Source organism: Sapajus apella, unplaced genomic scaffold, assembly GCF_009761245.1.
Source record: "Sapajus apella isolate SASKATOON/1434 unplaced genomic scaffold, GSC_monkey_1.0 scaffold2, whole genome shotgun sequence".
Lineage (NCBI taxonomy): Eukaryota > Metazoa > Chordata > Mammalia > Primates > Cebidae > Sapajus > Sapajus apella.
The window spans coordinates 46,368,687-46,440,775 of record NW_022436942.1 but is presented as its reverse complement, the minus strand read 5'-3'; the positions used below and the strand labels follow the sequence as shown (position 1 = coordinate 46,440,775).

Genomic DNA, 72,089 nt, shown 5'->3' with positions numbered 1-72,089 from the left:
TTAGGCCTTTGGACTGGGACTGGACCTTATATGATTGTTTTTCTGCTTCTCAGGTCTTCAGACTCATACTTGAACTACACAGACAGCCACTCTGGATCTCCAGGTTGCTGACTACAGAACTTAGGACTTTCAGGCTCTGTAACCATGTGAGTCAGTTTCCTGTAATAATTTTTTTCTGTCTCTCTACATACACACACACACACACACACACACACACACACACACACACTAACACCTATACATATAAAATATGTAAACACATATACATGCATGTGCACACATCTTATTGGTTGTGATTCTCTGGAGAACCCTAATACAATGCATATATTTATAAATATTTCTGTATGTAACCATCTATATGTAAATTAAACTAGACATGAATCCATACAGATATCTTAACTATAACTTTTATAACATGGATAATTATAACTTCCTCATTTTGCTTATCTATATATTTCTGCTCCAACATTGAAAAACCTGACTCCATCCTTCTGCCATCTATTTACATAATTGTTCTATTCTAGTGTACATGGATAGCAGTATCAGACTTGTTAACCTGTATACCTTTGGAAAACAACTTTATCAAGAACAAAATGCAGATGTGCAGATCCTTTTGTCTTTTGTTTTACTGAATTTGTCATTTCCAAAGTTGCTTACATAAGTAGCTTTCTCTCCCATCTCTCTCATTGAATTTGTTCCATACATTTGTAGTACAGTTAGATTCTATCGTCACGTTCTGCATTTCTTCAGATTCTCCCAAATTCTGATCTTTTTCAATTTGCATAGAGTATGATTAGTTATTTGTGCTATATAAAGATCTATGGGTTTTGAAACATGAATAATGTCTTGTATCCAGCATCATTGTATCATACAGAATAACTTTTCTGTTATAAAAATCACTTGTGTTCCACTTATTTCTTCTTCCTGCCTCCCCTTTGTCTCTGGCAAGTACTGGACATTTTTCTAACCTATATAATTTTACTTTTTCTAGAATCTCATATAATTGGAATTGTACAATATGTAATTTTTCTCTCTTGACTTCTTTCACTCCACAAAATGCATCTAAGTTTACTCAGTTATTTTAAAAGACTGGGTAGCTTATTTATTTTCATTGCTGAATAATTTCCATTCTATGAATATACCCTAGTTTGTTTATTCATTCACCTATTGAAGGACATTTTGGTTGCTTCCAGTTTTGATTTATTATTAGTAAACCTTCTATAAACATTGGGATGTAAACATAGGTTTTCAAACCAATTGGATAAATAGGTAGAACAATTGCCGGATCTGAATTTTATAAGATACATGTTTAGACCAGCGATTGTCTTCCAAAGTGGCTGTAACATTTTTTATTCCCACCAGCAATGAATTCACATTCCTGTAACTCTATATCTTCTCTAATATTTGGTACTAATGTTAATTTCACCACTCTAGTAGGTGTGTAGTGGTATCTCATTGCTGTTTTTATTTTCAATTTCTTAATTAGAAAAGATGATGAACATGCCTTCACATGTTTATATGCCATTTGTATATTTATTTGCTGAGGTGTCTGTTTAGATAGTTGCTCATTTTTAATTGGATGTTTGCTTTTTTATTGTTGAGTTTTAAACAGTTTTGCATATTATGGACACAGGTCCTTAATAAGTTTTGTGTTCAAAATTTATGTGCTGAAATCCTAACCCTTAAGGTGTTAGTATTACGAAGTGGGGGTTTTGGGAAGTCATTAGGTCATAAAAGTGGAACTTTCATAAATAGGATTAGTGCTTTTACTAAAAGAGAGGCCCTAAAAAGCTCCAGTGCTCCTCTCACTATGTGAGGCTACACCTAGAATGTACCTTCTACAAAAATGAGGTCTTTCATCAGACATTGAATCTGCCAGTGCCTTGATCTTGGGTTTCTCGGTCTCTGCAAATGTGGGCAATTGAATCCTGTTATTTCTAAACTACCTAGCTTATAGTATTTTGCAATAGTAGCCAAAAAAAAAAAAAAAAAGACTAAGACACCATCTTTTCTCCACTGAATGACATTTTCTTCTTGTTCAAGTTTGAATGTATTTGTGTGTGTCTATTTATATGCTTTTTATTCTGTTTCATTGCTGTGTTTGTCTGCTCTTTCATCAATACCATGATGTCTTTATTGATTACACCGGTTTTACATTGTCTTAAAATTGGATAGTATCAGTCATCCAACTTGTTTTTCTTCAGGGTTGTGTTGGCTATTACAAGTCTTTTGCCTTTTCATGTAAACTTTAGAGTCATTTTCTTGATATCCACAAAATGGTTTTCTGGGATTTTGATTGGAATTACATTGAATCCATAGATTGAGCTGGGAAGAACTGATATCTTAAGAATATTGAGTCTTATAATCCATGAATGTGGACTATTTATCCTCTTATTTGAAAATTCTTTAATTTCTTTCATCAGAGTTTCATTGCTTACCACATAGAGATCTTGTATATATATTGTTATATTGATGTATACATATTTAAATTGCATCCTATTGTAAATTATATTGTGTTTTTAATTTTAAATTCCAATTGTTTATTGTTGCTATATAGAAAAGAAATTAACTTTTGCATATTAACATTGTATCTTGTGACCTTGCTATATTACTTATTAGTTTAGTAAGTATATGATTGATTATTTAGATTTTTCATGCAGATAATCATGTATTTGTCTGCAAAGACAGTTTTATATTTTCCTTCTCAATCTACACACAAACACACACACACACACACACACACACACACACACACACACACACGCACTTTGTTGATTTGATGCAAATCTATAAAATAAAGTTTTTCTGGTACAATGTTAAATAGGGGTGCTGAGATATGACATTTTTGTTTTGTTTCTGATACTACAGGGTCTATATCCGCTTTTTCATCAGTAAGTATGATATTAGCTGTAGGTTATTTTTATATGTTCTTTTTTAAGTTGAGGGAGGTCTCCTGTATTTATGTTTTACTCAGAGCTTTTTAAAAAATATATAAATGAATGCTGGATTTTCTGAAGTGCTTTTTCTATATGAATTGATGTAATCATATGATTAAAAAAATTCTGTTGTCATGATGGATTGCATTAACTAATTTCTTAATGTTGAATCAGCCTTGCATACTTGGGATAAAGTTATAGTGTATGATTCTTTTAGATATTGTTGAATCTTATATATTTTTTTGGTTTGATTTGCTAATATTTTATTGAGTTTTTGGCATCAGTATTCATCACAGATATTGATCAATAATTTTCCTTTCTTGAAATATGTATAGCTTATTTTGGGATCAGGGTAATATTGGCTTCATAGAATGAGTTAAGAAGTGTTTACTTCAGTTTCCATGAAGAGATTGTAGAGAACCGATATCACTTTTTTCTTCGATGTTTGGTAGAATTTAGTAATAAAATCTCCTGGGCTTGGTGCTTTCTTATTTGAAGGATTACTAATTATTGATTCAATTATTTTAATTAATTTATGCTTATTCAGATTGCATATTTTTCCTTGGTTAATGATATGGTGTGTCTGTGTCCGCAGTCAAATCTCATTTTGAATTGTAATCTCCGTAATCCCCATGTATCTAGGGAGAGAACTGGTATGAGGTGATTGGATCATGGGGGCAGTTTCCTGGATGCTGTTCTCATGTTAGTGAGTGAATTCTCTAGAGATCTGATGGTTTTATAAGCGGCTCTTTCCCATTTGCTCTTCACACTTACCTCTCTTGCCTGCTGCCATGTAAAATGTTCCTCTTCCCCTTCCACCAGGATTGTAAATTTCTTGAGGTTTCCCCAGCCATGTGGAACTGTTAGTCAATTAAACATACTTTCTTTATATATTACCCATTCTTGGGTAGTATCTTTATAGCAGTGTGAGAACAAACTAATACAGATAAATTTTGGTAGCTCATGTCTTTCAAAAAATTAATTCATTCCTTCTAAGCTATACAATTTAACTGCTTAGAGCTGTTTATAGTATTTCAGGATTAGCCTTTATATGTTCATGGGATGGAATCAGTAGTGATGAACCTTCTTTTATTTATGATACTAGTAATTTTTATCAGTTTTTAATTTTTAATTTTCATGAGAGGATTACCAACTCAATATTTTAAAGAATTAGTGTTTTATTTTGTTAATTTTCTCTATTATTTTTCTGTTTTAAATATAGGAATTTCCTTTAATTTTCATTTCTTTTTTAAAAATATGCTTATCTTCAGCTTAAACTTCTTCTCTACATAGTTTTTGAACTAGAAGTTTAGGTTATTGATTTTAGGTTTTTCTTTCTTTATAATATATACATTTAATGTTATAAACTGTCTAACAATTGCTTTTCCTGCATCTCACAAATTTAATGTTATATTTCTTTTTTATTTTATAAATTTAAAAGAATTATCTTTTGACTTTTGTTGCTCCATGTGTTATTTTGTACTGTGATGTCTAATCATAAAGTATTTTAGAATTTTTACGGCAATCTTTCTGTTATTGATTTCTAGTTTAATTTCATTGTAGAGTCTGAAAACATATTTTGCATAATTTCTATTTAAAAAAAACTTTTTAGGTCTTTCTTCTGACCAAGAATGTGCTCTTCCTTGGTGAATATACCATGAAATGTTGAGAGAAATGTTTGTTTTGCTGTAGTTGGATGAAATATTCTACAAAAGCCAGTACATCAATTTAATAGATAATTTTGTTTAGGTCAACTATATTCTTACCAATTTTCTGCCTGCTTGAGCTATTAATTACTGAAAGAGGCATGCTGAGGTTTCCAAATATAACAGTAGATTTGCCTGTTTTCCACTGAAGTTCTCTCAGATTTTGCCTTATATATTTTGATATTCTCATTTTTAAGTGCATACATAATTGTATGGTTTGAATGTTTGTCTTCTCCAAATATGTTGAAATGTAATTGTCATTTTGTAACAGCATTAAGAGGTAGAATCTTTAAGAGGTGATTAGATTATGAGAACTCTGCTCATGGGTGGGATAAATGCCATAATAAAATAACATACTTGGCCCACTTTTGTCTCTTTGTCCTTCCTACCTACCTTTTGTCTCTTTGTTCTTCCTACCATGTGATGATGTAGCAAGAAGGCCCTTACCAGATGCCAGCACCTTGACGTTGGTCTTTCTAGCCTCCAGAAATGTGAGTTAATACATTTTTGTTCATTATAAATTACTCAGTCTGTGTTATTTTATTATACCAGTGCAAAGAGAGCAAAGACACATGTTAAAAATAATTATATCTTTTTGGAAAATTGAACCTATCGTCATTATGTAATGATGCTTTCTCAGTGATAACTTTTACTCTTCTTAAGAATGTTCTGTCTGAAATAAATACAACCATACTTGGTTTTATTGCACTTCACTTTATATCACTTTGCAGATATTGTAGTTTTTACAAATTGAAGGTCTGTGGCAACCCTACAGCTAGCAAGTCTGTTGATGCTACTCTTCAATAGCATGTGCTCACTTTGTTTCTTTGTGTCACATTTTGGTAATTTGTTCCATATTTCAAGCTCTTTTATCATTATTGTATTTGTAATGGTGAAGTAGGACAGGTGATCTTTGATATTACCATTGTAATTGTTTTGGGGCACCTTGAATTTATAAGATGCTCATATAAGATGGTGAACATAATCAACAAACATGTGTTCTGACTGCACCACTGATTGGCTTTTCCCCAATCTTCTTTCATGTCCTGGAGGCTCCCTATTTCCTAAAACAAAACAATGTTAAAGTTAAGCTATTAACAACCCTCAATGGTCTTTAATTGTGCAAGCAAAAGGAAGGTTGGTAAGTCTCTAACTTTAAACCAAAATCTAGAAATTATTAAACTTTGTGAAGAAGACATGTTGAAAGCCAATACTAGCAAAAGCTAGGCTTCTTCAATGAAAATTAGCCAAATTGTGAATGCAAAGGAAAATGTCTTAAAGGAAATGTAAAATGCTACTTTATTTTATTATTATTATACTTTTAGATCTGGGTTACATGTGCAGAATGTACAGGTTTGTTACATAGGTATACATGTGCCATGGTGGTTTTCTTGCGCCCATCAACCTGTACTCTACATTAGATATTTCTTCTAATGCTATCCTTCCCCTTGCCCCCGCTTCCCAACAGGCCCCAGTGTGCGATGTTCCCCTCCCTATGCCCATATGTTTTCATTGTTCAACTCCCACTATGAGTGAGAGCAAGCAGTGTTTGGTTTTCTGTTCCAGTGTTAGTTTGCTGAGAATGATGGTTTTAAGCTTCATCCGTGTCCCTGCAAAGACATAAACTCATTCCTTTCTATGGATGAATAGTATTCCATGATGTATATGTGCCACATTTTCTTTACCCAGTCTATTATTGATGGGCATTTGGGTTGGTTTCAAGTCTTTACTATTGTGAACAGTGCTACAATAAACATAGGTATGCATGTATCTTTATAGCAAAATGATTTATAATCTTTTGGGTATATACCCAGTAATGGGATTGCTGGGTCAAATGATATTTCTGTTTCTAGATCCTTGAGAAATCACCACACTGTCTTCCACAGTGGTTGAACTAATTTGCACTCCGACCAACAGTGAAAAAGAATTCTTATTTCTCCACATCCTCTCCAGCATCTGTTGTTTTCTGACTTTTTAATGAATGCCATTCTAACCTGCATGAGATGGTATCTTGTTCTGGTTTTGATTTGTATTTTTCTAATGACCAGTGATAAGCGTTTTCTCATATGTTTGTTGGCTGCATAAATGTCTTCTTTTGAGAAGTGTCTGTTCATACCCTTTACCCATTTTTTGATGATGTTGTTTGTTTTTTTCTTGTAAATTTATTTAAGTTCTTTGTAGAGCTTGGATATTAGCCCTTTGGCAGATGGGTAGATTGCACAAATTTTCTCTCATTCTGTAGGCTGCCTGTTAACTCTGATGATAGTTCCTGTTGCTGTGCAGAAGCTCTTTAGTTTAATTAGATCCCATTTGTCAATTTTGGCTTTTGTTGCCATTGCTTTTGGTGTTTTAGTCATGAAGTCTTTGCCCATGTTTATGTCCTGAATGGTATTGCCTAGGTTTTCCTCTATGGTTTTTATGGTTTTAGGTCTTATGTTTAAGTCTTTAATCCATCTTGAGTTACTTTTTGTAGAAGGTGTAAGGAAATGATCCAGTTTCAGCTTTCTGTGTATGGCTAGCTCATTTTCCCAACACCATTTATTAAATAGGGAATCATTTCCCCATTGCTTATTTTTGTCAGGTTTGTCAAAGATCAGATGGTTGTAGATGTGTGGTGTTATTTCTGAGGCCTCTGTTCTGTTCCACTGGTCAACGTATCTGTTTTGGTACCAGTACCATGCTGTTTTTGGACACTGTAGCCTTGTAGTAGTTTGAAGTCAGGTAGCATTGTTTGTTTTGCTTAGGATTGTCTTGGCTATACAGGCTTTTTTTTGGTTTCATATGAAATTTAAAATAGTTTTTTTCTAATTCTGCAAAGAAAGTCAATGACAGCTTGATGGAAATAGTACTGAATTTGTAAATTACTTTGGGCAGCATGACCATTTTAATGATGTTGATTCTTCCTATCCATGGGCATGGAATGTTTTTCCATTTGTTTGTGTCCTCTCTTAATTCCTTGAGCAGTGGTTTGTAGTTCTCCTTGAAAAGGTCCTTCACATCCCGTGTAAGTTGTATCACTAGGTATTTTATTCTCTTTGTAGCAATTGTGAATGGGAGTTCACTCATGTTTTGGCTCTCTGTTTGTCTATTATTGTTGTATAGAAATGCTTGTGATTTTTGCACATTGATTTTGTATCCAGAGACTTTGCTAAAGTTACTTATTAGCTTAAGGAGATTTTGAGAGGGGATGATGTGGTTTTCTAAATATACAATCATGTCATCTGCAAACAGAGACAATTTGAGTTCCTCTTTTCCTATTTGAATGCCCTTTATGTCTTTCTCTTGCCTGATTGCCCTGGCCAGAACTTCCAATACTATGTTGAACAGGAGTGGTGAGAGAGGACATCCCTGTCTTGTCATGGTTTTCAAAGAGAATGCTTCCAGTTTTTGCCCGTTCAGCATGATAATGGCTGTGTGTTTGTCATAAGTAGCTCTTATTATTTTGAGATGCATTTCATCAATACCTAGTTTATTGAGTGTTTTTGGCATGAAGGGGTGTTGAATTTTATCGAAGGCCTTTTCTGCATCTATTGAGATAATCACATTGTCATTGGTTCTTTTATGTGATGGATTATATTTATTGAGTTACATATGCTTAACAAGCCTTAAAAGTGCTACTTTTTGTTTATTTACTTTTTATTATTTATGAACACACACATAATAAGAAAACAAAATAGACTTATCATTGTTATGGAGAAAGTTTCAGTGGTCTGGCTAGAAGATCAAACTAGCCACAAGATTCATTCAAGCGAAATCCTGAGATAGAATAATATTCTAACTCCTTTAATTCTCTGAAGGCTAAGAGAAGTGAGGAAGATATCACAGAAAAGCTTAAGGCTACCAAAAGTTGCTTCATGAGGTTTAGGGAAAGCAGCAAGTATCCATAACATGAAAGTGCAAGATGAAGCAGCAAGTTATCCAGAAGACTTAGCTGAGATCATTGATGAAGGGAGCTATACTTAACAATACATTTTCATTGTAGACAAAAAAGTTTCATATTGGAAGAAATTGTCATCTAGGATTGTTATAGCTAAAGAGGAGATTTTAATGCCTGCCTTCAAATCTTCAGAGGACAGGATGACTTCCTTGTTAGGTGCTAATGTAACAGGAGACTTTAAGGTGAAGCCAGTAGTTGTTTACCATTTAGAAATTCCATTATAGTTACCATTTAGAAATTCCTAGGGCCCTTAAGAATTGTGCTAAATCCACCTTGCTTGTGCTCTGTAAATGGAACAACAAAGCCTGAATGACTGCACACCTGTTTACAGCATGGTTTATTGAATTTTTTAAGCCCACTGTTAGGGCTTACTGCTCAGGAACGAATACTCTTTTCTGAATATTACTGCTCATTGACTGTATACCTAGTTACTCAAGAGCCCTGATGAGATATACAAGGAGATTAATGTTGTTTTCATGTCTTCTAAAAGCAACTCCATTCTGCAGTCCATTGATCAAGGATTAATTTTGACTTTCAAGTTTTATTATTTAAGAAATATATTTTATAAGGCTATAGCTGCTATATAGAGTGATTCCTCTGGTAAATCAGGACAAAGTAAATTGAAAATCTTCTGGAAAGGATTCACCATTCAAGAATATTTTTGATTCATGGGAAAAGGCCAAAATATTAACATTGACAGGATTTTAAAGTTGATTCCAGCTTTCATGGATAACTTTTAGGGTTTCATGACTTTATGGAGAAAGTAAGTGCTGATGTGGAGGAAATAGAGAAATAGAATTAAAAGTGGAGCCTGAAGATATGACTAAATTATTGCAATAGCATGATAAAACTTAAACATATAAGGAGTAGCTTCTTATGGATGAGGAAAGAAAATGGTGTCTTGAAATGGAATCTACTCCTGGAAAAGATGCTATGAACATTTCTAAAAAGACAACAAAGGATTTAGAATATTGATACATAAACTTAGTTGATAAAGGAGGGCAGGGTTTGAGAGGATTAACTCGAAATTTGAAAGAAGTTGTAATGTGGGTAAAATGCTATCAAATAGCATCACACTCTACAGAGAAATCTTTTGTGAAAGGAAGAGTGAATCAATGCAGCAAACTTCATTGTTGTCTTATTTGAAGAAATTGCTATGGCCACCCCAAACTTCAGCAATCACCACCCTGATCAATCAGCAACCATTAACACTGAGGTGAGACTCTTCACCTGCAAAAAGACTGTGACTCACTGAAGAGTCAGGTGATTGTTAGCACTTCTTAGCACTGAAATATTTTTAAATTTAGGTAAGTGTATGGTTTTTTAGATATAATGCTATTGCACACGTAATAGACTACAGTATATTTTAAATGTCATTTTTATGTACACTGGGAAATCAAAAAATATGTGTGGGCCACTTTATTTTGATGGTCTGGAACTGAATCCATAATATCTCTGTGGCATGCCGACGTAGCTACTCCAACTTTCTGTTGAATAATGTTAGCATGATATATAGTTCTCTTTTGCTTTATTTTTAACCTATCTATGTTTTTATATTTAAAGTGTGTTTCTTGTAGACAACATATAGATGAGTCTTGTTTTTTTTACACTTTTAAAATGTCTGTTTATTTATTTATTTATTTTTTGAGACGAAATCTCATTTTGTTGCCAGGCTGGAGTGCAGTGGCACAATCTCAGCTCACTGCAACCTCTACCTCCTAAGTTCCAGTGATTCTCCTGCCTTAGCCTCCCTGGAAGCTGGGAATATAGGCGCCCACCACCACGCCTGGCTAATTTTTGTATTTTTAGTAGAGATGGTGTTTCACCATGTTGGCAAAGATGGTCTTGACCTCCTGACCTTGTGATCCAACTGCCTTGGCTTCACAAAGCACTGGGATTACAGGTGTGAGCTACTGCACGTGACCACTCTATGTCTTTTAATTGGTGCATTTATACCACCTACATTTAAGATAATTGTTTATATATTTATATTAATATTAATATCTATTATGTTTGTAACTGTTTTCTGTTCATTGCAATTGTTCTCTGTTTCTCTTTTTTTTTTTTTGCTTCTTTTTCTGACTTCCATGGCTTTAATTAAATATATTATTCTATTTTCTATCCTCCTACCATATAAACTATACATTTTTTAAAATAATGTTCAGCAGTTTCCCTAAAGTTTGCAGTATCCATTTATAATGAATCTAATTCCATCCTCATAACACTAGACCACTTCATAGGAATCACATGTACCTTACATATATATATATATATTCATTTTTACTTATCCATAAGCTATAATCACCTAGTATGTTGCTACTATTATTACTTTGAGTAATACTGCTTGAGTTAGCCAATTAACTTTTTTGCTACTGCGTATGTCGTTGCTGTCCCTAGCAATCTTCATGCTCCCCAAACAGTCAAGGATTAGTGAGTATCAACTTCAGAGGCCAGGAGTCAATGTTTATCCAAAAGAACAACAGAATTAATTTTTCATCCCTGCATTTCCCACCACTTTGGAATACTTGTCAAAGTTACCCACTTGTATAACAATGCAACACCCATAGCCAGGATGTTTGTGCTTTATTAAATGTCCTTCCATATCAATATTCAAAGGCACTGATACTTTTGACAAGGGGGCTGACTGTTTTCTTAAGGAGCAGCTGTAACCTACTCTTAGTGCAAACCATCATCTATTGAGGGTGGACTGGAGAGCCTTGAAATGAGAGATGGATAGCCTTCTATGGGACAGGCCACTGGATTTCCCTGCTGCTTTTCCCAGTACTGCTTAAGTTTCTACTGTGAGTTATTGGGTAAAGATAAGGTGACAATCACTGGACAAACACAAAAGCTGAAAACCACTACTTAAGAAAGCAAAGCCGTAGAAGAAGGTGGTTTTGTTCTGATAACCATTAGTTGGAGTGCCTCATACTCTCGCTGTGCCACTGTACTACAATGGCTCTGTTATAACAACAACGACAAAACCTAACTGTCAAGGTTATAGTAGAAAACACCTTTAGTACTCCTGTGTCACAATGAAGGAGTTAATTCAAATCTAACTTACATCTGGGATCTTTAAACCTTACACTCATTGCCATGAGGGAGGTTTCTAGCCCAGATGATACTGACTTGATGTTCTCTGGAGGAAGACATTTATAAATACAGATGAAGAGACACAGGACAAAGAGAACACCTGTGAAGTATGTTAAATGGCTTAATTTGAAAAAGGATAAAACATATCTTGGATAGAGGGAGAGGGAATTAAAAGCACATACACACACACAGGTATATGTCATGAACCTGTTTCATTTTAATTATATATTTAACTATATAACATTAACAAACATTTAAATAATTATATGTGTTTAATTATTATGCAGTTAAATTGAAACAAAGTTCTATAATATGACCCAAATGGGAATCCAAAATGTATTAAAATAATTTATATATTAATAACAAAAAGGGTGCTGATTGTTTTCTTTGCCTCTACAGCATAGATTCTGGATTAACTTGAACATTTGCTAAAATGTTCCAATTGGCAAAGCTTCATGGATTTAATCAATACTAAGGATCAAATTACAGTTACATGTTGGATCCTGCTAAGTGTAAGCATGGTACCCCTGTAATCATGGGAAAGTAACTAAATATAAAATAGAGGAAAACAGGTATGCTTTATTTTAACTATATAGCTTTTCCTAAGTTTATCATAGCCATAGTACTTACGGCTCTAATATATCCCATAGGAGGCACAGACACTGTGAAACAGTGTGTAATAAATTAAAATTAAATCTTTCACACAAACAAACTGGTTTGACAAAGTGGGACCTCATAGATCCTCAGTTAAAATAGTTAACATGGCCCCAAATAAGTTGAATCTTGACCTTTGAAGATGATAACTTCATCAATATAAGAACTAATTTATGAATGCATTTCCCACTGCTTTTTTATTTGACAGTCCAATTAGGCCTCTTCTTAAACCTGGAAGGAATGAATGGCACCTCACAGTGATTACTGTAACCTAAATGCTGTGGTTCTATCCATTAAGGCCTCCAGACCCAATAACCAATTGCTAACTTCATCCATTCAATAAAATTTCTAACTTCATCCAATCAGCAATTGGTACATTTCTTGTCATTATAGGTTTGGCTAATATGTTTTATACAGTGCCTATTTCATCAGCCTCTCAGCAGCAGTTTGCCTTCACCTTAGAAGGAACATAACATATTTTCACAGGGCTACCCAGGGGGTGTCTCAACAGCTTTTCATCACACACAGTCTTTGCAGACAAGAACTTTCATGCATCATCTTTTCCAGAAGCATAGGTAGGGTGCTGCATTGATGGCATCCTCCTCTGAAGAGATTCATTTGACACACTTATTAAGGACATTAAGGACGTGCGAGTCCAATATCTTAGTCCTTTTTGGATTTGGGAGGCAACAGTTTCCTCATTCACAAATTTTATTTAATCTCACTAGTGCTGCTACTAACAAATCAGTTTACCTTAAATGGATTGCTGTTTCTGGCTCAACAAAATGTTCTAGAATCTGTCCAAATTAAAACCAGGAGGTGCTCTGTTAGTGTTCTCTGAAACTCCTTCAATTTAGAAGCTTTAGGAATCTCCCGGAGTCTCTGGACAACCTATGATAGCCTTCCATTGCCTGCAGGCTTCTGGCACAAGAAACTGTTTTTGGTTCTGTGCTATACACCATTAGAGCAGCAACTGCTGACCATATGCTGTTCCTTTTTTGAAAATAAAGCCTGTCGCAGAACCCAAGTCTGTGACCCTCTGTACCCACCTACCGATTATGTCTTGAATTATGGAAGCAACACACTGTAAGTTCACCCTTACATTTTCAATCCTAAAGGAAAATCTTGTAGAAGGCATTATTCATGCTATCTGTGCCATCCTAAAAGTAATACGGACTATTGCTTTCCTCAGGAGGCAACTGCTTCATATTAACTCATTTCTCGATTCCCTTGGGAGTATCTCTCACTCTCCCATGCATTCTTTTATTTCACCCCTCCAGCCTTCCACCATGACCTCTCACCCCAGATTTTTTACCATGACCACCACAATTATTTGGCTGCAATCACATACCACTAACCTTTACATATACCTTACTGAACCATCATTTCCTACTCCCTATCTTCACCTAGTTTTGAGGTTCTGGCTAGAGGTTGATAGGTTCTACTTCTTAAGCAACTGATTAAGTTCACACCCTAATCCCTTCTCTTACCAGACTCTTACACTCTAGGTCCACTAAGTACCTGACTTAATTGTTCCTGGGGTCATAACTAAGGAAAGCCTTTAACCCTGGAAGTATTCAGATTATTCAAAATTATCAAAATTCAAATTCTGAATAATTCAAAATTATTCAAACTAGCCAGTTGATATGGTTTGGCTGTCTCCCCACCCAAATCTCAACATGAATTGTAGTCCCCATAATCCCCACATGGCATGTCATGGGAGGGGACCCAGTGGGTGGTAATTGAATCGTGGGGCGGTTGCTCCATTGTTGTTCTTCTGATAGTGAATGAATTTTCATGAGCTCTAATGTTTTATAAGGAGCTTTCCCCGCTTTGCTCAACACTTCACCTTCCTTCCACCTTGTAAAGAATGTGTTTGCCTCCCTTTTGCCATGATTGTGTTTCCTGTGGCCTCCCAGCCTTGTGGAACTATGACTCAATTAAACCTTTTTCCTTTATAAACTACCCAATCTCAGGCAGTTCTTTATAGCAGCATGAGAATGGATTAATACACCAACCAATAGGGAGCTTGAGAAACCTAGCTTGCCCTATTCCAACTCCCATGCATGAACTACTCTCCATGCAACTACTGCTTGCTGTTTCCTTTCCCTGGAAGCAACATCCTGTTTGTTCTTGCCTGTCAACCTTCTCCTATTTGGATCATAACTAACAAAGAGTTCTGCCTTTTATCTCTCTGTCATTGAGTTGTATCTTGTCAAAAGAACCTTTAAATATTAGAAAACAACTTGCAGGCTTTCAAGCCAACTCCAAGATGTGTCACATTATATCTGCACACCCATACCCAACACCAGATTGTAATTCTGTTTATTGGACTCCACATTCACTTTTTTTTGCTGGTGCCAACAGAGACGCAAAAGGGCTTTCAGAAAATTTAGCAGCAAAGTGGACTGTAGTCCACTCAGGAGGTATATGATTACAAAAGTTCTGACTTTCCACACATGGTAAGCAGAGGCCCTCAGCTCTGGCAGTCAATGTTAACCACCAGGAAAAATTTTACTAAGTGTTATACTTAGGTCTTTAACCTGGAGATTCTGATTAGATCCAGGTGCCAGTGTTCGTTAAGGCTCCTAAGTGTTTCAAATATGATGACAAATAAATAAATCATTATTGAGTTAGAAGCTAACCCTAGAAGCAGGGATGCAAGTATAGGTGTATGCTAGACTAAATTAAAGCAACATAACAACCAGTAAAAAAAAAAATAGCTAATAAACTTTGAACAATAATTGATGGCCTCTGTGTGGCAGAAATGGTTGGCTGTCAAATGACAATTTCATTATCTGTCTGTCATGTAGTGTTATTGCTTCATGTTGTCTACCTGTGCAGAGATTACGTTTCTCAATAATCTTTGCATCTGTGCAGGACCTGTGTCTTGTTTTTGCAGAGGAAAGCTAAGAAAAATGATGAGTGACACTTTTAGGCCAATGTAGTTATGAAGAAAGATGTATCTCCTTCAAACATTCTTTTCGTGTTTTGCCCAGATGTCAATGTGCAGGATAACCCTGGCTCATGTATTAAATATGACATTATCTGTTATCCTGAGTATATATCAAAAGTCCTTCCTTCTAACTTATAATGCCTACAAATTGCATTGTTACACACACAAGAAATATAGTTACATTAAATCAAGCCACTGATATTTCAGATGTGTTTATTAACATTATTCCAATTAACAAAAAAATTAATACGGTTCTGCCATAACATATCTAAATTCTGTGGTTATGACTTAGCAGTTGAACGATAGTCAACAAAGAAGACATAAAACAAGGTAGAAGGCACAAAAACTCTGTGCTGCTGTAAGGCAACTGTTGCCTCTGTGGCAACTTTGGTGGCAATCATGTGCTCAATGAACTTAAAGATGGAGGAAATTCGTGAAGAACCAGAATATGAGAGCCTTTGTTGGTTAATATTGGCTGCCTTTAGCAAGATATTATAAGAATGTATGAGTTCTGGTATGAATTGTTTGGTTTCCAAACAAAGATTGTAAGGAGTGGATAAAGTTCAGAGATCAAGAAGGTTTACAGGATTAGAGTTGATTCCTGCTTCTGGACTTTAAGGACTATGAGTAGCAGAGGCCCAGTAAAACTTCTCAGTTAACAGGTTAGATACAAACCAGTTGTAATGGTCAAATTACTAGCAATATCTTCCCATCTAAGGAGGTGGCTTTCACTAGGTTGACATAGAAAGAGATAAGAAGAGGAAACAAAACATTTGCTTGAAAGTGAAAATATTTAATCAAATCAATCATTTGGCATAAATAAATCAAATTATGAAACTAAATATACTGGTTTGACACAATGAAAACAGTAAAATTATAGGTAAAATGGTCTGATTTTCATAGAATTAATTTGCAAGCTTAATATGGTAGATTTTAATAAAACAAGTATTTCTATATATAGTTGAACAGATTAAGTGATGTTTGAAAGAGCTTATCTTTTTCTGGATAACCTTGTTTATGTATCAATGTACATAGAGCTCAAATAATGAGTATACTTTTATTGTTCTCTATTTCTTTAAAAGATAATGGCAAGTGTAATCTATACCTATGATGGAAAAAATCCTAAGATGTAAAGGTTGTGGCAAGAAATAACATACATTACTGTTTTTTTTTTTAACTGAGTATTTTATATCTGAAAGGTATGGTAGCCAAAGAATATAAAAAAAGGTATCTGTAGATTTTTGTGAACCATCTATTTTTGTATAGAGTTTTGTACCTTGTAAAGTAGTTTTATAATCTTATTTGCTATTCCAATTGATCATATGATATTGAGTGGATAGGAATGATATAAGATGACTCAAAGGCACGGTAGCCAAAGAATGTGAGTAAAGTATCTGCAGATTTTTGTGAATCATCTATTTTTGTGCAGAGCATTATAATTTGTAAAGTACTTTATAATCTTATTTGCTATTCAAATTGATCACTGATATAGTTTGGCTGCATCCCCATTAAAATCTCAAATTGAATTGCATTTCCCAGAATTCCCATGTGTTGTGGGAGGGACCTAGAGGGAGGTAATTGAATCATGGAGGCCCATCTTTCCCATGCTATTCTCCCAGTGTGAATAAGTCTCACAAGAACGGATGGGTTTATCAGGGGTTTTCTCTTTCTTCCTCTCATTTTCTCTTGCTGCTGCCACGTAAGAAGTGCCTTTTGCCTCTGACCATGATTCGAGGCATCCCCAGCCATGTTGAACTGTAAATCCAATTAAATCTCTTTTTCTTCCCAGCTTGGGTATATCTTTATCAGCAGCATGAAAATGGACTAATACAATCATGTGACATAAGATACGAATGACATAAGATGACAATAACTTCAGGCTAGGATTTTGTCAACCTGCCTAGGTTCTAATTTCTGCTACTCTATTCTTGTATCTCTGTGAATTCAAAAAATCTCTGTGAATTCAAAAAATTATTTAACCTGTCTGAATATGCCCAATTATAAAATGAGGATACTTAATCCAACCTCAGAGGTGTTTGTGAAGATTACATGAGCTACACATGCAAAACATCTAAAGGAATGACTAACACAGAGTAAGCACTGAGAACATTTATTCTATTATCAACTACCATATTGAGGATAATTAGATTATTACTCAAATAAATTTCTTAATTTATTAATGATTACATCGTTAATAAATGCATGCACTTGGAGTATATTCAGAAGAGTCAAACCTCTAGTTGAAGGATTCCCTTTCTTACACACAGTAAACTGCATTTTGGATGAATTAGTCTAAATATTTATTTACTGATTTTTAAAATTATTAATCTGCCTAAATTATACTACTGAAAGTAGATATAAAAGAGATTTACATACTGTATGAAGAAATATTACTGTTCTCCCCCATATGAAGAAGGAAATTAAATAATAACAATGGTAGTCTGTAATTGCTGCATAGTAAAATAAAGTTTACTGTTTTGTGTTCAGTATGAAAGCTAGCCCCAGCTCTGCTTAAAATTAACCAACTCCCTGTAAAACCTACCTTATCTATTCTCCCCACATTCTCAGCAAAGTTCCCAGGCATCTCAAGACTCCTATTTTTCTTGCTGACAAGCTACAAGGTCACAGGGCAAAATAACACCCCAAAAATGTACAATGTGTTTCTCAAAATGCTATATTTCAAGTGTAATGTGCATCACAAGATGTTACAGATTAATTAACTGTTTTTTGTTCTGGCTTCTGTAAACCTGTTAGCTGCTAAGTCATCCTGATTGTATAAAAAGTACCCCATTTTCTTTGTCCTTTGATCAGTCTTAGAATGATAATCCACTGAGCCATTGGCCACCTTAATAAAATCCTCCTGTTTCACCATTGGCCTCTCACAATATATCTGTTTCTTCTCTATTCCTGGGCATATGCAACCTTTTATATTTTAGCATTTTTGATAACTGGCCATGTCATGAGTTCTACTTAATGGGCTGAGAGCAGAAGAGATGTGTGCCTTTTTGAGGTGGTATTTGATTATCTGAGTTTTATTTCCCCACCACATAAATTGTGGATGCTCTTGTTGAAATTGAGTGCCACAATACAGAAACAGCCTGGAATACTCAGCCGCTGTGTGGAGAACAGCTGCCCGCAAGTGTTACTAAACCCTTAGCAGACTTTTTACCAGCAAGAAAAAACCTTCAGTTGAGTTAACATAGTGAATGTGGAGGTTGTTTGCAATGTAACTCAATCAATCTGATCCAATAAACTGTATTTTCATATAGCTCTTTTGACTGGCAGATTTCAGTGTTTTTGCAGCTCAGAAAAAATTTTGCTTCATTTGCTTTCATGGAGAAAGAATGAAATATATGTTTTGATTTACATTGCCTCCTTTGGATAGGCGTTTCTTACCTTTCATAATTTATTTTATATTTTCTCATGCTTTTTCTTTTGGAACTGAGTACGAGACACCCGAGTAAGTCATATTCTTTATGGTGAACTGTCATTATAGATGTACACAAGATTACTCTCTTTTAGTAAGCTATTTCCCTTCTTCAACACTGATATTCACTCTAAAGTTTTTGATCTCTTTTATTGGATATGTATCTATACATATCCTCATAAAATATTTAATATTTTTGTTCATATGTGTTTTTTGTTTACATAAATGTATTGTGTCCTATTTACTATTTGTTAATTTTTCTCTCAACATGCTCTAAGAGTTTTCTGTTTCTAAAGTTTATACTATTAATTTATTTCTTCTGGGACATAGTAATACATGGTGTACATCTATCGTATATATATTCCTCTAATGATAAACACAAATTACCCATTATCATAAATACTTCACTAAGACATATTCCTATGTGTTTCCTATGGACTACTGGAAGAAATGCCCTACTGTGTATACTTAGGAGTGGGATAGCTGGTTTATATGGGATACTTAATTAATATTTCACAAATTGTTGCCAGAATTCACTGGGTTTGTATGGAATACTTGGTTAATATGTCACTAAATTATAGGCAAAATTCTTGTCAACATGGTCATACTAGTTGATAATTCTGCCAGTAAGTCTTGAAGGTTCCAGTCCCCAAGCATCCTTACTAACTCTTGACATTACCTACTTTCCATTCACCCCTCTGATGAATGTAAACAGCATATAATTTATGTTTCATTTTGCATTTCTGTACGGAAGTTGATTATCTGTACATATACTTGTTAGCTTTTTGTTAACCATCTGTAAATTGCCATTTCATACCTTTTGTTCTCTTTTTACTTATCATTTGAAGAAGGCGTATGCTGTATAGTGATTATTTCCTACATTGTAACTATCTTCTCCCGTTTAACTTTAATATGGAGGTACTCAAGTTTTTTTTTTAATTCACTCTGAATTCTAAGAGTACTTTATTTATTTATTTAAGACAGGGTTTTGCTCTATCACCCAGGCTGTAGTGCAGTGTACAATCATGGCTCACCACAGCCTCCCAAGTAGCTGGGACTAAAACTGTACATCACTATGCCTGGCTGATTTTTAAATGTTTTATATGTTTCCCAGGCTAATCTCAAACTCCTGGGCTCAGGCAATCTTCCCGCCTCAGCCTTGCAAGTGCTGAAATTACAGAAAGGAGCCTGGCTTCCGGTATAAAAGTACTTTTGATTTTTCTCTTTTAACATTCCTTGTATGATTTTTACAATATTTACTCTGCTATTTTCATTGTGGCTTATAATTTGTCAGTTAAGTTTTTAAATTCTTTCAGGTGGTTTTCCCTTGATGATAATCTTCTCTATACTTTTAGATACAACAATTGAAAACACTAACTGGAAGTCTTCTAGCATGTTCCTAAAATGTTTTTTGTAAATGAGGCATTTTCTTCAGTTTTTAAAATATAACTCACTGTCTTTTTTCAAAGTTCTGATTACTTTTCTTTTAAAATGGTCTTACATAAAAAAAAAAAGTTTTTCTTTCTACTCTAACTCTGAAACTGTATTTAAAATTTAACTTAAAATGTCCCACTTTTTAAACTCAATTTTCTTCTATCTTCTGCTCTGCCCCCTTACAAGGTTAATTTCTTTGATTTCTTACCTTTTTCTCTATCACTTCCACTTAGTACTAATTTCCATCACCAGCTACTCTTAACAAGACTCTCAAACTCCTTCTCCTTTTTATTTTAAACCATGTAGTAACTACCTGTGACCAAAAATCTTTCCAGTGCTTTTATACAAAACCTGTGACTTTCTAAATAATGTCGTACTTAGCCTCCACATTTGTACAACTGTTGGTGCTTTCTCTCGTGCATGCTTAAATCCTACGTACTCCAGAGTCATTTTCCTTATTTATAACCTTCTTTAGTTCCTTTAATTTGGTTTCTATACCCTCCTTATTTGGTTATACAGCTTTCTGAATCTACTCTTGTTATAATGTCTTTCTCATTATAACTGTAAACTTACTTGTCTGTATTTCCTGTTAACTTGTCAGTTCTGAAAAAAAAAAAAAACTGACTTTCTTTTTTCATTGATGTACCCTCAAGGCCTATTTTATTGCCTGACACATAATTGGTTTCCAATAAATATATGTTAAATAAATAAATAATGATTGGATGAGTATAAACATATAGGAAGCTTAAAAAATGTATTTTCATTTGAATTGTTACAAGTCTCAGTTTTTCTCCTTCATTTAGTAAAGTAGGATACTATCGATTTATACATTGTGAATTTCTTTCCAGACATGTGGAAATCATATTTGGAAAGAAAATATTCTCAATAGAGTAAAATAGTGCCCAGTAATGTCTCTTCAAACACCACCCATAGACACACCATGCAGCATCACTTTGTAACTAACTTCCTGCATAAATGTTAAGGAATTATTGACTTATTGTTACAATTCTTCTGGTGTGATCAGTTTTTTTTTTTTAGAGGCAGGAATAAAATCTATGTATCTATACAATGGTGTGTGGAATAGGTTTTCCTCTAAAAGCATTGCTTCTTAGTTTTTAAGTACAAGTACATCTCGTTAAAGTATTTTAAGAAATCAAGAAATGTCAGTAAAGGTATAAAGCAAAATGGGACTTAAAGATTAAGTGGTAGAGGTTTACATCTCTTTAAAAGCTATATCCTTTTAAAGCTAAATCTAAAAATGGTGTATTTCCTGTATCCTTTCAGATAAAAAGAATGACTTGACAATTTTGGAAAGAGTGCTTTTACAGGCAAAGTAATGTGATATTTAATTTAATAATATGCAGAATGTAAAGCTCGTAGGCATATTTGCCTCTCAAGAATGCTTGCAGCTCAAAGGGGTCTCTTAGGGTATGGGTGTAGTAATTGGTAAAGAGAATTGGTAGAGATACAGCTCCTATATCAAAGAATATTTTCCTAGCATGAAAAAGAAGCTAATTGAAAAAAATGTTCTGGATTAAAGCACAGTTTACCCTAAGGTCCCTAGATTTAGAGTGGTAGACAAATTGGAAAGTGATTTTCAACTTGCTATATACTGCAATTTAGCATATAAAATGCATTTAATCATTGAGCTGAGTTTGATCATCTCTCACAAAGAGATACATACTTTAAGTAATATATGTATACTATAAGTACTAAAATGCCCACATTTTTTCTGACATTCAGTTGATCTAGTTTTATTGTATAATCATACATGTCTGTGAGTGTTCCTTGCCTAATCTAATATGATTTTGGGCCAAAGAAATATGCCATCAGAACCTCTTCACACGAGGCAGCTGGAAGCAGTAGGAACAACACTAGGATCAAAGTTAAGATAGTTATGTCTATATGCCAATTTTGATAATTATTTTATACCCTTATTAAATCATTAGATCTACATTGTATCCTCTAAGACTATATCCTTTCTCGTTAAATCACTTAAACTTTATTAATCCCATTTTCTTCACATGTTAAATAAGACTAGAAATACTGCCTGGTTTTATGTAGGAGGTAACATTTATTAGAACTTTTAAGAAGTCATGAAATATTTTAGAAATATTATTATTAGTTAATAGTGTCAATAATTGATTTGACTAAGGGTTTTTTTTTTTTTTTTAATTTAGCCTTTATTTGAATTGACTAAATCAGACATCCTCTAGTGTTATATATGCAGCTTAAGTAATTGGTGGGACTAAAATCAGCAAATGATAAAGTATGCTAATTGTGATGACAATTTGTAAATATATCTGCATTACAAACCTGGAACCTTTGACAATCTGAAGCCCTACAGTCTGAGTCCTAGACTTGTGACTTTCCTGAATCAATGAGACAAATAATTTAAGGGCGTGTACCCTTAGTCTTACAAACTTTTATTTTTTCCCCCAAATAGAAACATTAAAAAGCAACCACTATCTTTATGTCACCATTGTTTTGCAAAATCAAGACAATTTGACAATCTTTCCCCACTCCTTTTCCCAAATAGGAATATAATCTCAGAATAAAGAAGCAACTGAACAAAATGGAATAGATGACTTGAGAAGGAGAAGAGAAGAAAGGAGACCATTATAGCTCAGAGAAAATAGTTAATTCTAAGTGACATTGTGGCACAGCAAGATTGAGAGTTTCATAGTACAAAGAAAGAGGTATCAGAAAAAAAGTTTCCTACTATTACGGTGATTAAGGGATCCTTTGTAAAATAGGAAACAAAGTGGGTGAGGCATGAATTGATTTCAGCAGCTTATAACCCAGGTTGGAACTGTGATTGGCAGGATAATTTAGATTCTAAGTAGATAGGATCCCAGAAATCCAAAGAAGACGTAGGACGTTGATTATACTGGTCCTTTCATTGAAGTAGAGAGTGTTCTTCACCTCATTTCCTCTAAAATACCTTTTCAAAATAAAATTATATTAAAGAGCTTGTTCTCTGACAGTATACCAAATTTTATTTTTATTTTATTGTATTTAATGTATAATTAATAAATAATCTGTCAGAGATAGTCAGATATTTTGTCAATATTTAGAATAGTTTACTGGTGAAGTAGAAAGCACTGAAATGGAAATAAGGAAATGTTTTCTATTCTCAACTATTAACTGGTTGACTTTATGTAAGTTATTTGATCTTTCTACAATAGAATTTTCATAATATATGCATATTGTGTTTCAGAATGGAGATTTTCACTAATTTCTTGTTGAATTGATTCAAATCAATAAACTCTGAATGTTGGACTTGGAGATTTTTAAAGTTCTTGCCATCTCTAAAGTTCTATGATAATTAATTTAACCAATACTTGTGGCTTGCTTTCCCTGTACCATATACAACAGTTCTGCTTACATCTTTCACTGTGTAGCCATTGACTGTCCAGTTGGCTTTCATTATCACTCACAGAGATAATTTTTATCAAACATTTGCTATACATTTCTACTGTCTTTAAAAAAATCTTTATCTTGCTACTTACAGACTAATATATGTTTAGGGTTTACCAAGGTGATTCAAATATGAACCACTTATTTTATGTATTTCAGGACTACTAATACTACTTTTGATTCAGCTTCATTTAGAGTTTGTTCTTTTAAGGCCTTTAAAATCTATCTATCTATCTATCTAAAATAATATATACACGCACATAAATATGTACGTGTGTATAATATTGATATATACATCATGTATGCATATAATGTACAAACACACATTTATTTTCCCCTAAAGTGTGACTCATCCAAGTATCCTCATTTTACAAATGAAGATTTTGGGGGTAAACAAAAGTTAAATAATTTTTCTGAAGTCACATAGCTTTGGCTCTGGTAGTACTAAGACTATAAATTATTTACAGAAATCAATCTGCATGCTTTTATGAAGTATCATTTTATTTTTAAAGCAAACCCTTTTATGTTGCAAATTTGAATGGTTATAGAAAATAAGAGCCAGTAAAAATACATTAATTTTACTTAATCGTAGAAGCATATATTTTATTTTGGGTTATATAAATTAGATTCGAGATAAAACAGCATATCAATTAGCTATTACTGCATAATAAGCCATCTCACAACTTAGTGGCTTAAAATCGCAACCACTTATTTAATTAGGATTCTATGGTTTAGCATTATTGTCTGGGTTGAACTAAGTAGGTCTTTTGTTTTTGACTTAGCTCATTCATGCATCTGTGGTCAGCTGCCAGATGGGCTGGAGGCTGGCTCATCTAAAATGACCTCAGCTAGGATGACCTCTGCTTTTTATATTTAAGTAGCTTCTGATGTTTATTCACATGATAGTCACAGGGATTCAAAATTAAAAGGGGAAATATGCAAAATCTCAAGGGCTAGGCTCAAAATTAGATGTTACTTCTACCACATTTTACTAATCAAGTTATAAGGTCAGACAAGATTTAAGGGGCAAAGAAAGAGTGGCAAAGTTGTTTTACAAAGAAGAGTAGATATAGGAAGAGATAAGGAATTACAGTTATTTTTATAATCTAATACAAATTGCATTTTTGTAATATAGGTTTAGTTTCATGATTTTATTGAAGAAAGCTTAAATCAAAAATTGCAGAATATTTTTTTTTTCTGGCACATTCTAGCATATACTTACAAATACCAATTCTAGTATGGATGCAGATCAGCTGCAGATGAGAATGAAAAATAAGATAGCCACTTTGGAAAACAGTTTGACAATTTCTTACAAAAAGTTAATTATATACTTATCATATAATCCAGTAATACAGCTGCTGGGTTATTTAACCAAATGCAATGAAAACTCAAGTGACATGCCCGCCTTAGCTTCCCAAAATGCTGGAATCACAGGCATGAGCCACGATGCCCATCCCAAGATGAAGTGTATTTTCTTCTATCTCTGGATTAGAATTTTTAGTATTGGGTGACTACATTGTATGCCTTATTTACCTCTGGATTCTTATGACAAATTCTAGACAAATTTATGAAATCCAATGCATATTGAATTGCAAGAGAATGTTAATGAGACACAGTTGTAAGTCATATGTTATGAATTGCTCTTCTAGTAGTAGGTGCAGGGAAATTGCCCAGCTCCAGTGTCTTCTGATCCCTGCTGGGTTCGGTGTGCTTACTGGACCAGCATGAGTCTTGCTGTGATATCTAAACCATATCCATTTACCAGACTGGACACGTTTCCCTCAGTGCATTTCTTCAGATGTTTATCTAATTGCTAGTTAATAATGGCCATTTTCTGAAGCTAGGAAATCATAGATTCTGCCATGGTGCTAAAGGAGTATTAATACGCAGGTTTTGCTTTGTTTTTGTTATGGTTGTCTTCATTAATAGCACCTCTATTGGTTTCAAGATGGGAACACCTGTGCTTGTGCCGCATGCGAGACAAACACATAATGTCCTTCATTTCTTCTCTATATCCCTCACTGGCTTTTAAATTTACGGTGTGTCAGAATAGAAGAAGGAAGCCAAAATAAAACAACAAATTAAGAACATTTGTCTGGAACAGAGATTGAGCAAAATTTGAGCCATGAGCCAAATTTGCCCCAGTGCCTGTCTTTGTAAGGTTTCATTGGAAGACTGCCATGCTCATTCATTTGTGTATTGTCTATGACTCTTATTGTACTAATTATAGTAGCTAGGGTTGTATAGTTGTACTAATTATATAGGTAGTTGTGTAGTTGTAGTAATTATACAGGTAGGGTTGTATAGTTGTGTCACAGACCATATGGCCCACAAAGGTTAAAATAGTTACTGATTCTTTACTGAAAATACTTATTATATCTAGTAAATTAATTTGCTAAATAAATCTCTTGAAAAAATATATTTAGCAATAAAAAACTCTTTAATAATTTAGTATGCATCATAAAGCCAATTTAGAAAGTCTATTAACTAAATTTTCTTTCTAAATAATAAGTCTTAATAAATGGGATATTCAAAATCAAACCCTCTTTAGTCCTACAACATGGTGTCATTAGGCCATTTACCCAGGAAGTGAGTGGTAAGAACATAAAAAAAAAAAAAAAAAAAAAAAGAATTCATTGTAAAACAAAAATGCAGGGCCATTGAATTAAAAAAAAAAGTGAAGAGGATGTTACGCTATGCACATCAAAGAAACAAATATGTGCCAGAGATTTCTGCACTTAAAGGCTGCCTTCTGTATGTTCATGCTAAGTATGAACACAAATTAAAATTAGTTGTAAATATCTTATAATGGAAAAATAGGAGATATATTCTGTTTTATCTCTGCTGCTAAAATTATTAGGCCAGGACCACTGGCCAATATTATCTCATTAAGCAGATTCTTTTGTCTTTTGCTATGGGGCAAAGCTTCATTCATGTGGCATCTTGAAGGTAGAATTAATTAACTCTCATTAGGGTCACTTGGTACAGCAAAGTTTGACCTTTTTATTTTTGAAGACCTGTACCATTTAAAACAAAGAGATTCAATGAAAAAATAACATTTTTAGTCTATAGATATGACTTTATCTGAGGACATTCTTTTGCATGCTTGCTACTTGGAATTATTGCTGTTAGACATTAGAGAAAGCTTGTTGCTATGGTCTGAATGTTTGCATCACCCCAAAATCCATATGTTGAAACCAATTGAGGGCTCCAGTCTCATGAATGAGATTAGTATCTTTATAACGGAGGCCTGAAGGAGCTTGTTCATCCCTTCCACTAGGTGAGAATGTAGAGAGTTTATGGGACTGGATTCTGAGAGGGTACTGGATTAAAAAGGATGTGACATGAAGATGGATAAGGGAACTGTTGATTTCAAAGCACTATCTGAGTACACTGGATTAACACCCTACTAAAGACCATGGTGCAAACACATTATTTGCATGGCTCCTAGAAGTATGGTAAAAGCAGCAGTCCTCATTAAGTGAGGTGTAAATGACAGTATAGCTGTGGCAGAAGGTAGAAGAGATTACAAAGCTCATAGTAGAGAGAAAGCTAAACTGAAACACTTTTTAAGACCCTGGGCCTACTGAGTGTGGTGGCTCACACTTGTAATCCCAGTGCTTTGGGAGGCCTTAAGTGGGAGGATCACTTGAGCCCAGGAGTTTGAGACAAGCTTGAGCAACATAGAGAGATTCTGTCTCTACAAATAATAATAATAATTAGCCTGGTGTGGTGGTGCACACCTGCAGTTCTAGTAACTTGGGAGGCTGAGGTGGGAGGATGACTTGAACCCAGGAGACTGAGGCTGCAGTGATCTGTGATTGTTCCATTGCACTCCAGCCTGGGTGACAGAGTGAGACTCTGTCTCAAAAAAAGAAAGAAAGAAAGAAAAAGAGAGAGAGAGAAAGAAAGAAAGGAAAGAAAGACCAGAGACCTATCAGTTGTTTATATTCCATATGAGAGCTTGTAAAATAAACTACTCACCAAAGCAGTGAGATATGCTAGTGAAAGGGCCTGCTTTACAGCGAAGTTCTATGGTGGCTTTCCTCTGCAGATTAGACGTGTGATAGGAGGTGCCATTACAGACTGCATTCACCCTCAATTACTCAGTGTAATGGGATACTAAAACCCCAAAGTGTAATAGGATACTGAGCACTTAACCTCAAGAAGCCAGGTCCAAGTGACAGCCAGGAGGACTTTGAAGACATAAAAGATGCAGTGGTGGTGGTCCATTAGCATCTGCACTTATTTCACCACTCTGGCCACTAAAAGAGCCAGGAACCAGATAATGGGCTACCTTCCACTACAAAACCAGCTAGGTAATAGCTCCACTGGCCACTGCTGAGCCAGGTATATAGTGTCTTCGCTAGAACAGACTAATGCAAAGTCAGGTTAATGATATGTGGCCATTGATCTGGTGAACGTGTACCTACTTATTGCTGTACTAAAGGAGAATCAGAAACAGTTTGCATTCACTTGAAATAAACCATTTTATATATTAATTGCCCCAGGACAATATTAACTAACTTGCTGTCTGCCACAGCACAATCAGAAAGACTTGGATTCACTAACATCTATCACAAGTATCATGTTCACTGGATCAAGTGAGCTAGTGGCTAGTGTGCCACTGACCTTGAAAAATGTTCTCTAAATGGTGGAAAGTAAACCCTTTAATGAGCCTGCTACATGAGTAAAACTTTTGGATGCCTGGTTGTCAGGGGAATGGTTGTCTAGTCCCATCTCTTACACTTCACCCTGAAAATGAAACACAATGGCTAGTAGAGATAGCCCTGTTCAGATTCTGGGGGCAACATATTCCACATCTGGAAATAATGCTCCAACCTTGGGTGATACGAAATGTTTACAGCTCTGAGGAGAGCCCAGAACAGAAAGTGCTCTGCAGCAGGCCTTATAACATAGTAAACCCCGTGACATTTTGAGATATAAAGGTAGGAAAAGACCCTGTGTGGAATGTCACAAGAGAGAATCACAAAGGACACCTGTAGAGTATAGGATAAAAATCAAATACCTTTATAAATATGAGTCCCTCGTACGTTACCAAGCCTTGGCAGAGGTGGGGGGTCTGAACATGGTGCACAAAGTAACCACAAAACCAGAACTGCTAATTACAATCTGGGTTCTGTTAGATGTCACCAAATCATATGATCAGGCAGGTCCAGGAGAAATCATTGTTAGATGGAAGTGGGACATCCAGGATAAAGCATTAACAGGGCCAGATGGCACAAATAAAATGTATAAACAGGTAACCCAGAAACCCGTATCACCTGTTTCTCAACTTCAGATGGATTCAAACCTTAAAGTGGCAAAAGCGAAATGTTGAAATTTTGGAAGAAGGCATAGATGAGTAGCTTTCTGATCTTGGATCAGAAAGAATTTCTGAGATGCAAATGGAAAAATCACTATAAGATAGACACTTTGACATTTTAAATTAAGAACTTTTGCCATAAGAAGGTACTGTAAAGAAAATGAAAAGTCACACATTGTGAGAACATATTTGCGACATTAGTTGATGGTAAATTATTATGAGGACTGTGGAGGCTGAGGCACAAGAATTTCGTTTGAACCTGGGAGGTGGAGGTTGCAGAGAGCATGCCATTGCACTCCAGCCTGGGAAAAATTGTAAAACAAAACACAACCCTTAAACATAAAAATTCATACCTTTAACAGCCTCAAATATAAGTATCTATACCTTAAAAATATAATTAATCAAACCTGAAATCACAATCAATTCCTGAAATGCTATAATTAATTATTACAAACTTTCAAGTATAAAAAGGTTCATTTGTGTACTATCTCAAGTGTCATGCACGCAGACACTGGCATTTGTGGGTGAGGGCTGGCGCCCAAGCAGGGGACAGAAACTTGGAATCCCAGAGCTACAAACAGGCGACTCTAGGACTTTCCATGGCTGAGCCCAAGACCTGGGTTAAATGCTTGACCCGAGAGCCTTTTGGGTGGGAAGCCCCTGCAGTGGATCAAACAAAAAATCCAGACAAAAGTAGCTTGGACTCTTTCAACAGGATGAAACTAGCAAGGAAGGATGGTGACCCAAGGGTGCGGGCCTGGGAGGAGGCAGAGACAGGAGGGAGACAGGCGAGCAGGGAGGGCCTGAGTCATGGCCCAAGACTGTGCCAGCCCGGACAGTGTAGGGCTGTGCTCCTGGTACCCACAGCACTAAGTGTGCTGGCTGCTCTCGGATTCCCTCTTACTGTGGTCAAGTGACCCACTCCAGGGGCAGAGATACTTCAGGACTGATGGGGGAGGTAAGCCACCAAGACAGCAGGGAGCTTTCTTCTCAGGGACACAGTAGGTGGAAGGAAAACCTCTTCCCACTCCCGGGGTGATGGCAGCAGCCAAAGAAACAGTGCTGGCTGCCTTGGAGGATTTTCTGAGTTGGCAGTCTTCATCCTAGGGCTTAACTCCTCCCTGACTGCTGAGAGGCCTCAATTCTTGAGACAAGTATTGCCAGGGTCAGGGACAGAATTCAGAGTAAGAAAAATCTTATTTTCTGATGATAAAGATAGCACTACCATTGAAAAAAATGTGGAAAATTTTAACACACACACACACACACACACACACACACACACACACACACACAATACAAACCCTACACCACTTCTACAGAAAATTTCCATTAATATTTTGGTGTTTATTACAGCATATATATTATATGTAATATATATAGCCATATAATCTATAATTACATTAAAATGTATAGTTGTACTTATATATAGAATATATAATTATTTTTCAGATAAATGTGGTCACATTGTATGAATGCTTTTAGAACCTGGTTTTTTTTGTTGTTCTACTAAAAAGACGCACCATTGTGTTCATCACAGCTTTATTCAGAGTAGCAAATACACAAAATCAACCTAGATGCCTATCAATGGTGGATTGGATAAAGAAAATGTGGTAAGTATACACCATGGAATACTACATACCCACAAAAAAGAAATAAGTTAATGTCCTCTGCAGCAACATGGATGCAGCTGGAGGCCATTATTCTAAGAAAATTAACACTGGAACAGGAAACCAAATATTGCACGTTCTCACTTATAAGTAGAAGCTAAACACTGGGTACTTATGGACACAAAGAGGGCAACAATAGACACTGGACACTACTAGAGAAGAGAGCAAGTGATGGAGGGGGTAAATGTTGAATAACTATTGGGTACTGTGCTCACTATCTTGCTGCTGAGATCGATATACCCCAAACCTCAGCATCACACAATATACCCATGTAACAAACCTGCACAGGTATCCCCTGGATCTAAAATACAAATTGAAAGTATAAATGTAAATACATAAATGAATTTTAGCAATGCTATTTTCAGTGAAACAGGAAATCTTGGAAAAGTTCAACCATAATGATACCCATTTTATAAAGTTTAAAGTAAGTCAAGACTGAACAATTTAGTCTGAACAAAATTTTATTTAGCCTCTTGGGGGGGTGGGGGTTGGGGAGGGATAGATGGGGGTGGGGGGATTGGGGAGGGATAACAGAAGAGAAATATCTAACATAGATGATGGGGGTGTGGATGCAGCAAACCACCAACACATGTGTATACGTATGTAACAAACCTGCAGGTTCTGCCCATGTACCCCAGGACTTAAAGTATATATAAAAAGAAATATATAGACATATACATAGATGTCTATATATGTCTATAGATGTCTACATATAGATGTATATCTATATATGTCTAAATAAAATTTTGACATATAGAGACTTATATAAAATATATAAACATGTATATAGACATATATATACAATTCATATAATATGAATATTAAAAGTAAGAAATAATAACAGATCTGGGATATGAAGAGGGGGCAGTATAGCAGGAGAATAGGAAATTAGTGTAACGAAGATTCAGCAGGTGCAGACAGTTTGCATAAGCAAAAGAACAGCAGGTACAGCCAGTTTGTATAAGCAGGAGAGCAGCAGGTGAAGCACATAGGCCACATCTTCTCTCCCATGATAAGAAGCCACTTTCGCCTCTGATTGACTGCAGGGCTGGGTCTCCACTTCAGACTCTGTTTGGTCGCAGGCCAATCATTCATAGGGCGAAGCCAATTGGAGACCTTTAAAGGGCACTGAGGGGTGTTGCTGGGTTCCTTTAGCTTAATAAAAACCCTAATTAAAGAAGCTGTTGAACCTCTTGCTTGAGCTCACTCTTGCTCTGTGCATTGTCTTCGATAAATCTGTGTTTGTTACTCCTTTCTTCTGTGGCTTTTTCTTTGCTTTGTTCTTTTGTTACCTTGTTTGTGCATTTTATTCAATTCAACACCTAAGAACCAACACAACTCTGTCTGGTAACATATTTTGGAGAGCCAGCCAGGAGGTAAGCCCAAACTTTGGGATTTATTTTTCCTTCTGTTTGTCAAAGCTGTCATCTGCATGCAGGGGTCAGGCAGTTAAAAGCCACTAGGGCACCTGCTGCTTAAAGTCTCCCATGACAGGATAACTAGTTCATAGAACAGGACACTTGCTGAGGGCAAGACAAATCCATATGACAGGTTTATGCGTGTGTGTGTATGGCAAAATGTTTTTGAGGAGGTTAGACCCCTCATATTCTGATTTCTATGTTTGTTTTTTTGATCTGTGTGAAGGGGTCATGCAGAATTACTTTATATTCCTTTTCTCAGAGTAGGGCAAGAGATTTCAGTTTTATGTATGAATTATTTTAGCATAAGAACCTGGAATCTTTCATTGTTTGTAGGAACAAATCCCCAATTTTATTGTTAATAGTTTTAAGGTACATTGCAAGATCCCTGTTTCATGAGGGTTACAAGCTGAAGTTTATTTCACTTGGTGCATCCCAGGACTAAGGGAATCATAGTAAACCATTCCATAGCCTGTGGAGGGAAAACATCCACAGGGACTCCTGACACCCTGGGGTCAGGAATGGCTGCAACATATAGGCCAGACCACTGTGGTAAACACCTTTCAAAATCCTTTAATCTGTAAAGCTTATAGTAGACCATTCCATTGCATAGGGAGAGAGAACATCCAAAACAGCACTCGTGCCCACCCTGTAGTCGGGGATGCTGCTTGACACCCTAAGGACAAAGATGACTGCAACAAGTGGGCTCTCCTTAGGCCAGATCACTATGGGAATCACCTTTCAGACTCCTTCAATCTGTAAAGCTTCTAAGATTGACCCTTAAGAAGACTGAGCCAGACATTGTGGATGAACCCCTCTTATAAGGACCACTTGTCTCTTAGAGGGATCTACAGCTGTCCCCCATACAACTGCTTGCCAAAGGCCCACGCAATGCCATCCAGAAAAGAGAAGGACTACATTAAGCCTCAACACAGCCGGAGTAGAACATCCTGCTCAGCAGCTCCTCCGGCACTATTACATCTCAGGACAGTAGCAGAAGTGGAAAGGCCAGTTTGAGCACAAGTCGCATTTTCCGTAACTGATATCCAATAATGTAAGGAAAAGTTGGGAAGGTGCTCAGAGGACCCTGGCAGGTTTGCAGATGGGTTCCAAACCTTAGCTTGGGCTTTTGACTTATCATGGAGAGATGTCCAATTCATTTTAGCAACCTGCTTCCCTCCTGTGAAAAAGGAAAGGATTTTTGAGGCCACCTACCATGAGGCAGACGATACGATATGTTTGTCCAAAATCCCCAGGGCAATCACTCAGGCCCAGACACAGTGCCTACCACTGATCCTAATTGGGATTATAATATTCCTGTGCAAATGAATAGGAAAGCAAATTTCTTGAGGCACTCCTTGAGGGAATGAAAAAGGAGATAACCGAGGCTGTAAACAATAAAGTCAGGGAAGACACGTAAGGGAAGAAAGAAAATCCAGCTATGTTTTATGGCAGGTTAGAAGATGCCTTCAGAAAATATGCAAATTTAGACCCTTCCTCTCCTGAGGGTATGATGCTAATGATGTAGCATTTTATTAGACAGTCTGCCCTGGACATCAGGCACAAGCTCCAAAAATTGTAAATGGGACCACAATCTAACCCAAATCAGTTTCTTGATACCACCTTTAGGGTAGATAGCAATCATAACCTGGAGCAGGAAAAAGGGGAACAGTAAAGAAAAACAAAAAGCCAAAATTATGGCAGCCGTCATTGGCGATGCCCCGAATGCTCAAAGAACATCCAAAGGAAACCCAAAGGGCCATTAGAAAAAATGTTAGCAAAGGCTCTTGCTTTAAATGCCAAAAAAAAAAAAAAAAAAGACATTAGGCAAAGGATTGTACTAAGCCCCTGCCAGGTCCCTGTAAGTCCTTTTGCTAGTACCAGTCCTGACCCCTGGCACTGGATGATTGACTGCCCCCACTCCCACCGACCTGCTCAGTCAAGACTTTTACAGTGCAAAAGGAGGAACTAGATGAAGACTGAAGTGGCCCAGGGCTTTCCTCATTACCCCTGCCCAGGAACATCATCATTACTACTGAGGAGTCCTAGGTAACTCTGGACGTGATGGGTACACAAATTCAGTTTCTTTTTAATACAGGGGCAAGTTACTCTGTCCTTACTACATATGCAGGAAAATCCTCCACCAGGAACACAACTGTTTTAGGAATGGGAGAGAAAAATAAAGTCAGGCATTTTACCCATCCTTTAACTTGCCAGTTTGAGAAACAAATTTTACGGCAGTAATTTCTAATAGTACCAACCTGCCCAGTCCCCCTGTTGGGAAGGGATATTATGGTTAAAATAGGGGCACTGCTACAATTTAAACACCACGTGACAAGATTGCTAATTGTCAGTGATGCAGACAGTTTTCCAGGATATGTCAACAAATAGGTCCACCTGCTAGCATGGTATACTGGGAGGCCTGGAAGGGTCTAGAACAGCAGTGCCAGTCAAAATATAAAGACCCCAGTCATCTTCCCCAACTGAAAACAATACCCAATTAAGCTGGAGGCAAGAAAGGGCCTCGAATTGGTAGTTAAGGATTTGCTTGCCCGTGACTTCTAAAATCCTGTGATTCTTCCTGCAATGCTCCCATTCTGCCAGTTTTTGAAACCTTCAGGAGAATACTGTATGGTATAGGATCTCAGGGCAATTAATGAGGCAGTGATCCCTGTCCACCCATTGGTGGCAGATCCATATACTCTTTTGACTCAGGTGCTGGGAACACAGAATGGTTTTCAGTCTTTCAGGATGTCTTTTTCTGCATTTCTCTGGCCCTGAAGTCTCAATATCTTTTTGCTTTTGAATGGGAAGATTCTAATGGCAGAGAAAAACAACAGTACACCTGGACAGTACTCCCTCAAGGCTTTTGGGACAGCTTCCCTTCCTTTTTTTTTTTTTTACCCCCTAGGCCTTCAAAAGGGATCCGAAGGATCTTCAGTTATAAAACAAGAGTATACTCCAGCATGTAGATGATCTTCTTGTGTGTAGCCCAACCCAGGAGATACCTGATCAAAATACTACAAAGACCATGAATTTTCTGGCCAACCAGGGATACAAAGTGCTCAAAAACAAGGCTCAAATTGCCCTCCAGTGGGTCCAATATTTGAGGAATATCTTAACCCCTAAGAGCCTGGCAGACATCCCTAGAATGAGTGCAAGCTATAAGTGGTTTGGGATAGCAAAATCCCTTTATGAAGCAACAAGAGGGCCAAAAAATGAGTCAATGGAGTGAACCTCAGAAATGAGGAAAGGCTTTGCCAAGATAAAACAGACTCTTAGGCTCCCACTGTTAGCATAGTAGACCTCACTAAGCCTTTTCAGTCTTTGACTCTTTTACTTTCTCTTCTGCAGTCAGCTGCAAAAAAGCTCAATTTTTAAAGAGGTCATAAAATTAGTTTAGGCTTACCTGGATAATCTTCCTATCTCAAGGTCATCTGTGCCACATCCACATAACCTAATGACGGTAGTAAAAGCCATCAAATTCACAGATCCAGTAATTATGCAGGGCACTTATACCAGAGGGGCAGGAAATCTTAGGAGACATTTCAGAATTCTGCCTGCCACATCAATCGGGACTAAAAAGAAACACATGATTAGTATTAGCCCAATTATGTGCATCAAAATTCCATTTAAAAAAAAAACTAAAGAAATTTATCTTCTAAGAGATGTCTGGATATTTTAGCTAGTACTTTATTGAGTTTAATTAAGCTCTTTTAAGGATGAGAGAGTCTCCACTAAATTTTGAACAAAACTTTAATAAAAAAATCACCTTTGGCTTAAATCATTACATTCCATGGGCAAGTGTATTAATTAATGTGAAAGTTTTGGTTTATAGCAGATAGTTTCTAAGAATGTGGCTTTCTTTAAAATTCCTACTCTAGAGATTATTTTCCTGACACTTTATTTTTAAAGTTAGTTTTAAGTTATCCAGGCATGGAATATTCATCAGTACATCTTGGTGCTAAAGACCCTGAGCTATGGAGCATTACTTCCTAAGTTTAAATCCTAGTTCTGTCACGTGTTAGTTGAGTGGACTTGGACAGTCACTTAAACTTTTTGTGTAGGGCTCCTTCTGAACACCGTGGAAACAACATTTTAGGCTCTGAGGAATAACCCAGATATTGCATGTAAAAAGTGTAGCATGGATAGATTTTATAAATATTGGCTTTAAGTAGTATGATAGTAACTATTTCCTTATATAAGCTTATTTAAAAGTATTCTAGAACACATGAAAACAATGCTTTAGTTATCTATCATTTTAGCCCTTTTGAAAAATATAATACAAAATATATTAACTCAGTATTTTATAATATTAATTGTATTAGTTGTCTCTTTTATCATCTTAAAATAGTCTGATGCCATTAAATGTCATTTAAAAATTTTATTTTCATGTGTTTGTAAAATATATTAAAAATTATTTTTTTAGTAGCAAATACCTTTATTTTTCCATTTCTTAAAATAACTTAAAAATCCCCAGTTGCCATCTGGTGTTCTTAAAGTAAATCCACTGAGGTTTCACCAAGTTCTTTTTGCTTTCTGTACAAGTGTGGGATATTTTCATTGATGCAATATATTGTGAACTGACAGGGTATTTGTTGCAATCTTGCTCATTTTTCTATCAGTGACTTATTCTTTATTAAAAGGAGCTGGAAAAATTGAACTTGTGAAACCTTTTTATTTGGTTTGCCTTTTATATCTCTTTTTATAAAGGAAAAATTTAGGATATTTCTCAGTTTAGTCTCATAAGATATTTTGATAAAGTGCCGCAGCACTTTATAGTCAAACATGAAAGACATAGAGCTGACTTCTTCACCATTGAAGAAGTCAGTGCTTTCTATAAATCTTTGTGCCTTGCTTTTTAAAGGTTTCATGAACCAAGAGTGGCAGCATCGCCTTTGCTTAGTTAAAACACAGTGATATATTTCTTTTACTGTCAGGAACTGCTGATATGACAACTCAAGGGAAATGGTGAAATGAGAATTTGAAAAGCCAAGCAATTTCCTTTATGAAATTATATGCCATATGCTCAACATTTAGGTCACAAAGCATGCTTAAAAAAAAAGAAAAAAAAAAGATCTCAGATTCATGCAAATGAATTATCATAAAAGTGAGTAAATATAAAACAGAAAACACTCATTTCTGGAGTTTGCTTTTTTGAGATAAACAATGAAGACTTTGGAAATATAATTGGAATTCTAGGACTTTGGAATTAGAAAACACATTACCATTTGTAGACATCTGCTTAGAATCTGGTGCTGAAGGTAGTTTGCTGCTCTAGGGTACCTGACTCTTGTAAGATGAATATACGTGCCTGAAAGGTGCAGAAATGGTGGCAAGCTCTGAGTCATTTGGGTTCAGGAGGGTCCTCAGTGCTGACAAACAGAATTCTAACACTTAATGAGGGCTGGGCATGGAGAAGTGTGCTGCCCAAATGGGTTGTAGCATACATGGCTAATGGGAGACAGGAAGGGGCTGCAGAGGCACTCAGAGGCTTGTATGGGTTGGGAATTGCCTTTATGCATATACTAAGCAGGTATAAATGGGATACACACTGGTGGAGAGATATTACTGGTCAGAAATGGGCATCTTCCACAGATAAACTGGTGGCATAAACAAGTAGTGATCAACCTCTAACCTGCCTGGAAGAGTAAATTAACTGGCTAGCTCACTTCTATTGATGCCATCCCTCTTTTTGATGCCAACTGTCATAGGCTGAAGAAATTAAAGAAACAAATCTAAATAGATTTCCTTTTTTTACATCCTCAAGTTAATCCCAGCTCAGAAAGCCAGAGAGAAAAAGTCATTCTTTAGTAGTTAGATTAAAATCTATTTTTGTCTTTTGAACTTTCAAACTACTGAAAATCTGTCATACTTGCGAAAGTTCTGGGAAAAACCTCTAGGATGATATTATCTGATGCAAGCAGAATAGTAGCAAAAGTGATTCACATACTTAATTTAAAATATTCTGATAGTCATATTAAAAGAATAAAACAAAATGAGTGAAAATTATTCTAATGTTATAGTTTATGCCATGTACAAAATATTTCAAGGCATATAATCAATATAAAATAATTTCTGAGAAATATGACACTTATAATTTATACTAAGTCTTTGAAATCTTGTGTGCATTTTCCCCTTATAACACATCTGAGTTTGGACTAGCACATTTCAAGTGCTTGAGAACCACACGTAACAAGTGGCCACTGTATTGGACAGTTTGTTTATAACAGAATCAACATGATGTTAGGTTCCTCATGACAATCATTTCTTATTTCAGAAGTCTGCAGGTGTTATACTATTCTGGCTGTGAAATGCACCTTTAAACGAACTTATAGTGTGGATATAACACAGTGCTTTTATTACATCTTCTATAGAAGATGAAGATGGGTCCAATATACATATATTAGATAAAAAGTAACACGTGAAACTAAACAGTAATGGCATAAAAGTAAATAACTATCCACATTTGGCCATGCTGATTTCATCTGTAAATCTAGGATTATATTATTTTAATTTCATCATCTTTACCCAGGTTTTGAAAATTACTTTAAAGAGACTTTGCATATTTTTCCATGTGTTGTCCTTGTTTTGTTGAATAAATATTTTAGATGATGTTTTGTGTTATTTGGCATATATTTCTATCTGAATTTCGGTTTTTATATTTGGAGAAGTAGGGAGGGCTACAAATTCCTGAAGGCCAGACAGCAGCATCTTGCTAACCTCGCTCACTACACACCAACTCAGTTAAACCATAGCAGATGGGTCAGGATGTAGTAAGTGGATTAGTTTTCATCAAGAATATTTTGAAAAGTAACCTAATGCTTCTATTTTTTAAACTTTTCTAATTGTGCTAATTTTTCATAACCCAAGACTATTGCCAAATAAATACATCGGAAAACATTGAGAGCTCAGTGCCAGGCTCTAGCTCCATCTTACTTCTATTATCACTTTTTTACCTAAGGCTGGAGGTCTTTGGCATCTACTTAAGACCAAGATTTTGTCCTGTTGAGAGCACCAATACTTGTTTAAACCAGGAGATCCTCATGGCTTTACGTCTGATCCTCTGTTTCAAGAATTTTATTTGATTTCCTAGACCAACACTAACTTTTGCATTTTGTAATATTGTGAATTATACTAGCAAAGACTGGAGACTTCAATTACCAGTGATAGAGCAGCTGTCATGAAAATGTATTGACACAATTTTATTTGTATGGGTCTATAGGTTAAGTAAGCTAATTTTAATTTATGTTATTTTCATGTAAAAGTTCTATAAAATGGAGATATCTCATTTTCTCCTACCCACAATCTTTTATTATTTTTCTAACTTTAATGAAAGTATTCACACATACAAACAAGATTAGCTAAATATTTATCCATTCCTCCTCATCCTGTCATCTACAGTTTTATCGTTCTGTTTCCCTTGTCCTCCGAATGTATTTTTCCACTCATACATTGTATTAGAGACTGATGTGTGAGTAAGAGTAGGGGTGTTTCTATTCTTCTTCTATATAACACTATGTAGTAGATCCTCTTTATTTTCAGTTTCACTTTCTGCAGTTTCAGCTGCCCACGGTCATCCACAGTCCAAAGATATTAAATGAAAAATTATAGAAATAACGTGTTTTAACTTGTGTGCTGTTCTGAGATTAGCATAATGACATCTAGTACTGTCCCACTCCATCCTACCCAGGATGTAAATCATCCCATTGTCCAGTGTATCTATGTTGTCGATGTTACCTGCCTGTGAGTCCCTCAATAGCCATCTCAGTTATCAGATTGACTGTGGCGGGACTTACTATAGAGTTTGTGTTCAAGGAACCCTTATTTAACTTAATGGTCATAAAGCACGAGGAGTGAAGCTGGCAGCATGGATATGCCAAAGAGTAGATATAAAGTGCTTCCTTTAAGTGAAAAGGTGAACATTTTTGATTTAATAAGGAAAAAACATAGTGTAAATAGTGTTAAGTACTATCTGAACTTTCAGGCAGTCACCGGAGATCAAGAAACCTATCCCCCATGGATAAGAGGGGGCTACTATAATACACTGTGAGGAAGATATTACTGTTTCAAGTTTACGCTTAGGAAAACTGTTATTTAGAGAGTTTAGTAACTTTCTAAAGATATCACAAGTAGTATATGTGTGACTTTGACCACTTCTCACCATCTCTATCAGTCTCATCCTTACAATGCTCTTTATGATGTGGCCCCTCACAACCTCTCTAATTTTATGTCCCATTACTCTCAAGTTGCTAGAAGATATCCTGATATTTCTTGTGGCCTTAGATTTCAGCTAACATGAAGACACAGCCTCGAGAAATGTACAAAGGCTTGTACTTGGTAGCAGAGTTTGCTATTTATCTATGGTTACCTATTATCTGAAAACTGAATGACAATGTAATTGATTATTTGTCATGGTTTCTGTGGGTAAGAATTAATGAGAAGCTTGCTGGGATGTTTTGGCTATGGGCCTCATGAGATTCCTGTTGTAGTCATGTCATAAGTTGGCTAAAGTTACGATCATTTGGAAAATTGGCTGAGCCTCCAGGCAGAATCATGAACATGGATGGCAAGTTGAAGCTGGCTATTGTCAAGAGGTATAAGTGTTTCTCTAGATGGTTCTCTCCAGAAAATATACAGAAGACTGCCTTAGTATCCTCACAATATGGTGGCAGGCTTCTCTCAAAGTGTAATCCACAGGCCACTATGGGAGGTATTCTGCCTTTTATGAGCTACCTGGAAACTCCCACATGAGAATTTCTGTAGTATTCTTTTGATTATGCAAATATTCTCTGATTAATTGTGGGTGGGCATAAATAGTGGGAGGCTAGAAGTATTTGGGGCCGTCTTTGTGGTTATGTACCATAGCTAGTTTGAGTCTCAGATAAAACTCTATGAAGCCTTCTCTGAACTGTTTTGTTCATCCACTTTGGGTTGATTCTTATGTCATTTTCAAATGCAAAATCTTAATTGATACATTGGGATCCTAAAAGATTCGTTGACTAGTTTGAGCTTCCAATCACAGCAATAACTTAAAATTCAAATTATTACAAATATTAAGATCCTTAGGGATTCATCTCTTCAACTATAAAATAAGAAATGATTATGAGCCATTGAATGATTTTAAGTGTAGTCAGATTTTGCTAAAATCATAAGAACTAGTATAGGATGACTTAAAATAATTACAGATGTTACTTAGCTTTTACTTTGAGCTCTTGGAAGGTTATCTAGAATTAGATTTTCTTAGCTCACATGATAGAAAAGTTGGAATGCATCTTTATAGCCAAGTTATATTAGCTCTCATTCAAATTTTAAGCTTCAAACCAGGCCTAAATAATGCTTACTCTTATGTAAATATATCTTTTCAGCTTGAAGATTTGATATTTTTAAATTTCTCTGCTGTTTTATATTAGATGTTTTGTTATAAATTATTCTATTATGAATCATGGAGGACCTGTATCTACTCTGAACAACTTTCTGTTGTTTTAAAAAGAGAAAGATGGTTGTTGATGGTTTTTCTAGCATTCATTTTTCCATGTACTTGCATTTATTCCTCAATAAATAGTTTCTGTTCACATCAAAGGGAATATTATAAAATTTATTATGAAGAATATATGAAATACAAAATCCCAGGGAATATTTATATAATAAAATTTTTTAAAATTTAGGAATTAAATAAAATTTTTTAGGAAATTTGATTTTTTAGACTCTCCAAAACTGAGTAACTTATCTTGTTAGTTGTTTTGGTATTAACACAAAATTATCAGGATTTAAACCAACAAGATAGATGATTACTTTAAAAGTGTTAATTTTAAGAATGTGGTATAATTTTTAAAATTCTTCTGCAAATAACTGAAGTTCTTTGCCCATATCATATAATAACTGGATTTTTTTTAAATAAAATGAGACTTACATTCTCCTCTTTTTGTTTCATTTTACTTTTCTGTTTCCTCAAATGTCTATTTTTGTTATACTCCTTTATACATTTTAGTTTGCTTGTCCTTTCAAATGCAATTAACATTTTGGCAAATTTACAAAAGAGATTCAGAAATTGCTGTGAATGCAAAGGCAGACATAAAAATGAAGTAATCATTTTAGTAAATGTGATAGTAAGAGAGCTAAAATCTACCAAGTTTTGATTGGAAGAAAATGGATGGGGGAGTGTAAGAGGTGCTTTCAGCCAGCTGTAATTGATAATTGAAGCTGTACATAAAGCAAAGCTGGAAGCCATCATTATGATTTTTTCTACTTAGCAGCTAACAAATACATTAGCAGTAAATAAACAGAAGCATATGTCTGTGGAAAACAGGATATAGATGAGCACTTTCTAGAATTTCATGTAAAAAGAAATACTAGGACACAGAAAGGGCAATTCAGCATAATTTAGAGATATCCAATGAAAAAATTTGTTGGTAATTATATGTACAGGAATAGCACTTTACCAGATTAGAAATTGGTGAATTTTCGACATATATTTATCTTCCTTTCTTGTGAGACAAGCCTTGCTTTCTCCTCCTTCTACTCCCAGATCGAAGATTCTCCTTGTACCTGCTCATTTGAAGTAGAAACTAGACATGACTCACTACTTCTACCCAGAGCCAGGTAAATAAGTCAGCCAGCCAGTCAGGCATTGTATTAGTCCATTCTTGCATTGCTATAAAGAAATACCCAAGACCGTGTAATTTATAAAGAAAACTGGCTGGGCACAGTGGCTCATGCCTGTAATCCTAGCGCTTTGGGAGGCCGAGGTGGGTGGATCACCTGAGGTCAAGAGTTCAAGAAAAGAGGTTTAATTGGCTCACAGTTCTGCAGGCTGTTCTGGAAGCATAGTGACTTCTGGGGAGGCCTTGTGGCAGAAGATGAAGGGGAAGCAGGCACGTCTTACATGGCTGAAGCTGGAAGAAGAGATGGGGAAGGTACCACATTCTTTTAAACAATCAGATTTCATGAGAACTCTGGCTTAGCACCAACGGGATGCTGCTAAACTATTCATGAAGGATCCCTGCCCCTAACCCCCACCCTGCCATCATTCTATTACCTCCCACCAGGCCTTAATCCCCAACATTGGCAATTACAACTGAACATGAGATTTGGGCAGGGACACTGATCCAAACTATGTCATTCTGCTACTGGCCTCTCCTAAATCTCATGTCCTTCTCATATTGTAAAACTCAATCGTATCTTCCCAACAGTTCCCCTGTTTTAATGAATTTCATAATTAACTCAAAAGTCAAAGTCTCATCTGAGGCAAGGCAGGTATCTTCCGCCTATGAGGTCGTAAAGTAAAAAAAAAAAAAAAAAAAAAAAATGTTGGGAGTACAAGCAATGGATAAATACTCCCATTCTGAAAGGGAGAAATTGGCCAAAGGAAAGAGGCTATAGCTTCCACACAAGTCTAAAACCCAGCAGGGCAGTCATTGAAACTTAAAGCTCCAAAATAATCTTATTTGACTTCATGTCCCACATCAAGGGATGCTGGAACAAGAGGTGGGCTTCCAAAGCCTTGGGAAGCTGAGGTGCATGGTGTAAGCTGTCAGTAGACCTACCATTCTGTGGTTTAAAGGATAGTGGCCCTCATCTCATAGCTCCACTAGGAAATGCTCCAGTAGGGACGCTACGGGAGTGTTACATTTCCCTTGTGCACTGTCCTAGTGGAGGTTCTCCATGAGGGCTCTGCTCCTGCAGCAGGCTTCTGCCTGGACATCTAGGCATTTCCTTGCATCCTCTGAAATGTAAGTGGAGACTCCCAGACCTCAACTCTTGCTTTCTGTGCACCTACAGGCTTAACAGCACATGGAAGCCACCAAAGCTTATGACTTGCCCCCTCTAAAGGAGTGGTCTATACTATACATAGACCTCTTTGAAACACAGATGGAGCTGGAGTGGTTAGGATGCAGGGTGCAGTGTCTTGATGCTGTGCAGGGTTGTCGGGCCCTGGGCCTGGTTCACAGAATCATTCTTCCCTCCTAGCCCTCTGGACCTGTGATGGGAGAGGCTGCTGCAAACATTTCAGAAATGCCTTGGTGGCCTTCTCCCATTGTCTTAGCTGTCAGCACCTGCCTTCCTTTTAGTTATGCAGATTTCTGCAGCCTACTTGCATCTCCCCCCCACCACCTTGAAAATGGGCTTTTCTTTTCTACCACCATTCTTTTCTACCAATGGGCTGGGCTGCAAATTTTCCAAATATTTTTGCCCTCCTTCCCTTTTAAATATAAATTTAAGTTTTAGGTCATTTCTTTTTTCACACAGATGAACATAGGTGATTAGAAGTAGCCTTGTCATATCTTGAACATTTTGCTGCTTAGAAAAATTTTCCACCAGATACCCTAAGTCATCATTCTCAAGTTGAAAGTTTCACAGATCCCTAGGACAGAGGCACAATGCAGCCAACCTCTTTGCTAATGCATAACGAAAGTGAACTTTGTTCCAGGTCCCAATAAGTTCCTCATTTCCATCTGATACCGCCTCAGCCTGGCCTTCATTGTCCATATTACTAAGAGCATTTTGGTCACAACAATTCAAGTCTCTAGGAAGTTCCAAACTTTTCCTCATCTTCCTGTTTTCTTTTTAGCCCTCCATACTCTGCCAACATCTGTCATTACTCAGTTCCAAAGCTGCTTTCACATTTTCAAGTATGGCACCTCACTCCTGATACCAATTTTTTTTGTATTTATCTGTTCTTGCATTGCTATGAAGAAATACCTGAACTTTTGCTTGTTCTAAGAGTGACCTTTTGCTCATGGTAATAGTAAAAAACATACCCCTGGCTGGAGATTTAAGATAATGGGACATACAATGTATGTACTGGCATGTACAGCTACAGCACATGTGTACCCAGATGACCACCCAGAACATGCTTATTAGTAACACCTCTTCTTCCCCTTTGTGAATAATCATGTAAAACCCCCATAAAGGGAATTTCCCCAGTGTCAGTCACTATTGTCTTATCTTCAAATGGCCTATTCTGACTTGGCTTTCAGAGTGTACTTTTGCTTTTGCAACGAACTGCCTTACACTGATATTTTTATTGCTCTGTGTCTCTTGCTTAAATTATTTTCACCAAGAAGACAAAAACTGTAGATCTACATTCCCGGTAACATATCCTGCCTCCAGCACTTTATATCCCCCTTCTGTATATTATTTTTGTCTCCTTAGCACTCATCAGTAACACTGTGTACACACTTACCTATACCTACACAAACATGTATGAAGATTTTTATGTTTATTGCTTTATCTTCAATACCTAAGACACTCTCTGGCTGATGATAGTAGGAACCCAAAAGGAAAAATAATAAATATTTATAATAGATATTTGTTGTATAAATGCATGGAAATTTATTCTGCTAAGGATGACTAGAAACCAGATATAAATATAGAAAGCACCTGATGCTCCAGAAAATTTTTCAAGGTTTTCCTGTTTAAATTTTCAAAATTTAAGCTATTCAGAAATTTCCTTCTGTAACTCATCTTTTGCTGGCATTTGTAAGGTTTACAAGACTTCCACAGAATAAATGTGGAGTGGTTTCCAGGTCAGTGGTTCATAACTTCTCTGAGCTCCCAAGAAAAGCACATATCCCTTTTCTTTTCCCCCTACCTCCTGGGCTGCATCATGGAGACAGCTAGGCTACCTCAGTCATGGTTCATAGGGGCAGGGAAATTGCCACATGTTTGCAAGAAGACTATAATACACTCTCCTTGAGGAGTGAAAAATTGACTGGGCTGAACATAGTCAGCTATTTTTCTCAACTCACCATGACACAAGTGATTTGTCATTTCTTCTATGAGAAGTGTGTGTATGCATGTGTGTTTTGGCAGGGGGCGGGTTATATGTTAAAAACAAGCTGAGAAGCTTACTTTAGTGGACGTATCAGGTCAGAAAAATGAAGGTCATCACTATCCCTGACTGTCTAATATTTCTCAGCCTTTCTGACTCATTGGGCTGAACAAGTTAATATATAGTAGAGCCACGGCTCTCATCAAGTGAGAGAATACCAATAGCTTCTTAAAATAGTCCTGTTCAAACACATATGAATCCATTACCCTATGGGTAAACATTTGTTCTTCATTTATTTTTTATTGAAATGGTGGTGAGTGGGTTTAGTCTTTGGCCTAAAAAACTATATGACTTGTAAAATTTATCAGCTAATTTAACGCCAAAGTTCTATTATACTTCAGATAAAAGTGTCAATCCCTATTCTATTTCTCATTATAAATGCTTCAGAGATTACTAAAACTATGAAATGTGGGGACAATCTAAAGGGCCATTTTGTGACAAGTAGAATGTTTAGTGATATGAGCATCTTTGATCATATTGTCCCTGTTCTATGTTATAATTTACTCTTCCTTCAAGGCTAACTGGGTTAATTTTTATGTACTATATAGATTTCAACTTAGATGGCATTTCCTCCAGAATGCTTTTCTTAAAACTTCTTGGGGTGGTTGGTTGCCTCTGCTATTTGACCCCCTTCTCCTCTCCTCAATTTGTACCACATTGTATGTACCTTTGTCAAAGCCCTATTCACGCTTCTGAAAGTAAATTCTAGTTTCCTTGTCTAACTCCTCCCTGAAAATACATGCCCTGTGAGGACATTTATCATCATGTCTATTTTGTTCACTATTTTATCTCCTATTAGTATGGTAACTCTGATTTTAATAAATTTTTATCTAGTGAAAGGGTGATTCATTTTAAGAGAATAGGAGTCATGAAGTCTTCGCAGCATGAACCTTTAGATGTAGTGTTTTGGGAATTCACAGGTTTCAGATTGCTCTTGCTGCTCGCAGGTGGTTGCTATGGAAACAACTACCCAGGTTCTGCTTGGGATGGTTAACCCCACCTGGAAATGCCTAGCTGTGACTCCCTTAAGCTTGGCTAGTCCTCGTTCTCGGGACTCATCTTCTCTTTTTCTTTGTCATTTAAAGTATGGTATGTAGAGGACCATGATCAGCTAAGGGCCCAGGATGGGGTTTTTAAATGAGGAGTTTATATAAAAATAAAAAAATAAAAAAACCTCTTAACTTGTATACAAGAGATACAAAAGACTGGTATTTCCTGGCAATAGAAAATTTCTGTCACTATCTCAACCAAAGCTTTCTGTGATTCACTCTGGTTCACCTGATGTTTGGAGTACTTTTACAGAATAACTCCTTTGCATGTCTCCCTCAACAACTTGTAGCAATGGTAGGCATCTGGTTGAGAACTAAATATACTGGATTGTAGTCATCTCTTTTAATTTTCTTTGTGCCATAAAGATGAAATTAATAATCATCAGACCACAAAAGCGATACATGAAAACAAAAAATAAGACATTTGGGGCTGACGAACTTGAGCAGCAGAAATGTGAGCCCAAAGGGCAGCCGAGATTATGGTCACCATGGTTTCAACTAGTAGAAAGGCAAGGGAAAGACAAATATATTTATTGTAGTTGTATACAGAATATACAGTTGTATATTCTACTTTAGAAAGGGGTGACAGGAGTGGAGAGCTAATTTGTCAAAAGATCTTGGAATTTATACCTCTTACCCATCTTTTCAAATGAGACGTTCTTAAGAGCTATGAGGATTCTTAGACAAAAGTTTTTATTCTTCCTGTTAAAAAAGGAAAATTTTTTGTTAAGTGGGACATTGTACTAGGCCTTGGAGAATAATAACAGCAATGATGATGGCTAATAATTAACAAGTGTTAATTAAGTGCTAGGAATTTAATTATTATTTATCTCATTTCTAAGCACCCTATGAAGAAGGATTATTATTGTTCTCAGATACAAATGAGTAAACTGAGATACAGAGAGTTTAAATTACTAAAAATGAATAATAGATTCAGGATTTTAAACTAGGGACTCAAATTTCAGTGACCAATCTCTTATGTGTACAGATGTGAATAAATGGATATTCTGAAGGAATGTCGTGAAAACTGACAATTGGGACGGTCCAGGATTTGTGCTGTGAACAGAGATCACACAAGTTTATGTAAGGTAGGGAGAGCAGTGATAACATAAGATTGGAAAGGTAGGTCAGGATCAGTCACAGAAGATTGTTACACTGAACAACGAGTACTTTTTGGTTATGGTTGTAGAAATGGTAAAGTGAAAATTTCCAGGAATAAAGAATTATCAGTGCTACACGTATCAACCAAACTAGAGATCTCAGAAAAGCAAATACGGACATGGGGAAACTGAATTTTCAGAGGCCACTGTGGGGAACAGAACCAACATTGCTTTTCTTAGTTTCAGAAGTAGGGAGAAATTCAGGTTAATAAAATAGGAGGTACAAAGTTCAAAGATGGTTAGTGCTCCCATATTAGTAACTCCTCATGGACTGATAAGGTAAAATTTCTTTGACATTTGTTAGAAAAAATACTTTGAAATAAGCACAAAAATAATAATTGACTATCTTTTCAATAAAATATTGGCCATTGTCTAGTGCGTCCTCCTGGAGTTATCTGACTTTTTACGGATTTGTCCCTTAGAGAGTTCAATGAGTTTCATGACACCATGGGACAAATAAATGAGAGCCAGAAATCAACCCTAACTCTTGCTAAATAAAAGTTTTATGCTTTAACAATTGGACTACATCTAATTAGTAATTTTACCAAAACATTAATCTACAAGGTCTATTCTCAGAGCAGTGCCATTATTAATAGAACATAGTCCAGCATAGAAAAATACATTCAAAATAATTAATCATTTCTCTTTGATTTATTCAATCCATACAAACACCCATTGTAATAAACACCCACGTGTGTCTTTATTTCAGTGTTAATTAGAATTATTTCAACTACAGGATCCAGAAAAATAATATAAAACAGCTTAAGTTTAAAAGTAAAAGAATGTTTTAGTTCATTGCACTGAAAAGTCAATGGGATCAACTGGTTCACATAGTTCACTAAAAATGCAAATGCTTTGGGGGTTTTCCCTCCATCCCTGGCCTCATTTTCTCTGCATGCCCTCACCTTCTCCAATATAAGAGGGCTAGGTCTATGCCACTGGGGAAAATAGCTGCATTCAGCTCAAGCTTACATTGGCTTTAAAATGTGTAATTCCAGAAAGAAGAGAAGGTATCTTTGTTGATAGTTCCAGAAGAACAGTCCAAAGGTTCTGTTCTCAGGAACAGAACAATCTTGTAGACGTGACAGTTTAGTTTAGTGGAATATATTGCCAAGTTCTCAGGAAACATATTCCACTAAACTAGATTGTCACATCTACTTTTGTTACGTTTCTAGTTTATCCAAATTTCTTGAGTAATTTCCTTTCCTAGGCATTAGTCCACACATGCAGATAGAGTAGTCTCTTGTTTTTTTATGCCTTTCATTCTCTCCTATTTCTTCTAATTCTGCATAATACCTTTTAAATAACCTATCTAATAGCAGTAGAAATTTCATTGACAAGCAAGACAGAAAAAATATATTCAAGCAAAACCAGAAGTCAAACCAGAAACCAAAATCTCAAAATTAACATATATGGACTTACCCTGCTTTCCCTTCTATATATAGGATTAGTCTAAAATTCTGTTTCCCTTAAAATTTATATCTGGGAAAGGAAAGTCCAAAGGTATTATGATATTATTTGAAAAGAATGAGAGGAGAGCATTTAGGAGTTGGTTTAGATTTGAGAGGGGTCATAAGAGCTGTGTTGGCAAATCGGAGTTCTGCATTTTGATTTGATATTAATCTATTCAGATAAATTCATTTTACTTTTAAACACTTTTTTTTATGACCCTGCCTTACATGTGCTCAAAAGAATATCCAAAGTCCTTTGATGGACGGTGAACTAATTAGCTTTAGTTCAGTGATGTCACAGCAAATCACTTCCATATACATCCAGTTTACAACATTAAGTAATAATACATGTTAACATTTGTATTTTCCTGACATAGAATTATTGTATAAATTAAATGATGTGAGGCTTATAGATTTCTAATTTCTCTGAGGTTAAAATATGTATTGAATCTATAATAAGCTATTTTCCCTCACAGGGAACCTGTAAAAACTTTGGAACAGATAAGTGGTGTGATCAGTAAGGTATTTTAGGCAGACTAACCCTTGTTTGTGAAGAATGTGTTAGGTAACGGGGAGCTGGATGTTAGAAAAACCAGTTAGGAGATCATGACAATAACAGGCAAAAGGTCATGTGATTTGCACTCTTTGCAGACTGGAAAAGAAAAGATCAATATGAGAGATGCATTTGAGGTAAGATTGACAAGACTGGACAAGTAGCTAAATGGAATTGGAGTTGCAAGAGAATAAAAAATAATTTTAACATTTTGAGCTTGGGTGACAAGGAGGGATGGTGGCTTCTTCATTTTGATGTGAAATGTAGCTGCATACCACAGTCTTTACAGAATTTGAAATACAGATATTGAATAACCCTCTTGAACAGAGTTAGAACTGAGAACTTTTATGTGCAAAATTGCTATATGTATTAGTCTGTTCTCATGCTGCTATGAAGAACTGTTTGAGACTGGGTAAATTATAAGGGAAAGATGTTTAATTGACTGACAGTTCCACAGGGGTGGGGAGGCCTCAGGACACTTACAGTCATGGTGGAAAGGGAAGCAAACACATCCTTCTTCACAAGGTGTCAGGAAGTAGAATAAGAGCTGAACAAAGGGGGAAGCCCCTTATAAAACTATCAGATCTCGTGAGAACTATCATGAGAATAGTATGTGGAAACTGCTCCCATGATTCAATTACCTCCCACTGGGTCCCTCCCACCATATGTGGGGATTATGGAAACTATAGTTCAAGATGAGATTTAGGTGAGGACACAGCTAAACCATATCACTGTGATTCTCTGCTACTTAGGAGAGAGAGTGCATATTACTTTTTGATGGAAAAATCTGTGGCTGGAAGTCATATATACACACACAGCATCCATGCAAATAGGAACAGCATGAATTAACAGCTGGAGAATTTTATGAACAAGATTCTTAGTACATTTTTGCTTGAAAGCACTAATAAATCAGTTCTGCAGAAAACCTCTGTCCTGATACAACACCTCCCCTTAAGGTAATGAGGATACTCTCCTCATTTATTACTTGTCTAAGCTCTAACCTTTGTAACTTCCCCTGACTCAATTTACAATTTGGGTTTTAGTGTGATGATTTATGTATCATGTCATTAAATATTTTGTGTAAAATATACTTTTTATTCAATATCTTCTAAAATCATCTTACTTAGAGTGTCTTTTTTTTGCCCAACCAATCTTTCTTTAACCCTGAAATTAAGGTTGCTAATAAGAAAAGACAAAAGATCATTTTTTTTTTTTTTTTTTTTGCTTTTGGCTCCTTAAGGTACTATAATATTTTCTCTGTAGGAAGGAAAGGGGGAAAAATCCTTACTTTACTTTTTTTGTAGAGATGAAGGCAAATTGTGGTAGTCCAACTAAAATCCATGGGTAGTTTCTTACCATGACCTTGTAACTGACCTCTGTCCTGTGAATTCAGGAGTGGAGCTGAGTAAGTGTATTTGAAACAGCGTGTTAAAATTATGCCATTAGCTATGACTATAAAGTGAAATATGGATGCTGTGTTTAGATAACCCAAGCAAAAATTGACTGTCTTAGGAGAACTAGCCTAAATTAGAAATATTTCAATTATTTTATATTTATAACTAGCTGGATAAATTTACTTGCTTGTTATGAGTATACTGCAATTTTGAATTGCTACTAATAATAATGATAGTTGCCATGTATTGAGAACTTATTTTTTGTCATGTTTTAAGTTTAGCAGCATATGTATATTATCTCATTTAATGCACATAGTGACTTAAGAGCTTAGTATTGGCTTTAATATTGACATTTCAAGCAACTAAGGCTCAAAGAAATGAACTTGCCCAGAGTTACATAATTTTCAAGAAGCAGAGCTATTTCATCTCACATTCAGAGGATGTGCTTTTAACCTTATGCTAAAAATACTTGATAACCCCTTTTTCTGATTTTTAATGATGAGTGTCCAAATTTACAGTTTAGATGAGGTTTAAATTAACTAATTTATTTTTAAAGTCTTTCCTATATATTATGTAATGTCCTATTTATGCTTCTACTCTATAAATGATTATTTGATTCATGCAAGTCAAGATGCCAATTTTAATAATATAAACAAATGGGCCAATAAAACTGTCTTTATTCTGCTTTGAAAATTTAAACTTTGAGAAAATATTTAATGGAAGTTTATTGACAAGAATAATAAATTATTGGTGGGTAAAGCAAACATAACTTCTATAAAGACAGTTTTATAGTTGGTGCACTGCCAGTGATCTGTCAAGTGTATTTACAAATGCTATTCTTTCACAGGGGAGAAAAGAGAAACTTCTCTACATTAACTCTAATAACTTTCAGTTTGAAATATTGAGAGTACTGTAAGAGTGAGTAAAGATTGATAACTATTATTATTTTCTGGGTCTGAGGAACACCATTATGTATGCCTACATATATGATGAACAAGAATTCTAATATGGACCCATGAAAGTAAAATTTCTCAGTTATCTCTACCTAAGTACAATGTACCACTGACAAAAATAAAACTGTATATGTGAAAGATGGAGCTGGCACTTCTCAAATGCTTATTTACTTTAATCCACACTTCTGTAGTTCCAAAAATTATTTCAGAATAAAACTTTCATGAGCTTTTTTGGGTCCCTTTTTTTCTGAGATACTGTATGGATACTTTCACTTTTGCTATTAAACTAATATCTTCAATGTCAGAGTCTAGAGAAAGATAGGATCCATTTCTTCTGTAAAATTACAAATATATATATATATATATATACACACACACACACACACACACACACACATAAAACGTTTATTTAGTTTTTACATAGCTTAATATAGAGAAAATTAAGTAGATATGGTCATTGACCTGTAGCACATGAGCTTTAATAAGCGTGAAAATGGAATAAAGATTTTTAAATACACCTTATCATAAACACATCTAAAGAAAAAAATGAGAAGAATTAAAATAATAGTATGGAAAAATGTCATTACTATCCCAACATGCCTTTCATGGCTGTTGTACTGGTGGCATGCTATAATTTCCTCAAAGGCACAGTCTGGCAGAATATTAGATAGTTTTATAACATGAGTGTTCTGTTTCTTTTACTGGTTAACGTTTTAAGATAGAATACAAGGACAGTCTGCTTCCTTTGTGAATCATAGGATTACAAAGTTAGGAAAGAATTTAGAGATTATTTTTATTATTTTCATGTATTGTTTTTATTTATTCCTACTGCTGATTGAGGAATTCTTTTCCTACCTTGCCCCTTTAGGTGGGTATTCACTATTTCACGCATATATATTTATATTTATATATTTATAGATTTTCCTATCCTGTGCCAGTTTTTAAACTAGAAATATAACTTTTATGAGTAGTACATTATTACCAGAATTCCAATTTGTTTTGTGGCTCTGTTGGTCTAAAACTTCCTTAATTTAAGAGGCAATATACTGGTCTGAAATTCTACCACTGGGTTTCACTAACTTTCCAGAACAACATATAATATTACTATTTACACAAGCCTATAAAAACAGAACTGTCTTATTTCTCATTCTTCTGTAATATAAATTCAAATGCAAAAATTATAACACATTCTTTTAAGATTATCTCAGTGGCCATCTTGTCGTTATCAATGTTCTTTTTTGAATATAATCCTAGGACTTGGCAAAATATTACATACAGGCTCTGAACAGAACAAAATTCATAGGAAATCTTCTTGGCATGTGGATATGACTCTTTGACTAAGGTAGCTTAAGGTTAATTACATTTTTCTTCAGTTCCAATAACACAATTAAATGTAATTATTATGTTCTATTACAGTAAGTTATTAAAATATGGGTTTGAAATTCTTACAAGTTGAATAATTTGGTATTCTACTGTATTTATCTAAGGAAGATATCATCCTAAACTGCTGTAATGGCATGCAAATAATTTTCAGAAGCTCTCTCTTTTTATATATACCTCACTACTTACTCTGTCATGTTTTGTGTTAGTGCCTTATGTTAATGAGTATTCTTATACAGAAATTTGATAGTGAAATATTAATCATTGTGCATACATGTTTTGAAATATTCTTTGATAGGTAAATCAATATGGGATGGAGCAAAAACAACTCAATGATATGGTGCTGATCAAACATAAAGTATATAAAGAGGTCTGGGTTGTGTCAAAATGTGTAAGAGGAGATGAAGAGCAGGTCCCAAAAGTCTTTTAGACAAAAGTGAAAAAAAATTTAGAGTTTTTTGAATGAACATGAAGGCCTGAAGATTAACTTTGGTGGATTGTCTGCAAAGGTTATAAACTATTGTAGCTACAAGTCTTACTATCTGCAAAAATGCCCACTACCAATTGCATCCAACCTTACATATATACGCACCATTCTTCTCAGCAAGAGGTGGAATCTATGTCCTGTCTCCTAAATCCGGACTGGCCTAGTAGCTTGCTTTGATCAGTTGGATATGATGCAAGAATACTGTTTGAATTCTGGTTTAATGCCTCAAGAATTCTTTCATCTTCATGTGCACTTTCTTGGCAGATGCCCGCTATATGAAGAAATTTGGGTTATCCTTCTGAAATTCCAGAAAAGAAAGGACCTGGAAGATGAGAAAACAATGAGAGAGAAACTATGTAGATAGAGGAGAGCTTGGGTGTCCCAGTTGGCCACCAGCCCCAGAGTTGCTGGCTGATAAATGTAAATGAGGTCAAGTTGAATCTTCCTGCCCCAGGACAGCCACCTTAGCCAGAACCAAATGGAACAGAGATGATTCAAGGCTGCTGAGTTTTGCCTGATTACATGAACCAAAGAATCATGGGCAAATGATATAGCTATTCTTCAGTTTTAATTCATTTATAATAATTGTACATATTTGGGGCTTCAATATGTATGTGCAATGTGTAATGATCAAATAAGCATAGTGGCTTTTCTTTTAAGTCATTAGGTTTGTGGAGTGTTTTAGTAAGTAGCATACGTCATTGAAATTATAAGAAAAGTCATGAAATAGACTTTTTATAATAGATGATACTCCCCTCCCCAAATTCAGCATATTTTAAGTCTGTTTTTGTGTCTGCAAATTGTATTTTCTACAAAATAATATGATTGGGGCAACAAAAGACATTGTATCAAGCCCTTATCATGATTTTAAAGTGAAATCTAAACCAATAACAGAAAACTTATCTTTGTTGATGACAGCAATGGAGTCTCTCTTGGTAAACCACTGAATCTTCTGTTGACTTAATTGATATTCTTTGCTGCAGATCTTTGGAAATAAAGGGAAATATTTGATGCATAAAGCTCTTGTTGAGTTTATGAAAAATAACGGTCAGTGAGGGTGTCTTTTGCTTGTTCGGAGGGTACTTTCTCTACTACTATTTTTAATTTTGTAACAGAAGCAACTAGTTTTCTCCAAATATCCATTAATTCTTTTCCAAATATATATTTGCCACCTATTTCTTTAGAATTCCTCACCATTTTTAGCTGGCTATACAGCCAATCAAAATAAATTCTACGTTCCCTAGCTTCTTTTGAAGATCAAAATGTTCATTGGGCTATAGGCTGACTACAAGATTATAGGAGATACAGTATGTGTGAATTCCAGAAAATAAGCCTATGGAATGAGAATAGACTTCTTCATTTTTTTATTCTTTCTGCTGGCTGAAATGTGTACCCTCTTTGCTGGAAGTCTAGCAGCCATTTTGAACCATGAATTGTAAGTAAGCCATGTCTTCAGGATGAGAGAGCCACAAACTAAAAAAGTTTGTTTTCCTTAAGTGATGGAGCTTTATTTTAGCCCTATGCTGAGATTAAAGGAAAACGTATCTATATTTTGTTGAAGTATTGTCATTTTGGAGTTTCTAAAACATGTTATTGACAAAGACTCTCTTATTGACCAAGGTTTGTTAGGTTCCTCCAAGTCCTCTTCTTGAGGTCTCATCCTTGGCCTTCCTTGTCTCTCCTGTCCTCTCTGGGCATGAGTCACCTAGTTCTGGCAAGAATCCTGCTAAGTCAGTTTAATGAGACTTCCCCACCTTTGATATCTGACAATCCTCTGTAAATGATCAAGTTCTTCACCTCCCACCTTTGATGTATAGATCCTAGACCTCTCTTAAGCAAGACTCTTAAGTCCGTTTAGAAAGAATTTTTCCACCCATAATGTCTCTTAATAATTTTCTATCTATTGATCCCCCTTCCTCTGCTAGTTTGTTGTACATCCTTAGCTCCCTTTTCTGTTTGTCTCCTCTATTGTAATCACCTTGACAACTATTGCAGTAGTCTTTAATAAAGTCTTCCTAATCAGTTTAACAAGTATCAGAATAATTTTTTAGCACTACCAAACCTAATAGCTCCTAATTCAGGAGCCTTCCTCAGAAAATAACTTTGAGGACTCCGTGATGTTCTGGCATCAACACTAATTTTAAGATCTTTATTTTTTTGTATTAGCTAGTTTCGTCATCTGCATCAGTGGGAACCATAAGCCTATGGAGCACCACTATTAGGAAATCGGAGGTGGGGAAATTTACATGGGATGGAGAGGAATTTTCTTGTCTACTTTTCCAATAAATAAATTTTCTTTTTAAGAATTAATTGGACAAGAGAATGTATTTTGATTGGCCTGATACATATTGTGAGGGTTACTAAAAATGGAAAGTTGTGCAGAGAAAGAAAAATTAGTTTTGTTTGTGTCTCAGACAAATTTTGAGTAGCCATTGCAATATCCTTAACTTCTGTACCTAAACATCTCACTGCATAAGCTCCAGAAATTTCTCCTCCCACATAATTATTAACCAAAAGCCAAAATTTGGCTTTGACTCTAAGAAATGGGTTTACAGAATTCACTATACCTTTTAGGATTCCTTTTTGTTGTCGCTTTTCCCTTTTGTTTTCCCTGCTTATGATAGATACAGCCTTATATTTGATCTAGGAAAAGTCAAGACCACTGATCTTAGCCAAAATCAGCCCTGCAGGGTAGATATTTAGGATTATATGGAAATGCAAAGTGAACAGAATGAAAATAAAAAGTCGATCTTAAATAAAAAGGCCCTGTTACTAAATACCAACATCATTGAGAAGTCAGATATTCTACACTTCTAAGAAGAAATGATGATTTTATTACCTGGTATAATCTGTCAATATGTTAATATTTAAGAAAGCATAGAATTATAGATAAAATATAAATACAAGTTATATTATACAAGTTAAGAGAAAGACTTTGATAACCCTTTGAATAAGATAGCAGATTTAATTATAGATACCACTCATGATAGCATGACTTAAAATAATTCTGGGAAAAAGTTCATTTGGAGGTACATATTGGGACCAAATGCCATAGATATGGTGACGTTTAGGGGGGAAAAAGAAAACCACTGTTTTTTCTAATAACTGGAAAAAATTAAATCTGATAAATGTAGACAAAGTTTTTAATAAATAGACTGATTTTTCAGCAATGTCTGTTTGATAACTATTGTTTAAGAAAATATTTTTTGAAGGGCATAGAGAACTTTTGGAAGCTGGTAATGAAAGTCTGTTTCTGAACTTCTTATAAGATTAGAAAACTGGATGACAGCAGCATGGGGGGCAGCTATGGGAGTCTTCAGGGCAAACTTGTAGTAAAGAATTTGTGTTATTACTGATATTGCCCTGATCATTTATTGCACACTGGTTTCCAACATAATCTTTTGAATCCGGTTTCAATCATGTCAATGAAGTGAAGAATTTAAGTGACTATCTAGACAAATCTGTGTCTTAATCAGTTTGTGCTACTATAACAAAAGACCTCACCTCCTGGTACCTTCACATTGGTGATGAGATTTCAGCTTATGAATTTGGAGGGGGGACACATTCAGAACACTGCAACCTGTTTCTGAAAATGTATTATTAATTTCAGTTATCTGGATAGATTCTCTTTGTAAATGTCGATAATTATTTTTATATTACTGAGGTTACGCATGGGTTAGACACTTTTTAGTTTTGTTAAGTATGTCTGAGACATGGAGAGTAGCTCTTTGTGAAATAATTGTTCTTTACAACTGATTTCTGAGCAAACTGCTTCCATTTCCTGCTCTGTTAGTTGAAATATAGGAACTACCCATTCCATGTTATCCTGGAGGCTTTGCTCACTTCAGGGAGCTTGTTGACTTCCCAGTCCCCAAATATATGTTTTCATAAAAATATACTCTCTGTTTAATTTCTTTTATCTTTATGTAATTCAACAAACAAATAAAACAATTATTTCATAAATACAAATGCTGAAAGGAAAATCTGAAGGTTATAGATGATGAAATAATCCTTGAGGGTGTACACTTTTATTTAAAAAATAAATAAAACAAGCAAAAAGGAAAATCTCCAGGAAACCAGCAAACAGGGTGCCAACAGCTCTGTAAGCTATGCTGCCATCATTAGTTAATTCCTTATGGAATCATAAGCTAGCAGCAAAAACCCAGTCTCTGAATATATTATGAATCATTATTTATTCTTTTTAAACAGAATCAAAGAAAATATATCAAATACGTTTCTAATCATGATTGCTCATTATCTTTCATCTTGGCCTGGAACTTCATGTTAACCTCCTACACTAACAGAAAAGAGTCAGGAGACAGTTCTTTGTTTCATCTATTTCAATTGCATTACTGACAGGGCAACATCTGTGTTCTGTTCCCTCCCTTTTTCCTTAGTTGATGAATTCACCTTCAGAAATTGTACAGGAAGGTGTTTGGAGAATTTTTAGAATTTTCCTGTTTTATTCTCTAGCAATCTGTTAAGGGATAAAAGATCTTTCCAGCTTTATACATTTTCCAAACTTTATAAATTTATTAATTTCTTGAAATCCCAAAGCGTTTCCGTATAGGATGACTCTGTATTCTGATTAGTAGTTATAAGGAAGCTCAGATTGCATTACTTACACTTTCTATAAAAAAAAAAAAAACTTACCAGCTGGGTGTGGTGGCTCATGTCTGTAATCCCAGCACTTTGGGAGGCAGAGGCAGGCAGATCATAAGGTCAGGAGTTTAAGACCAGCCTGAACAATATTGTGAAACCCTGTCTCTACTAAAAATACAAAAATTAGCCTGGCGTCGTGGTGCCACGGACCTGTAATCCCAGCTACTCAGGAGGCTGAGGCAGGAGAATCACTTTAACCTTGGAGGTAGAGGTTGCAGTGAGCCGAGATCATCGTGCTACTACACTCCAGCCTAGGCAACAGAGCAAGGCTCCGCCTCAGAAAATAAAACTTACCTATCAGAAGATTAGCTAAAAAGATATATCAATTTTAACCTTTAAAAATTTCGATTTCAAAGTTACTTTAAAGTCAACTTAGATCTTTAGAGAATTTAAGAATATCTAACTAAGTCAACATTGTCTTTATGTTAGAGCACGTCTTTCTAGATCCAGTAAGTGGTAATATTTTATGCTTAGGGCATTTGCAAGCCATGTCTTTAGCCAGAATTATCTTTCACCTGGAATTCCTGGAAAACCCCTAATCTACTTTAAAATCACCTTCTTTTACTTCCTGACATTATTAAAATAGTAGTGATCATAAGAAAGCTTACATAACCTTGAGGATCAAATCTATCCACTTAATGTATCTGCATCTCCACTCTCTTCCTTCCTGTAAAATGATCATCTAAGTTTATTCCCTCTACTGTCTTGCCACTTGCTATTCCTGGATATTGCTCTTGCTGTGTTTCCTCTACTTCCACTCTTAATTGATACATTAAACTTATATCCTCCGAAATAATACTCATGTCTTCTACTTTTCAAACCTTCTTCGCCCATGATGCTTTCCTCATAGATGACACTGTGAATATACCAATTAATCAGACCAACAAAGCCTAGGGTTTGCTTGACTCTTCTTAATCTGATATAATTCATATCTCCTCTGTAAACAGATCTATTTTGTAATACCTTGAAATAGTAGTTCAAATCCAACCACTTCTCGTCTCCATCACTGTCACCTACTCCAAGACTGTTGTCCATCACCTGGTTTACTGCCATGGCCTCCTTACTCGTACCCCTGATATTTTAGATTGAAAAAATGCTTAGAAAAGTGTATACAAATTAAGTGTGGATGAACTAGATTTAAACAGTTAGAAAGCTTTTTTTTTTTTTTTTTTTTTTTTTTTTTTTTGGTAGTGGTAGGTGGAGCTCATCTTCAGTTTTTGTTTGAACTATGGAGAAAAATAACTCCAGAAATCTGCAGAGGCATCTCCTTGAGTTTTTTACTGAGTACTAAGTTACACATGGAAAGAATAAGATTTTATAGGCTCCTACAAAGAAGCAAAAATGAGTAAGAACCACCTTGAGGAATCCTACAAACTAAGTTTTTATCAGAGTTGGAACAAGGCTGACAGCCCCTCAAGTGTGGCCAGTCAGAAGAGAGATCTTTTAAGTAACTCAGAAAATTCCAAAGATAATTCAGGCCACAAAGGAGTAAAGACAGAGAAGCTGCATCTACACAGAAGATCTACACAAATGGTAAACATATTGGTATGTGCAAAAAAAAAAAAAATGGGGTTTGTAAAATACAGAGAAGTAACATCTATGACAATCATTGCAAAATGAATGTGGCCACAGACTGTGATAAGTTAAAGATGCCTATTTGCCCAATGGATCACCTAGTACAAAAAATGAAAAGAAAGCCAAATATAATATATTATTTAATATTCCAAATATTAAATTAATTTAAATTATAAGAAAAAGATTATATGAAGAAAATGGAAAATCAATGACAAAGTGTTAGATCCACCTATATCAATAATTACATTACATGTACATGAGTTAGACATACAAATATAAGATAGTAATTTTCAAAATGGATAAAACATAACAATGCCAAACTATATTCTCTACAGAAAACATATTTTAATTATAAAAACAGATGATTTAAAAGTAAAGGGATGGAAAAGGATGTAGTGTACAAATTCTAATAATAAGAAAGCTTAAATGCTTATATTCATGAGACAAAATTGACTTTAGTGCAAGGAACATTACCAAAGATGAAGATGACATTTACCAGTGATAAAAGAGCAAATTAATCAAGAACATAATAGCCTAAATGTATATTCACAAAAAAATAAAAACTGTAAAACACTTCAAGTGAACACTTAGAAACCAGCAAGGAGAAATAGATAAATCCACAATTAAAACTGGTGATTTCAATACTCTTCTATCAGTAATAAAACAAGTAAATGGAAAACCAGGAAGTAGGTAGGATACTTGAGGAGATTATCAACTAATTTAAACTAATTAACATTTATAGACCAGTACACCCAGTGACTAGAGAATGCATGTTACCCTCAGTTGCACAATTCCCAAGATAGACCATATGCTTGGCTGTAAAAGTCTCAATTTAAAGGAATTAAAATTATTCAGAGTGTTCTCTGAAAAGAAAAAAAATTATAAATCAAATATATATCTGAAAAACTCAAATATTTAGGAACTTTGCATGATATTTTCAAAAACTTATAGGTCAAAGAGAAAATTACAAAGAAATTAGAATATACTTAAAATGGTATGAAAATCAAAACACAACCTACTAAAATTTGTGAGTTACAGAAAAAGCAATATTTTAAAGAAAACTTATGTTTTATGTACTTATAATAGAAGAGAAGTTTGAGATTAGTGATGTAAGCTTCTGAGGTTTTATCTTAAACTAAGAAAAAACCAAAAAAGTACATTTAATCCAAAAAGTGGAATGAGGTACACAATAACAAGTAAAAATAAATAACAATGTTAAGGTAGGGAAAAACCAATGATATAAGCAGAAATCAAGTTGAATAACAACACTCAAGTGTTCTGAAAGTAACAGTCCCAAATGCCCAGCATATTAATATACATATGCATGTGAATTTTATGCATCATTAAACTTTCCCTGATTTTGTTTGTAGGTTTAAAAGGTTATGACATTGACAGATGCTAAAATGTTATAGGAAAGGAGATGTCATTTTTATGATTCCCACATTACAATTTATATTTGGTAAGTGGCATTTTTGTTGTCAGGTGGGGAATGGTGGTCCTTTACAAACAGATGTTGGAGAGGATGGGGAGGGTATAAGCCTTAGACATTAGATGAAGCACTGTCCGAGCCACAGTCTCAATATAGGGTTCAAATGGGACCTTGAGATGTTGGCCTGGAGATGATAACGATTCCGCAGTTCCCTGGACACAGAAATCAGAGCCTCTGCACAGCATGTACTCTGACAGTCTCCTCTTCAAGTGAGTGGCAGGCACTTAGACTCTCTCTGTAAGCACTGTGCATAGATGCCTGTTGCACAGAGGGACATGTACCTCGGTGCTACTCCTATACGTCCTCATGTAGCCTGCACTCTCTGAAGGCCACCTGTCCCTATGGGTACCCGAACTTGCATTGCATGCTCATGTCATCAATTTCTGATTGCTCTGAATCCTGGAAAGTGGTCTAGTGCTCACCCAGAAACTTCAGACTAACTCTGGCCTGGTTAAACCAGTGAACTCTGCTGTCTATGCTAAACCACACTTTCAAAAAGTCTGATTTGTCCTTCCTCGGGTACTGTCCCTCAGCCCGAAGGTACCATATACAGTTTCTTTATAATTAAACTTTTGTTTGAGATAATACTTTATATTAAACTTTCCCAGGATAGCCTTCTGTGAATTTCTAGCTCCTGAGTAGACTCAGACTGCTATGATGAATAAACAGATAAATGTCAAAGTTCATATAGAAATTTCAGAGTAATCACTATAAAATTATTATAAAAGCTTTGGTTTAGATTTTGGGATGTCTTGAATATATCACAATCCTCTCTCCACCCCTCAGCCTCTGCACTCATGGTAATGGAATCAGGACCTGTAGCCTGTTTTGTTAGAAGGGGTTAAATTTAACAAATCTAAATATAGAGATGCAGCTGTGGTTATTGGTGACTATGGGACAAACATTTTATGTTGCATGATGTTTTTCTCACTTTTTATAAAGGCTATCTTTCTGATCAAGCCCATTTTTCTACCATCTAAGTAATTTATAAAGACTGAGATCCTTGATTAGGGTTGTGAACCTGAAAAACAAATGGTTTCCAGCTTTCCTAGTTGCCTCTGATAGCTGTATAAGAAAGACAACTTCGCTAAAAATTTATAGGCTGAACCTGACTATCTGGCTTTTTAATAGTAATAGAATTTAATACAGGTATTTGTTTAATCTGCCTGGATATATATATATAATCCGGTGGTGACAAGTGCAGTGCTACTCAGCATCATCTGCAAACCGGCGGCATCAGCATCACCTGGGAGCTTTTCAGAAATGCACATTCTCATGTCCCAGTCTAGACCTGGTGCGTAGGAGTCTATGTTTTAATAAGCCCTAGATGTGATTCCTAGGCATGCTAGTGTATAAAAAGCACAACTTAGAACCTCTCAAATAATTGTAGATTTCTACTAGATTTTTTAAACTAAGTGGTCTGATATGTAGAAACCTCTGGGATCTATTAGATTTCTAATACAAAGTCAATGGAAGTTTAATTGAGCAACCCTTTTCTGTCCCTGGACATTGAAAGAGAGGGCAAGTGAATATCAGTATATGTTTGACTATGAAGAATTTATGTTGCAAGATAGAGATGAAATATCTCAACAGCTGCTTTATTTTTTTCCCCGGAAGCATGTGGAACTGATGCCCATGGTGTTTTTTTTTTTCCTCTCCTCTTCCCTCCCCTTCCTCTTCAATATTTCCTGTTTGTGGAAGAACATCATTCACCACCTGATAACAGAATGTCACTTACTTTTGTTATCCAAATATAAAATGAACCTGTGGCTCATAGCAATAGCATCTCCCTTCTCATAATATTTTCGTGTCTATCAGTGTTACAACCTTTTAAACTGACATATAAACTAAATCAGAGAAAGCTTAGCAATGCATACATTTTACGTGTTATATATTAACCGGTTGGACATTTGCAACCATTACATCAATGGGGCTTGAGTGTTGTCAATCAAGTTTATTTCTACTTGTGTTGAGATGCCAATGTTAATTAATATTTCGGGCTTTTGGAAATCATGTGGAAATCACATTTCCTTCCCAAAGTATCTCTTTAAAGCTCATTTATTTTTGTGTCCAGAGTCCCTTGTTTTGATGTGTATTTTGTTTACACTGAGATTAGTGCAGTGTGCAGTAAGTGACGGGAAAGAGTCCACTGCTGCCTTTTGTAACCTCTCACATTCTTGTCACGCTTAGTGTTAAAAGTTGTTTCTTACCCTTGCCTAGGAAAATAGAACATGCTCTGTGTCTACCAGCCACATTGAAAGTAAATTATACAGCAAACTGTTTTCCAAACGTAATTTCATTCTATTGTATCTTGATTCCATGAAGTAATTTTGACACTGGCAAAAGAGTGTCAGTTTATAAGAAACGTTACAATGCTAGCTTTAAAATGGGAAAATGCAGCAAAATTATATGATCACTAAGCAGTATTTACTTAGAGGCCTTTCCTGTGCTCCTGCTCATGAGAAATTCATTCCCTTTGAATCGACAATCCTTTGGGAAGCAGAACTTATCATGCGACATGTTTCGTACTATAAGGGAAACAATAATACGGTTTTCACTGTAAAAATCCTTGTCTTCTGAATGAGGTAATGTAGTTTATGCAAAGGCTATGCAGAATCCTCCTAGAATCTCAGCAAGAACAGGAACAAACTCCTTATATTTCTATTGAAATTATCTAGAACATGAAGGACAAAAAGCTATGACCACCAAAATAAAATAGTTGATTTTCTTGAATCCAGGTCTAGTATTCTGTTTCTGTTATTTCTTTTTTTATTGTTATTATTATACTTTAAGTTCTGGAGTACATGTGCAGAACATGCAGGTTTGTTACATAGGTATACACGTGCCATGGTGGTTTGCTGCATCCATCACCCCATCATCAAAATCTCCTAATGTTATCCCTCCCCAATCTCTCCACCCCCTGCTATCCCTCCTCTAGCCCCCTCCCATCCCCAGACAGGCTCCAGTGTGTGATTTTCCCCTCCCTGTGTCCATGTGTTCTCATTGTTCAACACCCAATTATGAATGAGAACATGGGGTATTTGGTTTTCTGTTCTTGTGTCAGTTTGCTGAAAATGGTGGTTTCCAGCTTTGTCAATGTCCCTACAAAAGACATGAACTCATCCATTTTTATGGCTGCATGGTATTCCATGGTGTATATGTGCCACGTTTTCTTATCTAGTCTATCATTGATGGGCATTGGGGTTCATTCCAAGTCTTTGCTATTGTAAACAGTGCTGCAATAAACATATGTGTGCATGTGTCTTTATAACAGAATGATTTATAATCCTATGGTATATACCCAGTAATGGAATTGCTGGGTCAAATGATATTTTTAGTTCCAGATTCTTGAGGAATCTCCACAATGGTTGAACTAATTTACACTCTCACCAACAGTACAAAAGCATTCCTATTTCTCCACATTCTCTCCAGCATCTGTTGTCTCCAGATTTTTTAATGATCGCCATTCTAACTGGCATGGGATGGTATCTCAATGTGGTTTTGATTTGCATTTCTGTAATGACCAGTGATGATGAGCTTTCTTTCATGTGCTTATTGGCTGCATAAATGTCTTCTCATATCCTTCACCTGCTTTTTGATGGGGTTGCTTTTTTCTTGTAAATTTGCTTATGTTCTTTGTAGATTCTGGATATAAGCCCTTTGTCAGATGGGTAGATTGCAAAAACTTTTTCCCATTCTGTTGGTTGCTGGTTCACTCTAATGATAGTTTCTTTTGCTGTGCAGAAGTTCTTAAGTTTAATTAGATCCCATTTGTCTATTTGGCTTTTGTTGCCATTGCTTTTGGATGTTTTAGTCATGAAGTACTTGCCTATGCCTATGCCTATGCCTATGATATCCTTAATGATATCACCTAGGTTTTCTTCTAGGGTTTTTATGGTGTTAGGTCTTCTGTTTAAACCTTTAATCCATTTGTAGTTAATTTTTGTATAAGGCATAAGGAAGGGATCCAGTTTCAGCTTTCTGCATATGTCTAGCCAGTTTTCTCAACACCATTTATTAAATTGGGAATCGTTTCCCCATCGCTTGTTTTTGACAGGTTTGTCAAAGATCAGATGGTTGTAGATGAGTGGCCTCTGTTATGTTCCATTGGTCTATATTTCTGTTTTGGTACTAGTACCATGCTGTTTTGATTACTATATTCTTATAGTATAGCTTTGGTATACTATACTGTACTATGAGGCTACACTAATCAAAACAGGATAATACTATTTTGATTACTACAGTTTTGATTACTATAGTAATAAAACTATACTATAAGGGTACAAACTATACCAAATACCAAAACTATACTATAAGGGTACAGTATAAACTATGCTACAAGGCTACAGTAATCAAAATGGAATGGTACTGTTTTAATTACTACTATTTTGATTACTGTAGCCTTGTAGTATAGTTTGAAGTCAGGTAGCATGATGCCTCCAGCTTTTTTTTTTTTTTTTTTTGGCTTAGTATTGTCTTGGCTATGTGGGCTCTTTTTTGGTTCCATAGGAAGTTCAAGGTTTTTTTTTCCAATTCTGTGCAGAAAGTCAATGGTAGCTTGATGGGGATAGCAATGAATCTATAAATTACTTTTGGCAGTATGGCCATTTTCACAATATTGATTCTTCCTAACCATGAGCATGGAATGTTTTTCCATATGATTGTGTCCTCTCTTATTTCCTTGAGCAATGGTTTGTAGTTCTCCTTGAAGAGGTCCTTCACATCCCTTGTCAGTTCTGTTCCTAGGTATTTTATTCTCTTTGTAGCAATTGCAAATGGCAGTTCACTCATGATCTGGCTCTTTATTAGTCTGTTTGATGTATAAGAATGCTTGTGATTTTTGCACACTGATTTTAGATCCTGAGACTTTGCTGAAGTTGCTTATCAGCTTAAGGAGATTTGGGGCTGAGACGAAGGGGTCTTCTAAATATAAATCATGTCGTCTGCAAATAGAGTCAATTTGACTTCCTCTTTTCCTAGTTGAATATCCTTTATTTCTTTTTTTCTTTTTTTTTTTTTTTTTTGCCTGATTGCCCTAGCCAGAAATTCCAATACTACGTTGAATAGGAGTGGTTAGAGAGGGCATCCTTGTCTTGTGACACTTTTCAAAGGCAATGCTTCCAGTGTTTGCTCATTCAGTATGATATTGGCTGTGACTTTGTCACTAACAGCCCTTATTATTTTGAGATATGTTCCATAGATACCTAGGTTATTGAGAGTTTTTAGCATAAAAGGCTGTTGAATTTTGTCAAAGGCCTTCTGTGCATCTATTTATATAATCATGCAGTTTTTGTCTTTGGTTCTGTTTATGTGATGGATTACGTTTACAGATTTGTGTATGTTGAATCAGCCTTGCATTATCAACAAAATGTTTTCAAATACCATTTCATTTTCTGGTGAGAAGATCGCATCATTTTTCTATTTTTTTTTTTTTTTTTTTTAAAATTATAAAAAAAAAAAAAAATTTTTTTTTTTTTTTTTTTTGCCACGGTAAACCAGCTTTGAATCTTCAAAACCCACTTGAGCAATGTGTTTTATCCTTTCTATATTTGCAGGATTCAATTGGCAGATATTTTAAAAACATTTTCTGTGTTTCTGTTTACAAAAGATTCAAGACTATAGTATTTTTTTCTTTTTTTTTATTTATGATGCGTTTGGTTTTGTTAGCAGAGTATTTCTGGCCTTACAGAATAAAATGGAAATTATTTTCCTATACTTTCTGGAAGAGTTGCTGTAGCTGTTGTAGCATATTTTCTTAAATGTTTAGTAGTTCTTACCAGTAAAAACATCTAATCACGAAGTTTTTTCGTGGAGAAGTTTTCAATTGCAAATTTAATTTACATAATGAATGCATTACATTCAAAATTTTACAGTTTTTCTTGTAATAGTCTCAGTAATTTTTGTCTTTTAGTGTGTTTTTACATTTCTTCTTATGCATTGAATTTATTAAAATGAAGTTGTTCATAATATTCTTTTTTAAGGTTTATAGGATGAAATGCTCCTGCTTTCATTGCAGATACTGTTGATTTGTGTTTTCTCTTAAACTAGCTGGAGTATTTTTCTTTGTTGGCTTTTAATAAATTTACACTTTCATTTGTGTGTGTGTGTGTGTGTGTGGTGGTTTTTAGTCTTATTTCTTGTATTCATTTTGGCTGCATTTTTCTTTTTTTGCTTTTGTAAAGTGAAAGTTTAGGTCATTGAATTTGAACCTTTCTTGGTAGCTGATTAACAAAACTATTTTCTTTTTAACACTCCTTTTGCTACATCCCAGAAATTTTGTTTTTTGCATTTTCATTTTGATTCAAAAGAAACATTTTTTATTATTCTTTGTAACTTATTTAATACATGTATTATTTTAGACTACGCTTGTTTTACATACAATTTTAGGGATTTTCTTAGTATCTCTTAGTTATGAATTTTTAATATAATTACATTGTAGTCTCAGAATATATTTTTGTATCAGTTCTGCTTTTGTAAATTTATTAGAGACTGTTTTGTTTCTGCAAATAATGCGTATTTTAAAGCTTTTTGTTGTATTGTTCTATGATTATCAATCAGGTCAAGTTTGTTAAGTGTTTTTTATCCTTACTTTTACTCTGTCTACCTGTTTTATCAATTTTGCAAAAGCAAAATTTTCATGTATTATTGTAATTGTGGAGCTATCCATTTTTCTATTTTCAGTTCTAGTCTATTTTTTCAGTTCTGTTATTAGTTGCATTCGCATATAGGATTGATATGTTTTCTTCATGAATTTATACTTTTATCATGAAATGCCAATTTTTATCTTTGGTAATCTTTCTGTTGAAGTCCATTTTATCTTAATATAACTTCCCTAACTTTCTTGTTATCTAAATTTGCATGATAAATGGTGTCTTTTCTTTCACTTTTAGTTTATCTCTGGTATTTCCTTAAAGCTGTCTTTTATAGACTAGGTATGTAATCCTGTATCCCAAAGCCTGTAATCCCAATGCTATGGGAGGCTAAGACAGGAGGATCACTTGAGGCCAGGAGCTCAGTATCAGTCTGGCAACATAGTGAGACTCCATTTCTACAAAAACAACTCAAAAAATTAGCCAGGTATGGTGGTACACACCTGTAGTTCTAGCTACTTAGGAGACGGAGGCAGAAGGATCACTTGAGCCCAGGAGATTGTATTGAGCTATGATTGAGCCACTGCACTCCAGTCTGGGCAAAAGAGTAAGGCCTTGTCTGTAAAAAATAAAAGAGAAATTTTTTTAAAGATGTCTCTTATAGATAGCATATAGTTTGGTCTTATTTGATGTCAAGTCTGACAATATTTAGCTTTTAATTTATGTTTAGACAAAAAGTCTAAATGTAAAACAATAGGATGCAATTCTTACTAGCTTGGATTTCAGTCTACCATCTTACTTTTTCTCTATTTGTTCCATTTGTTCTTAATTACTTTGTTTCTTTCACTACCTGTGACGGTTTGTTTTATGTGTCACCTTGGTATGGCTATACTCTCAGTTATTTACCCAAACACTAATTTAAGAGTTTTTTTGTAAGTATTTAGTAGATGTGTCTAATGTTTACAATTAATTAACTTTAAGGTAAGGATATTATCACTGGTAATGTGGGCGTCATACTATCAGTTGAAAGATTTTAAGAGTAAAATTGAAATGTCCCTGAATAAGAAGAAATATCCCCTGTGGACTTGAACATTAACTCCTGCCTGGGAACTTCTAGCGTTCTATTCTGCTCTACAGATTTCAAACTTACTAAGCCAGACCCTACAATTACATAAACCAATGCCATAAAATAAATCTCTCTCTCTCTCTCTCTCTCTGTATGCATATGTGTATACACACAGACACACACATACACACATGGCTATGCACACACATATGGCTGTGTGTGTATTATATGTGTTTATATGTATTATATGTGTTTCTCTGGTAGAATCCTGACTGATCTGACTGATACAGATTTTTATGAGTAGCTGTACAAGAACAGGATCTTAAACGTGACTTTTTAGAATTCTGGGTTTTCTGGAAATGATTCTCTAATCTAGTTAGGTTTAAAGGTAATAATGATTCTGTTTCCAGGGGTAACAAGGGAACTGGTGGTTTATGGTATAATATGAAATAGAGATACATAAAATATTGTCATTGCATACTCCTGATCAAATAGCTATAGATGGAAAGGCTTTTGTGTTTAAACTGAAATGCAGAATTTGTATATTTAAATTCCATATGTAAAATTTATAAGATAATATTTATAAAGTCAGTCTTTTAGAAGAAAAGGTCAATTTTGAGAAATATAAAAATATTTTTAACTGGGAGTTAAAGATATGCTACCACTTTATTATATACCCTTATCATTTTTGTTATTTTCTATTTTGTTCATTTGCCCTTTATCATATTTATTCTTTTGTATTCCCTCAAAATTATTAAACAACTTACATTTAGCCACTTTATTTGTAGGGAATCCAATATTCTGCTTGCTACTCTCTATTGTGTGATTACAGTTTTTTAAAGCTGAATTTGAAATTTCTTTATATTCTTCAATTGAATACCCACCAGAAGAGATTTTGTTCCAACTTCGTCTCTAAATTGAATTACCTTCAAAGTATAAATTCAAAACTAATGATGAATAGTGTGTTGATACTTAGCGTATGGTATTACAACGGTACCACGTGTTTTTAAAGCAAAGTTTGAAAAAACGATTATAGAATAACCCAAGCTTCTTTAATGTCTTCTCAGAATTCAGTGATGTATTTTTTGTTATAAATAATCTCTTAGGACCATCCCCTCAATTATAAAATATTTTGATTCGGCTTTTTTGTATTTTAAATTAGTCCAAATTGCTAAAATAATAAATAAGTCATGATTGGTAACTACTCTTTGATTTGGTCTATTAACCACAATTCCTGTTTCATAAATAACATGTAGTTTTTATATTGAGTTTTTACCTTAAGATTAATCTTTTAATTTTCTAAGCATTTAGAAATAGATGAGGAATTTAATATGACAAGTGTTGATTTAGTAACTTCCAATAGGGGTGAATTTCCTTCTTGACTGTGTGCCTAATACTTTTGGAAGGCATTGAGCATTTGCCTGAGGCCTATAAACATCGAACTTTTGGCTCAAAATGCTAAAATACATATTATGAAATTCTTCATGTGTGCCTTGATTTAAAATATCAGAAAATCTGTAGATGTTTTCATTATTAATGTACCTACTTTGATTCAACAGACTTGAACTCAAAGCTATAAATTGATTTGCTGACATAAGTAAGCATAATAGGCATCAATACATGAAACCCAAGGGTCATTTATTTTAACTTTTCTTTCTAAGTTATTTTAAACTAAAAGTAACCTAAGAACTTCCCAAAACTTGCATATTAGTCCCATTTATATTTTTCTTTGTTTCTTATTCCAAATTGCCCTGAAGATTTAGCACCATGTTTATAGTTTTAATAAGTATTTGAAAGTGAATATAATATTTTTTAGATAGCTGCAATAACCACCATTGTTTCTTTCCAAATACAAACATGTTTCCTGATAAGAGATTCACCATAACTTTTGCAGTGGGAATTTTCCTCTTGTGCATATAAACCAAATCTGTACCTCTGAGTCTCTGATCATCTCTCTTTCATAAGTCAGATCTAATTTTTTTTGTTCTGGACATATTTGTATATATTCCCTGTTGAGTATGAACCCAATTTGGACTGCTTCCACTGCAAAAACTACATTCTTCTCCTGAATGCTTCTATCTAAAACCTCAATAGTTTCTCAACCACTGAAACTTGAAAACGTTTTTACTCCCTTACCGCTTCTTGCCCTCCAGTTAGTTACAGTGTCTTGTACAGTCTAACTCTCTTAAATCTTACATTGCTTTTTTGATGCCTTACACTGGTTTTTACTGCTTTGTATTTGGTTTATTTAAATAATTCATATTCTACTTCTAATACAACTTTGACATTGTTGCAAAATTGCTTTCTGCAATGTTTAGCTCACATCGTATTCTCCTGATTAAAAACTTTCCATTTTTATTGTGAATAGTGATGCAATAAGCATACGTGTGCATGTGTCTTTATAGAAGAATGATTTATGATCCTTTGGGTATATAGCCAGCAATGGAATTTCTGGGTCACATGGTATTT

The 72,089-nt window shown here is 35.2% G+C and overlaps 1 long non-coding RNA gene across 1 annotated transcript; it reads left to right on the top strand.

Moving 5' to 3' along the window:
* The first annotated feature begins 14,756 nt into the window (after positions 1-14,756).
* On the top strand, positions 14,757-48,774 carry LOC116564168. Its single transcript, XR_004274764.1, has 4 exons — positions 14,757-14,768; positions 21,264-21,268; positions 39,832-39,929; positions 48,764-48,774. It is a non-coding gene; the product is annotated as an uncharacterized LOC116564168 (long non-coding RNA).
* Positions 48,775-72,089: the final 23,315 nt, after the last annotated feature.